General features: G+C 34.8%; 5 protein-coding genes across 8 annotated transcripts; 4 read left to right on the forward strand and 1 right to left on the reverse strand.

Annotated features, from left to right (window-relative positions):
* Positions 1 to 8,677: 8,677 nt before the first annotated feature.
* On the reverse strand, positions 8,678 to 11,934 carry LOC115968827. Its single transcript, XM_031088339.1, has 3 exons — positions 11,114 to 11,934; positions 10,099 to 10,446; positions 8,678 to 10,014 (listed from the first exon to the last, which is right to left on the reverse strand). The coding sequence occupies exons 1-3, from the start codon at positions 11,588 to 11,590 to the stop codon at positions 9,391 to 9,393; spliced, it is 1,449 nt and encodes a 482-aa protein (XP_030944199.1). The 5' UTR covers positions 11,591 to 11,934; the 3' UTR covers positions 8,678 to 9,390.
* Positions 11,935 to 25,854: 13,920 nt separating this feature from the next.
* On the forward strand, positions 25,855 to 40,294 carry LOC115968296. 3 transcript variants are annotated; one of them, XM_031087645.1, is made up of 12 exons: positions 25,855 to 25,992; positions 26,824 to 26,890; positions 27,564 to 27,817; positions 28,998 to 29,604; positions 30,813 to 31,469; positions 32,045 to 32,485; positions 33,405 to 33,599; positions 34,502 to 34,555; positions 38,646 to 38,708; positions 38,793 to 38,956; positions 39,046 to 39,097; positions 39,349 to 40,294. In XM_031087645.1, exons 1-10 carry the CDS (start codon positions 25,961 to 25,963, stop codon positions 38,874 to 38,876), a joined length of 2,454 nt encoding a protein of 817 aa, XP_030943505.1. In that variant the 5' UTR covers positions 25,855 to 25,960; the 3' UTR covers positions 38,877 to 38,956; positions 39,046 to 39,097; positions 39,349 to 40,294. The 3 variants fall into 3 exon arrangements, with proteins under 3 accessions (XP_030943505.1, XP_030943504.1, XP_030943503.1); XM_031087643.1 differs by lacking the exon at positions 26,824 to 26,890 and having other exon boundaries at positions 25,909 to 25,992; XM_031087644.1 differs by lacking the exons at positions 34,502 to 34,555; positions 38,646 to 38,708; positions 38,793 to 38,956; positions 39,046 to 39,097; positions 39,349 to 40,294 and having other exon boundaries at positions 25,859 to 25,992; positions 33,410 to 33,523.
* A 2,386-nt stretch (positions 40,295 to 42,680) lies between these two features.
* On the forward strand, positions 42,681 to 43,929 carry LOC115968715 (snakin-1). Its single transcript, XM_031088198.1, has 2 exons — positions 42,681 to 42,980; positions 43,407 to 43,929. The coding sequence occupies exons 1-2, from the start codon at positions 42,899 to 42,901 to the stop codon at positions 43,589 to 43,591; spliced, it is 267 nt and encodes an 88-aa protein (XP_030944058.1). The 5' UTR covers positions 42,681 to 42,898; the 3' UTR covers positions 43,592 to 43,929.
* Positions 43,930 to 54,229: 10,300 nt separating this feature from the next.
* LOC115967583 (thioredoxin domain-containing protein 9 homolog) lies at positions 54,230 to 67,060 on the forward strand. Of its 2 annotated transcripts, XM_031086704.1 has the most exons (5): positions 54,230 to 54,258; positions 62,170 to 62,237; positions 62,320 to 62,595; positions 66,321 to 66,479; positions 66,602 to 67,060. In XM_031086704.1, exons 2-5 carry the CDS (start codon positions 62,214 to 62,216, stop codon positions 66,779 to 66,781), a joined length of 639 nt encoding a protein of 212 aa, XP_030942564.1. In that variant the 5' UTR covers positions 54,230 to 54,258; positions 62,170 to 62,213; the 3' UTR covers positions 66,782 to 67,060. The 2 variants fall into 2 exon arrangements, with proteins under 2 accessions (XP_030942564.1, XP_030942563.1); XM_031086703.1 differs by lacking the exon at positions 54,230 to 54,258 and having other exon boundaries at positions 62,039 to 62,237.
* Positions 56,406 to 59,401, forward strand: LOC115967582 (pentatricopeptide repeat-containing protein At5g02860). Its single transcript, XM_031086702.1, has one exon. The coding sequence runs from the start codon at positions 56,570 to 56,572 to the stop codon at positions 59,033 to 59,035; it is 2,466 nt and encodes an 821-aa protein (XP_030942562.1). The 5' UTR covers positions 56,406 to 56,569; the 3' UTR covers positions 59,036 to 59,401.
* Positions 67,061 to 71,789: the final 4,729 nt, after the last annotated feature.

Genomic DNA, 71,789 nt, shown 5'->3' on the forward strand with positions numbered 1-71,789 from the left:
ATCTTACTCGAGTTGAGTGACGAGGTGGAATGTCTTGTGCAAGATCTTCAGGCGGAGCAGGAGCAGGGGACCCAAGCTCAGGGTTGGGGTTGGGTAGCTCGTCTTCAACCTGTTCATCTTCCACCTGTTCATTAAAGGGTGAACTAGGAAAGGGATCAGTGATATCTGGTGGTTGGACAGAGAAGTCTACAAGAGAATCAGGAGCAACTACAGGAGGATCAGGAGCAGCTACAGAAGGAATATGTGCCTCATCTGGAAAAAGATCTAAAACAGAGGAGGAAGATAGGGAGGCACGAAAGTGAGAGAGCTCGACAAAGAGGCGATGTTCCCAAAAGACAACATTGCGGGAAACACGAAGACGATGAGAGACAGGGTCATAACACCGATACCCCTTTTGAGTTTCGCCATAGCCAAGAAAACAACAAAGTCTTGACCGAGGCTTAAGTTTGTTATGCTCATGTGGCTGAAGAAGAACGAAACAAGCAGAACCAAAGGAGCGAAGGTGGTGATAGTCTGGAGATGACCCAAAAAGGCGCTCATATGGAGTTTGATTTTGGATAACCGGACTCGGAATGCGATTAATAGCATGAACAGCATGAAGAGCAGCTTCGCCCCAAAAAGGAGCAGGAACTTTGGCAGAGAGAAGGAGAGCACGAACAGTGTCAAGAATATGACGAAGTTTCCGTTCGGCTCTACCATTTTGCTGAGAGGTACCTGGACAAGTTAGTTGATGAACAGTGCCATAGGAATGCAAAACAGCTTGGAAAGCATATTGAGTATATTCAAGAGCATTATCAGATCGAAAAATTTTGATGCGTTTGGAAAACTGAGTTTCAACCATTTTTGCAAAATTAGAATATACTTGCAATAATTCAGAACGATGTTTCATATTAAAAATCCAGCTATAGCGAGAGTAATCATCAACAAAGACAACAAAATATCGAGACCCACCAATACTAGAGACAGAGGAAGGGCCCCAAACATCAAAATGAATAAGGTTAAAGATATCAGTGGATATTGATTCACTAGTATTGAAAGGCAAAGCTGGTTGTTTTCCTAATTGGCACGAAACACAATCAAAATTTTTTGTAGACACTGAACCTAACAAACCTCTAGAAGCTAATTGTTGTACCCGAGAGGAAGATGCATGACCAAGTCGAGCATGCCAAAGTGCAAGGGAAGGAATTGAAGAAGCTGTAGCAGCTGCAACAACAGAAACAGGAGCAACAAGTGGAAGATGAAGGTTGTCCACGGGAAACATACGCCCAACTCTGGGACCAGTCCCAAGCTCCCGTCCCGTCCTCGGATCCTGCACAATACACCCAGAATAATCAAAGATAATGCGATAACCCAACTCAGCTAATTGTCCAACAGAAAACAAATTATAAGAAAGGTCAGGAACATTAAAGACTCCAGGAACTGAGAGATTAGAGGTCGCAACGGAACCTATATTATGACCAGACATTGTGGAACCATTTGCTGTGCGAATATTAAGAGGGTGTGGTGCAGGTTTAAGGTCAGAAAATAAGGACGAGTGAGGTGTCATGTGATTGCAACAAGCAGAATCCATAAGCCAAGAGATAGGAGACATACCAGATAAAGCTGAGAGAGAAGAGGAATAAGATGCATTATCAACCATACGAATGACATTGGCGATGATATTTATAAGGTCATCTCTGGAAATGGTGAAAGTGGATCTAGAAGACTGAGACTTTGCAGAGACGGGAGCCATAGGTTGGACACTCTCAGTGTTAGCAACAGTAGCAGCAGAAATGGAAATAACTGATTTGTTGCGTTGATAGCAAGTTTCAATATTATGGCCAAAACGTTTGCAAAAATTGCAAAAACGTTTGTTGGATTGTCGGCGACGATTGTTGCAAAAGGAAGAAGACTTGTCCTTATTCTTCATTTTGAAGCAAAATATGCTAAAATGGACTGCAAAAACGAAATCTACGCGAAAAACTGGGTAAGGAGCACCTGGACAGAAAAAGTCAACCCCGGAAAAGTCAACGGTCAAAGTCAACGGTCAACAGTGGTCAACGGTCAACGCTCGGTCAAAGGTCAACGGTCAGAAGATGACGTCACGGGATGACTTGGCGATGACGTCAGCAGAATAGTGGATGTTGACGCAGCTAGGGCTGACGTGGCAGGTGAGATGACGTCAGCAGACCAGGTGAGGGCGCGTGCAAGCGCGTGGCAGCAAGTCGACGGTGCGTGGGAAGCGCGTGGCTTAAACATCGGCGCGTGGCGGTGCGTGTGGCGTGTGATTGTCGAAGCAGCAACTTTGATCGGCGCGTGAGGGCGCGTGAGGTCTCCGATGGCGACGAGGCTTCCACGGATGTGTAGAGCGGCGCAGGACGATCTCAGTGGTACCTTCAAAAATGAAATCGGAGCAATATTCGCAGCGGTGATGCAAAGAGCAGTGGTCTGTGTAGTGTGAAACTCCTGAACGATGGCGGCTGCAGGTCCGGAACCCAAGGACGACGACTGGATGACGTCGGAGGTTCAACGGCGATAGGCTGCGGCGGCAATTGTGATGGCGGAAGCGTTAGTAAAAGAAAGGAAGTCACACAATGAAGACAAGACTGCTAAGAAAAGGTCAGAGCAGTGGCTCTGATACCATGTCAGAAATACTGAATGAATGTATTGTATTTCATGAATCAAAGAATATACATCAGTGCCTTAATATAGGAGACCTATGTGTGCGGTACAAGTAAAGTGTAGTACAAGTACAAGTGTACTATACAAGTAACCTAGTTGGGCCTAAAGCCCATAACATAATATACGTTAACATGCACGAATGAATCCACAATGTGCCTAACCCATTCTACAACATCATTATATTCCAAATTCAAGGCATCACCAAGCTTCTACATTGAGGTTTGAGGGAATGTTAATGTATCATTTATATCACATCACATTCAGCATACATCAATATCATTGATTGACTAGAATTAAAAAAAAAAAATATATATATATATATATATATATATAAAAAAGTTATGCTTGAGCCTTGAGATTAGCCTAATTAAAAGATTCTCCTAAATCAACTTTAGTTTTTATATATATCCTATATATGGTTCACTGTAACACTACAATTTAGAATAGTAAAAATGTAGCCTTTAAAGACTTTTTGCTGCGAATGTAAGCATCAAATCATGCAATTCTAATTCTCCTTATTTCCGTTTTCTCTCTCTTTGTGAAAGGAAAAAAATCACACAAAACTTTGTTTGTAACGTACCAAAAATAAGGTGATCCTACCACCAACTACCTGCAATTACTATGTGTCCGGTAAGAACTCATGCTGCATGCACAAACAAAAATGCAGAAGCAATTGCGAGCACACGCTTACACACACCCACAGGGAGAGGGAGAGAGAATATTTTATGCGGAGAGAGAGTCTTACTTGTAGATATGGGTGGTAGTGCCTAGTGCAGTATAATAAATTAATTGCATTTGTTCTAGGGCACTGGTATCATAAATGTGCATCCATTCTTTCTCACTATATCATAAATGTGCATCAATTCTTTTGCACTACAAGAAGTGGAACCTTCCTTTGCCGACAATTCTATGCTATTTATTTATCTTTTCTAAGTTTCAACTCCAAATATTTGCTTATCCCATATACTACATTTTTTTGAAATGCTCAACATGTCATCCAAATTAACAGCATTTCCTAAAACCCTGCTGTATTGCAGGATTATACTAAACCATCCTAGACAAACCGATTTAACAAGTCAATGCAAATGCCCTACACTTACAGAATAGGTAAACTATAGAGAGGGCCCAAAAAATGAACATGTTAAGAATCTTCCTAATTTTGGGCCATGCCTCTACTTTTTTTGTTTTTTAATAACTTTTATTCTTGTTTTGATTTTTATAGAATTATTATGCCTATACTTGTTCATGAGCCAAAGTTAAAGTGGTTCATTAGTCACTCCCAAGCCCTTTTCTATAGTTCAGCAAACCTTTGGCCAAACACATGCAGCATCAAATCCACACCTCATTCATCTTAATAATGTTAAAAATAAAAAGTAATGCAAAGGGAATCGAAACCCCAGTATAGTTTAATTAGCATTTAACTCTATCATCCAAAGAAAGGAGAAGGAAAATGACCTTATTCAAAGAACTTGGAGGAATTTATTTAACATTAATTTTATATGGTTGTCATCCTAGGAAAGGAGTAGGAAAATAGGCTCCTCTCCAATCTCCATATGCACTAATAAGAATTTTGTCAAGATGCCAATGGCTAATTACTTTGAACCCTAGCTATATGCCATTATTGTCAATGAGATAAAGTTAACCCTCACTCCCTTGTAGGCTACTCCATCTTCTAATGGTGATTTATTGGTGAAACTTATTAGATTCCTCATTTAAATTAAAAACAACATATGGTTTTTTTTTTTTTTTTTTTGTATTATATATATTGATCAACGCAGTAATTTTTTTTTTTTTTTTTTATTAATTCAATTGGAGAACTTAAGAAATAACATCTAAAGAATTGTACCTATATTTTGCTTATGATTAATTTTTATGTATTTGGGAAACCATGGTCGACCTCAGTTTCCTTCTATCATTTTTTATTTTTATTTTTTTGCTTTTTCTTTGAGGGAAGAGGAGTAATAAAGAAGATGAGATTTGAACTTGACCGACGACATAAGCTGTTAAAGATATTATGCTTATTACCAACATGGCTTTGGCCATTGTTAAAGCTTATAGATCATGACCAGATCCAAATCCAAAGAGTCTAATATTCGATGCCCTCTTTTTTTATTTTTCAGGTTTCAGAACCTAGGTAGGGCTAAACTGCAATTGATAAATATGTAGTCTATTAAGTGTGAGATGTTGAGAAAAGTATGCAACCGACGGGACTTTTTAAGTCAACTACAGTACTCGCACGGCCATTCAAGCAAAGGACGAGTGTTTAATGTTATACCAGATACTATTCCTTACATATATAAAATATATATAATAATAGAAACAATTGAGCAAAATGGTGAAAAAATTTATACAAAAAAAAAAAGAAAAAAAAAAAAGAAGAAGAATAGAAACAAATCATCTCCATATGCATTCATAAAATATTTTTCAAGATTCCATTTATATATGCACAATTACCTCTACTTGTCAACGAGCTGAAGCTGCTGAACTTCACTCACAGGCACAGCTCACTCACTAACCTTTTGGCTAATGATGGTTCATTCATAGCCTTAGCTATTATGGATGTCTCTTCTTTCTTTCTATGGCCAACAATAAAATCGATTCTTGTTACCGTTGGGATACGTTAATATTAGAAATAATAAGTCTAGCCAAATAGATAATTTTATAATATTTTTTTTTACAACAACTAAGATAGTACATTGTGATTGGTGTTCAATAAAAGTGATATCAATTATAGGGTCATCTGAAAGTAATATTATAGCAATCATAATTTATCAGCTCAATATTTTGCACCAATCACATCCTGTCACTTATATTTGTTGTGAAATTTTTAGTTTCTCCACCAAATAGGTGGGTGGTCTAGTGGTAAGGCTATTGAGCTAGCACGACTTAGGTTATATATAGATTCAAACTTAGGTTATATATAGCTCCTTGTAACAAGTAGGAAACTCAAACTGGTCCACCCCTAAACATTTTTTCTTTGCCAAGAAAAAAGAAATTAGTATCTCTCACACCGCTAATAAATGGTTTTCAACTTTCATTTAAAAAAAAAAAAAAGTTAAATGTAAGAGAATCGTTACCCGAGCCATGTGTAGTGAGGTTGAGAACTGAGGAGAGCCATTTAAGTCAGCTTAGCCTTAAGAGAACCTAATCCAAGCTGAGTACTAGTTTCGTGGCTCACTTGCCTTTTGTTTTTTAGCACATGTTGCTGAAGACTGAAGTGGGATTCTTTTGTTTATTTCTTTAGGGGGGTGGTTGTATTAAAAATAGTGTGTGAATGTGTTTAATGAGCAAGGATTAGGTAAGCCTAAGCAATGGGAATTTGAAATTATAGTTTCAAGTCAACTTCAAAATCCAACATCCCATTCTAGGTAAGAAGGAAAGATATCATTATTCCCATATGGATGCATTTATTTTAAATATAAGGAACAATTTTGTTTACTTCTAAGTTTCATCTAACTCAACATAGCCTACTTCCTAGACAGTCAAAGTCCCATCTTCCAACTTATTTTTTTTTTTGACTCTTAGCTAGTGTTGTTTCTCTTTTGACTGAGCTAAATTACCCAGAAGCAATGGTTACAGCTAAAAAAAAAAAAAGACTGGAAGCCAGACCAAAAGGTTTTCCAGGCATTGGACAGACAGCTATGATGCAAAAAAGAGTTCCTGAGTAACAAATTTAAAGCAATTGCAAATTTATACATTAGCAAGTAAAATTGATATAGAAGATATGTAATGTGTGTATTAAGTTATTATTACCTAAAAGCCTTGTAACTCAACTAGTTAATATATCCTTATATTTCCAATAAAAAAATCTATGGTTCAAATATTTTCTCTCCTATTGTAACTATCAAATTAAAATTAAAAATAAAAAGTTATAATATCCTACTTTAAGTTTTTTTTATAAGTAATTTCCTAATTAAGTTACAATTTCCTAACTTTGTTATAACTTATAACGTAATATTGAATGATGAGGTTCAGTCGCAACTAACTCTATTGAATGGTCTATATCAATTAGTTATTCGAGGACATCTTAACAAGGACATATAACAGAGGGAGATTTCTCATTTTTTAATTATAGTATGACAATGGAAGAAGACAATGCAGAGGATGGTTAATTGAGCTACCTGCTTGAGATTTTCAATCATATGACTGCCTATACGGAACTAGGTTGAATTTCAGAGAGTTAAAAATATATCAAAATTTGCAGCCTCTTTTAATTTTATATATGTCTCCTATTTCAATCAAAAGAAAACAAACAAGAAGCCAATGGCCTATAGTAGCCCAGTTGGCACGTCCACTTCCTTGTGTGGGTATGTTGTGGTCAAATCTGAAATTGTCAGCATTGTTAGTGTTTCAAGTTTGGCAAGAACAAATACCGATAAATATTGATGTATCATTTAGAATAATTATCATATATAACGTAAAATCTACTATTTCATCCAATACATTTTAGTTTATTTTAGCGTTTGACTATTATTTGTTGGTACTCTACAATTTTCGATAGCTTATTGGCTGTGTTTATTAAAAAATATAGTTTTTAGTAACTTTTATGTTAAATGTGTGAGAAAAAAACTAAAAACCGACTAATTTTTATATAAAATAATAATAATAATTGGATTATTTGCCCAAAAAAAAACCTTACACAAAAAACAAAAAGCTTGTTACTTTTTCCCTCAACACTCCCTTAATCAACCTCCTAAGGTTTGGTAGCAATTGGTGTATAAAGAGTACAATACCTTGGGGAAAACAACACAAGCTGCTAAAATTTGGTGCCAAATTGAAGGCTCTAGCGTTTTTGTCAAGATGTTTGTTCTCACTACTGCTTGGATGTTTTAGAGCTTCTCATTTTCTAATTACATGTCTACATCAAAATTAATAATGAAGAACACATGTATGCATATTTCTGCATATGGTACCTCACCCCTCTCCTCAACAAGTGGCAATGCAAGCCCTCTTAGTTCCAAAACCCTGGGCCCCTCAACCCCTAACTTTGGCCCCTCAAACAATTAAAAGAGAAAAAGTTAATGGCACAACTTGTGCCACAACTCGCCCATATGGCGAGTTGTGGTTGGTGAAAGAGTGTCTTTATATGGACCCACCATATGGGCAAGTTGTGGTTGGTGAAGGGATGTTCTCGCATGAACCCACCATCACCCCTCCACTAATTACAACTCACCACATAAACAAGTTGTGACACAAATTATACAAAAAGTTGTAGCACCAAAACTACTCATTAAAAGATGAGTCCCTTCGTCAGTTTGGGACTTTGACCACTCGGGAACACCATCATGAGAAGGAACCTTCCCCAAAGTTAAAAACTGTATTAAATACCAAAAAAAATTAAGAGGTAAAAGTGGGGTAAAGAAGAGAAAGACAATATGCCTGCAAAAAGCAGCGCAAATAAATACACTCCTTTGAGAGAAAACAAAGCAGCTGAGCAAGAAGAAGCAAAAGAAACCAAGTATATCACATGGGGTTTGGAGGCTTTTTACCTCTTTGTCTAGCTGTAATGTCACACACAAAGCCCTTGGTCTCAACTCTCAATGTTCAATGTACAAATTCATTTCCGTTCTTACCCACTATTAGTTTTTTATATGTGTTGGCATTAGGTCCAATGGTCATAGAAAGGGTTTAAAAAAGTAATAATACTTAAAAGTTATAGACCCCACTTAAGAGACCCTCTCACTTCTCATCCCATCTGGGGGGCAGGGTTGAAAGAAAAGGTCCAAAGCCACACACAGCTACTAGTGAGCTTTGAAGCACAAATGGAAAAAAAGAAAAGAAAAGAAAAGAAAAGAAAAGATACATACCAATGAGATGGCGCACTACCAGAATAACCTCAGCTTTCATAATAATATCACAATTCAAGGAGACCCCACATAAACAGAAATGTCATTGGAAATAAATAATAAAGTAAAAGGAAAAAAAGATGGAAGAAAAGGACACACTACCATACAATGTGACACAGCAGAAAGAAGTTCTAAGCATTAAAGAAGGGTCAAATGTACTCTTAGTCCTCTTAAAAAAAATGGAAAGAAAGATGCTGATCCAATATATATTCATGAGCATTCAATATCTGAGGAACACAACATTTCTGTTTACATCTTTATGTAAGAAGCACTGACAAAATGCCATGATACAACCAGAAACCCCTATCAGAAATATGTGGGTTACAGGCTTACAGCAGTTAAAAAAGGAAAATGAGTTTCATCGTCTCTTTTACCAAGCCCTCCATCCCAAACCATGAAAAAACTTGTAAATCAATCAAACCACACAAAGATTAGCACACTGGCATAAGGTAAAATTAACAAACTAGGCATTAGCATCAAACTCATGTTGGTTGGTAGCAGTTTCCTTACTACTGCCACCACCACTGAAGTCATTAAAAGTAAGAGAATTAGTAGAATTATAAAAGGTAAGTGGTTCTGCTATACCAAAGCTTCACCACCTACATGCATTGAAGGTAAATTAAAAATTAACCTCCACTTGCTCTATCCCTAAATGGAAAGCTGAGCTCCAACTCCATAGTTGGATTCTGCATTGAGAGTATAAAGATTCAACCAGGCCAAACAAAACCTGAGAATGCTTATGCTCTATTTACAGATTAATAGAGGCATAAACCAACTTCCAAAAAAAGCTGACTTGAACTCCTACTTTGTAAATTCTAAAATGTTAGTCAATTAAAACTAGCTACCGATATGAACAGTTGCCCTAATTGGATTCTACCCTTTGTTAGACTTCCATCTTCCAAATCATGTTATCAATGGATCCGTCATGTTCTTTCTCCAGTGCAGCTACTTTGGCCCGATGTGCTGCTAGTGCAATCGCCCCTTTTCCTCTTTCATCATGAGGGAGCTCACATGTCTCACCGATGGACCCAGATCTCAAATCTGCTGGGGGGATGAAGCAGTCTACCGACAGACCTGGAACATTAAATGCAACCTCTTCAATTGTCCATGCTTCTTCCATCCTTGTTTTGGTATGACTCATTGCCATCTCACCAAATCTGAAAAGGGTCACCACGGAACGCCCAGAGTGGGCGATCATGATCCCCTCAACAGACCTGTAATCATCAAGGAATGAATTGATTGTAGTTTCCCAGTAAACTGAATCTCCACCATTGGATTGGATACGCGTCAGATGTGAATCCTCCATGTAAACAAGAAGCCCAGTCTTCTGGCTGAAGTAGCCAAACAAGACATGCCTAATTATCTCCGCCGGACCTTCACTCCTCCCCTTCAATGTCTGAGGGTCAGCACAAAGCTTCAGAATGAAGCAATCCTCGCCGTTGATCTTCTTCTCTCCTATGCATCTAGCATCCGCAAACATACCAGCAGTGGTTCTAGGATCAAGCCCCTGAAACACAACCATAAATCACATATGAAAATGTCCACAACACCAAAATAAACCTGCAAAAAACAAGCCACACACAATGTCTACCTGAAGTGCACGACGCAGAGGCCTCACAGGGCCTTTTGCAGTGTGGGCACCGAGCCAGGGCGTGTGCCTCCAAACAAGCTTGCCATTGCAGCCTGCGTGAACCTTACTTCCCCCAACCGCAAGCTCCACATACCACATATCTGGATTCATCTGCCAGAGCACAAACCCGCCCGACTCAGCACATCTAGAAGGATTCCGGTTCTTCATCACCTTAGTGGCAGTTTCAAACTCAGAAGCTACCATCCTAAGCTTTCCCATCGCATACGCATTTTTAATCGAGTTCTGCAGCTTCTGCCCACCAGAAGCTGCCGTGTACTGCTGCAATATGTACTGAGCAGAGGAAGTTTCCTGCAATAATACCAGCCATTAGAACACCAAAAAAAACACAGTTATTTTACTATATCTACAGAATGTTTTTTAGTATTCTATAAAAAAAGAGAGAAACACAAAAGGCAATGAAATTAATTGTATCAACCACTCAATATTTAGTAACAAAAATGCTAACTATAGTTATTTTTCTCTATTGGGTCTAGTAAAAAAAGTTGGCTAAGGTTCATGTACTTTCCTCTGTTTTCTCATCAACCAAACGGAGACGTTAAAAACAAAATTAAATAATTAAGGGTGTTTATTTTACTACTTTAAACAAACATAGAAGAAAATCTAAAATTTAAAAACAAATCCAAACACCATGATTCAGAATATCCATAGATTTCGCCGATAATTCACATAAAACATTTATACAAATAAATTATTAAGAGAAAATCTACAACCCAAACAATCAAATATCAAATATCTTAAGGAACACTCAAACCCAATGCGGCAAAACCCCATTTCCAAATAACAATTTTCTTTTTTAATAAAGTTACTAAAAAACAAAACCAACCCAACTCTTAAAAAATAAAAATAAATAAATCCCAAAATATCAAAACTACTATTTTTGAAAACCAAAACGACCCCATTTGTATAGTTTCACAGAGAGAGAGAGAGAAAGAGAAAGATGGAGAGAGAGACTGACAATGGGGGTGTCCTTGATACTAAGGTGAGGCAAAGGGTCAGTGGTGCTGACGTGGAGAGGAGCAAGTGGAGCACCCATTACACCAAGCAATATTCTGAGATCAGACCTTCTGTTGCTGTTGTTGTTGTTGTAACCCATGGAAGAAGCTGTCACTGAAGGAGTTCTACCCAGTTGTCCTTTCATCCACTGACCCAAACCCGACCCGCTTCTCTTCGACTCTCCGATTTCCGCTCCGTCTTGGTCCGGACCCTCCATCAGCGGCGTCAGTGTTTCCCCCAACGGCCTCAGGCTACCGGATCTCGCTACCAACGCCGCCTCATGTTGGGCCGCGTGGTGGCTCTTCTTTCGCCGGAGTAAACCGGACATTATCGTGGGTGACCCGGTTCTAGCCGGGCTGTTGGCACGTGACCGGGACGGTGAGAGTCCTCGGACTACTTCTTCTTTTAGTGCCGAGAAGAATCCTTGCTTTCTCTCCATTGTTAATGGAACCAAAAAATAAAAAGCTTCGTTAGAATGAAAACGTTGTTGTTGCTTTTTGTGTTTGTGTTTGTGTATGTGAGTGAGTGTGTTTGTGTTTGTTTGGTTTAAGTTTAGTTTAGTTTTTTTTGTTAGAGAGAAAGGTGGGTTTGAGAGCGAGTAGTGTGCGAGCTCTTCATGGAGAGAGAAAGGTTTTGGGACTCAGTTCACTGTGTGGGAAACTGGTGAGAAAACGGCTTCAACGATAGTGCGACTTTTTAGTGTGTCTTATGAAAATGATTCTAGAGAGAGAAAAAGTGGTGCGTTATTTTGAGAGAGGACAGAGAGAGGAGAGAGAATTTTCTATCGAGGAAAAGAAATAGGGTGTGGAATAGTGTAGTGGGGTGCTATATAGTGACTAGTGAGAAAAAGGAACGATGTGCCTTTTTTTTTTTTTTTCCGTATTAATTTATTTAAGGGACAAACCAAATTAAGAAATGTGAATGTGTGTGGGGTGTCTTTTTGGTATTTTTATATTTTAACCCAAAAAAAAAGAGTAAAATAGAAGTAGTTTTTAGATGCTTCCAAAACACGAAAAAATAGTACTATTTTTTCTTAAATTTATGGTGGAGTCTACTCATTAAATTTATAAGAAAATGCTAATGAGTGCCCTTAGAGCACCTGATTGAGAATCCAGTTAAATAAAGTTTTTATGGGAAAAGAAAAAAAATAATTAATATTTTGACAGTTTTTTTCATTTCTCATAAAAGTGATGTCAAAACTTTTCTATGAACACTCGTTAGTATGACCTGAATTTATAATAGGGTCCACCAAGAATGTGAGAGCAGAAAACACTATCTCTCCTTACTTCGTAAGTACCTAAGAATTTTCCATAAGAACTGTAATTTAGGTGCTATTCTTTGGCAAAAATGGCACACTACCACAATTTAGCAAAAAAAGTAGCAATCTACTACTGTTTTGGAAATATGTAGGAATCTATCACTTTTTTGAAACTCGAGTTCCAAAAACTCGAGTTCTTTGAAAAAATATACTCTAAAAAGTTTTGAAAATTTTTTATGGTACTCAAGTTCATGAAACTTGAGTACCATAAAAAAATTTCCAAATTTTTCCGTGGTACTCAAGTTCCATAAACTTGAGTACCATAGAAAATTCAATTTCGCCAAACTCGAGTACCTAAAAAGTGGTAGATCTCTATATATTTCCGAAACAGTGGTAGATTGCAACATAGTTTGCAAAAATGTGCTATTCAGCTATTTTCGCCATTGTTCTTTAGGCTCATCTCTTAAAATTTAGTAATGTGGTTTTTTTTTCATGGGATGAAAATCTATTTTTAGTTACGCTCCGTTTGTTTTGATAGAAAACCTTGTGTAAAGATAGTTTTCTATATTTTCTAGTGTTTGTTAGCATAAAAAAAGATGACTCAAAGGAAAACTATCTTTAATCAACATAAAAAATATGGCTCATTTTTAGACATTGTTTTCCATTAAAATTTTTTGGAAAACAACTTTATCTCACAACAAGCTAAATAAGGAAAGTTAGAAAATTATTTTTCAACTCATTTAAAATTGCTACCAAACATTGGAAAATGAGATAGTTTTATAGAAAATAATTTTTGAAAAATGACTCATTTTCTAGAAAATATCATTACTGAAACAAACAGAGCGTTAAATACAACTATATGACTTAATTTTTAGAATGAAATCTAAGAAACAGTACTTAGATATTGTATGTTTGTACCTAAATTTTTCCATTTTTATAAAATAGGATTTAACATGTTGGTAATTTTTTCTCAAAAAAAAAAAAAAATGTAGGTAATTTTTTTAGGTTTTTTTTTTTTAATTAAAGGATTTACTTTGGACCATGTAATAACTTCTTCTTTTTGAGCAAAATATAATAACTCTTTTTTATGGTAGATGAATAACTATCATGAATAATAATAATTAATGGTTCAATTGAATGGTCAAAGTTCGACCCAAATTTGCGCCCTGGTTTTGGTTTAGTTATTATTATTCCCTGTAAAGGTTGTACCAATAAGAATTATCTAGCAGAATTGTAGGAGATACCACTTTAAATTGTTCGCATGGTGTAGTGGTAATTTAATGAACTAACTTTATTATTATCATGCTTTTTCTTTGAAGCTAATTACTGTAAGTTCATTCACATAAAAGATCAAATTACAAGTTCACCACTGGCCAGAAAATTACTACAAAACTTCACTGTATGAGTCTTGAGAATTGAGAAGGAAAAAAAAAAACTACATCCTACTTTTTTATTTTATTAAGAAAAACTACATCCTACTCTAATTCAACTTATCCCATTCTATAGATCAAAATTAACTCAAAAAAAAAAAAACTTATTCCATTCTAATTCATGTGAGTTTTTCTCGTCTCAAAGTAGGGATAGAATGATAATTGATTTTATCCATTCGCACTTTGAGTTTGTATCTATTTTATTTATATATTATACATTTAAATATAATTTGACTTTTTATGTTTACCTTAATTTGTTTTTTTTTTTTTTGAGAAACTGTTTACCTTAACTTTAATTATAAATTTTTTACATATTTGATTATTTCCACAAAATACTTGTTTATAATAACTTTTAATGTCACCGCCTCGATAGAGACAGCGCTATGTAGATACTTGGGGGGACCATGGCCTTCTAATTATTTTTACAATACTACATATTCATATAATCTTTAGAATCTAGCTTAAGAAAATTGTTCTCGGCCCCCTTTATAATGTTTTCATATTGCCATTGCATGATTTCAGAGTGTGTCACACCATTATACTAGGTTATTTGAAAGAGAAATAAAAAAAAAGATAATAGCCAGTAATCTCCTTTTTTTATGGAATGGAAAGATTTTATTAATAAACAATGGAATTACAAAGAGAGGCTAATAGATTCCTCTTTAATTACAGAGTCAAAACAAGGAGGGCCACATGCTAAATAAAAAAAGTCATATACCTTGTTCTTTAAAGACCATTTGGCCAAAGCATGAATTGCACCATTCGCCACCTTGGGAACCCAATAAACAAAGTAGTTTAGGAATTGTGATAGTAATGTTACATCCCAAGACCACATGGAAAGATTTTATTAACAAACAATGGAATTACAAAGAGAGACCGATGGATTCCTCTCTGATTACAGATTCAAAACAAGGAGGGACACATGCTAAATCAAAAGAGCCATATATACATTATTCTTTAAGAACCATTTGGGCAAAGCATGAAATGCAACATTCGCCACCCTAAGAACCCAATAAACAAAGTAGTTTGGGAACTGTGACAGTAAATGTTAGCATGTCACAAGGCCACATGGAAGATAATTATGTAGCAACTGTTGAAGTTTGAATAATAAATTAGCAATGGTAGATTGGATTGTTATTGTTTCAAATTTTTATTTGATAGGAGTTAGTTCCTATTTGTTTGGATAGTTATCAAATTATGAGTATTATTTATGTACTGTGAAGGAAGGTATGGAACAGAAGCAGACAATTAACCCATAATGTTTATTTTCTCTCTCAAGTTTAGGAGATTTGTTATCTCAGATTGGCTAACTATCTTTTAAGTTTCCGAATTCACAACTACAAAGCAGATAAATCATTGCATATGCACTTAATTCTCTAGGGGTTACCTTGGTAAAGGAATACAAGAGCATCAACAAAGACTTTGGAATCACTCTCAACACATATAGATTCAATTCCAATCTCTCTCCCAATCTTAATACCCATAATATAACTTCAACTTCTGCTTGTAGAGAGAGAATAGTGTTTGTTCTTTTGGAACAAGAGAATACCAACTCTTCTCTCCAGTTTCTGGCAACAACTGAAATTGCAAAACACTCAACATTGCATGTATCACATCATTATTTAGATTTTTTTTTTTTTTTTTGAAGGACATTACTTGGATGATTAAGCAAGAAAAACTCAAAATTGAAACTAGGTGCCTCAATAAAAAGTTTGAGCCATGATTATGTGTAGTCAACAAAGTTAACAATATAGAAGAAACATTAGAAAATTTGAATATAAAGTCAAGCAAGACCTGGATAGTCTTGTATTGTCTAATAATTTATTATACTACTATTTACTACAGGAATAGCAAAAGATTGGTTTCATAAAAAAGAAGAAAGAAGAAACAAAAAAACAAAATGAAACGCGTTAAATAGTAGTACAATTTTTTATACTACTATTTACAAGACTTTTGATAATACGTGTTGTTTTTGTTTATAAACTACAAGTGGGAAAACTTTTTAATAAATCTGTTATTTGCAGAGGAGAAAAAATAGAAGGTGTGGCCCACTAGAGTAGGGAATTATTTACTGTTGCACGCATATAAAGAGCGTGAAGTGAACTGATTGTGCTCTTAAATTGAAATCATGCTCATCGCTTCGTAACAGCATATGCGAAATGTGAATGAATAAAGTGAAAGACTGTGACGTGAAACGCGCATTGTTCTACCGTGTCATTGGATGATTGGGTAATATTCACCACATTTCACATCCTTCCCAAAGTATATCAAATCAATTTGAGAAATAACGGCCCGTTTTGGTTGGAGGGTAGAAAAGTAAGAAGATAGAAAGTGATGAGGAAATGAAAAAGTAAGAAGATAAAAAAGATTTTAATTTCATTCCTTTTTGTTTGGTTGAAAGTTAAAAAGTGGAGAGATAAAAAAAGTGAGTTTGTATATAAATTTATTCATACACTCTTGTTAAAAAATAATGTCTAATTAAAACAAAAAAGTGACAAACTACCCAAAAAAAAAAACAATCACCTTTCTTTTTTTTCTTTTTTTGATGAATACAACTTTGTATAAACTTATTGTTACAATCACCTAAAAAAATCATGTCTAGTTAAATAAATAAAAAGAGACAACGGTCTAGGGAAAAAAATAAAAACCAACATCCATGAAAAAAAAAAAAAAAAAAAAACTGGACATGGGTATTTTTGTCCATTAAGCAGGCCTATTTTTTCCCTTCAATTTTCTCTCTATTTTGGAAAGAAAACATTTTGGTGGGCTTGGGGAAAAAACACCCAGGCCCCACTATTTATTTTTCTTCCTCCCTACCAAACTAAACACACTCAAAAAAGTTTTTCTTCCCATTTTCTCTCCAAAAATTTCCATCCACTTTATTTCACCTTCAAACAAACACACCCTAAGAGAATTTTGAATTCAGTTCAATTTTTTTTTTTAATAATGGAATATTCTTGTAAGGTTTGGTATTATTAGAGATATATTAACCCAATATAATAGGTACAAGCTCACTTTTACTTGTACTAATAGTTTAGGATTTAGTCGTCTATACATAAACATGCTATAATTCATTGTAATACAGGTTATTGAACTACACTCTTATGTACAATAAAGATGTAGTCGTTAAAGGTTTTTTCCATGGACGTAGGTTGAATCACGTAACCCTCATATTCTCGATATTTTTATTCTATACTTTTCCTTCCGCATCCACTCTAACATATACAACATGGCATAACATATCGCATTGCTAATATATTTTACAGGTTTTATGGTTGAATTTTTACTATTTATTAAAAAAAATCTACTAGAAAATAATAATGTTAAATGGTTTAGCCTTGTACTTAATATTCATAAAATTGTTCTGGCAGCATTTAAACTGAATAAAACCGACCGTAAAATGTGATCCCCACATTGCCAGCCGTGGTAGAGTTGCATAAATCGGCAATTGCAGTGTGGTTCATGGTGAAAACTAACCAAACTGCACTGCATTGCATGATGATTAATCTATTAAGGTGTGCTGCGATTAAGATTTTAAGAAAATTGTACAGCATCACATCTTGTACACTATAAAACCCTACTTATAGCTCAAGTTTCCAAGCACATCATCTAGGTATTTAGTTACCACTTTTCATTGTAACTATTGAATTATTAAAAATAAAAAATAATACTGTAATAAAATAATACTGTAATTTTTATTTTTAAACTTTCCTTTCTCATACTTTTATTCGATCCCAACACTCCCCCACTATCTGACCTGTAAAGGTAATTTTGTGCAGAATTACAAAATTGACTAAGGATACACCAATGGACCAGTTTGTGTAACAGTTCACCAGATTATCAATTTGATTGGATTTAATAAATTATTGTTACACATTTATCTAATGAAAATGAGAGGCTTGATAGAGAACAAGAACCATCCCTTTATTATGAGTTATGAGAAATGCTATGTTCACAATATCTTCACAACAAATTCTATGTGACAGGTTGTTACAGGTTATTATTAGTGGGGTAGAAAAGTAATTTCAGTGGTAAGTTCAAATTAGAATTAATAACAATTAACCACCTATGATTTTTTGTAAAAATATTGTGGACATAACACCTATCTTTAAATTATTTTTACCATATCTCAAAAAAAAAAAAAAAAAACTCAAACTTCTATTCGAACCCCACTAACCCCTTTCTCACTATTTACCTATATTTTTATATTCAAAATTAAATAAATAAATAAATAAAAACCCTCAAACTTCTCATATTGAAAATATTTAGTTCAAATATTTTCACCATCTTCTCAGGAAAAAAAAAAAAAAAAAAAAAATCATCAAAGCAACGACTTTGTTCCCAACTATTCAGTCAATCGATGCGCCTCAACACATTCTATTATTCTTTACAAAAATTCTTATTTATTGGCAAAAAAAAAAAAAAAAAAAAAGAAACGAAGAGACATTATCCATTGAGCAAATATCAATTTGAGCAAGCTTTGTTTTTCTGCATTAAAGATTTCTACGTTTGTGCCAAGACTTAGCTTAGGACCCCACTGCTCGTGAAATTTGGTTTGGTATTGGTATTGCTACTTGTTTCTCAAGTTAATAACCATTTTCAGTTATTTGGATAAAATTATTTTTGTACATAAAATTGGATTTGATTGATTAAAATTTAAATACTTTGTTTGGATAGTTTTAAAAGAGAAAAGTTTTGTATTTGACTAAATCAACCATAGATTTTAAACCTTTAAAATCATTGAATTAGAAATAATATATAAAATTAATAGATTTGAAATCAAGGCAGTTCAATTCTATTGATTTAAAATCCAAATCCAAATCTAAATTCAAGTTCCCAAACTCAACCCTAGAGAATTTGGGTGCTTGTTTTCCTATTATCTAATCCCTTTTTAATGAATTTCATTCAATGAATTAAACTAATACATCTTACATTACCAAATCTCCATGCTAAGATTTATGTTATGTCTTTGTATATGTTGGCATATTATGTTATGGATTTTTAATTCCTATAAATTTATGTTTTGGTTTATGATAATCTGAGTTGAGAGTCTCATCATCCATGCAAAAAAAATATCTTAAACCCCAAATTGTTGACATCCACCCAAGCACCATTTACTTTTTAGTGTTCTTATATGATCAAACTCATCTAAGAGGTGGGCCATTGGAATTACAAATTTACAACTATAAATCATAATTGATTTAGTGGGCCATATTTACTGTTTACAAAAGCCAAGCGCAGTAGACAAAATTGTTGTTCCTTATAGACAAAGGCATACTCAATTCCTTGTCAATCTTAGTCTAACCTTAGTTTATTCTATTCATTTTTTTTTTTTTTTAAGTTTACTCTGAAAAAGGCTAAAACAATGTTTTGTATTGGGAAGTAATCTGACAAATCATGCAACGCCAAGTTGTAACAAGCAGAATTTAATATGAACAGATGCAAGGCTGTCACATAATTTAAAAATTATTACAAGTACTAATTTTATGATGAAGCCAAGCCCACATTTTTTTAATCATACTTAAGGTCCGTTTGGATACAGCTGAAAACTGAAAACTGAAACTGAAAACTGAAAAACACTGTAGCGAAATAATTTTTAAATGTGTGAATAGTATCGTGGGACCCATTTTTAATGAAAAAGTTGCTGAAAAGTGAAATTTGTGGGTCCGTGAACAGTACACGATGTGCTGTGATTGGTCCAAAAAAATTTGAAAAGTCAAAGTTTGCGGCTACTGTTCATTGAACAGTGCATGAACAGTAGCCGCAACACCCAAAACGCGTGAAAAAAAAAAAAAAAAAAAAAAAAAAAAACTGAAAAACGCAAACGCAGGATTGGGCAGAAAACGCCTAATCCAAACGCACTCTTAATAGATATAGATGAAGGAAAATGCTTTCTGGAAATGAGTATGATGCTCCAACTTTACTGTGTCACAATGAGATGGAACCAATGGAAAAGATTCACTAGTATTTGGGCAAATTATAACTTATCCATATGTGGTTTTGTCGAAATTTAAGTTACCTGTCTGTGGTTTGAAATTTGACAATTTACCTACCTGAGGTTAATATAGTTAGATTTCTTTAACCCACCTTTGTTAAAAGCATGGCTAAATATGTGATTTTGCTTCACTTTTATGTTTCTCTCCTCTAAAAACACAAAAAATATAAAAATACAAAATCATATAAGATCAAAAAGAATCCAACAGAACACTTACATCATGGGATTTCAAATCACAGATAGGCAACTTAAATTTTTCGATCAAACCTTAGGTGGGTAAAATGTCAAATTTTAAACCACACGTAAGCAACATAAGTTTCAACCAAATCACAGGTGGATAAGTTGTAATTTGAACTTATTATTATTATTACATACATAGAATGCCTTCTACAAGGGGCAAAACTAGTGGCCTGACCCAATTTGAATAAGACTAGGCTAGGATGGAGGCCCTGTATAACTAATTTATAGAGGTGGTTGGTCAAGGTCAACTCTTTAAGCTCTTGTAGCTGCAATTTGGTAATTAGAGAAGAAAAATTAGTAAGGATGACAATTTTAGTGAAAGATTATAATAGGGAAAGAGAAATTCTTATTCAAGTTCTTCCTCGAGTTGGCTGAGGAACAAAGTTCTTCAAAAATACATTTCTGGATTTTACAATGGTCACTTTCTCTCTCTATCTCCCTTTCTTTCTTTTTTTTTCTCCCTAATTCAAGGAGGACCTTGCTTCCTACAAATAGCTCATTGGAGTGTATCCTAGCCTTCCACTTGGAGGGCTATTGATTTCCTCTTAGATATTTGTTCCATCACTGCCTTGCTAATGATGGTAGAGTAGGCTACAAGCTATAGGGGCACAATACAGGGATCATTCTACTATCAATGCAGCAGACTGAGTTGGAAGTTTCCTCCTGCTCTCACTCGTGCGTCACTATGATCCTCCTTGGCCATCCATCTTGTGGCCCTCGCAACTTGCCTCCAATCTCCCGAGAAGTATCTCCTCCTCGGGCGGGCTGCCCTCACTGGTCTCCTTGACCAAGTTATCTTAACTGCTCTTCAGGTTCCTCAGACGGATTGTCCGCCTAGGTTCTCTTGGCCTAATGGCCCTAACCAAGCTAGGCCTTGTTTGACGAATAATCAAGCTCAGTTACACCTCGGGTGGATCTCTCTTGATGATTCCTTATCTTTGGGCTTCATCCTCCCACACCTTCACTTACTCAAAAAAGATGATTGGCTCTCAATTAATAAACTTAATTTAAAATGCTGCCACTATTTTGAAAAATTGTATGCATGTATATTTTAGTTTTTCTATATTTATTAGTGGTCTTTTCACTTACAATTTCGTTTGAAGATAAACAAAGAACCACGATTTGTTAGCATACTCTCAACTTGCCTATAGATTTCCTACTCCAAGTGAAAGCAGAATCAAATAAAGTCTCTTTTAAACCTAGTACAAAGTATAGACATTAAAATATGTTCATGTGGTACCTCTGGGTATATATCTTTGTTTGTCTTGCACAAAATATTATACACCTAAAAAAAACTATACATAAATGCTCTAATATACCTCTCTATCAGTCTAGCTATCTATTTATGATGATTTTATTTCTATTTATAGTTAAACTATAAACACCCAGATAGACAAACACTGAAAATTTTATATTATTCAATGGGCTCTGTTTTGTTGCCAATACTATATTTTCTCATATCTGCCTCAAATTTTTTTCTAAAAAAAAAAAAAAATGTAGCCACACTTTCATTTGGATTGTTGCCTTGCCAATATTTTTTCTTTCATAAATTATTTTTATACTGCTAAGTGATATAATTGATAACTTAAAAGATTAATCTTCTGTCACACTTTCAGACTTCATGTGATTTGTTGCCCACTGTGTTCAACTGCTAACTTAAAAATTGATTTCGATTTGTTGCTACCATGTTTCTTTTTTCTGATCAGAACAGGAAACATCCAAGTTCTAATGTGTTTCTTATTGCCCTAGCATAATAATTTATAAAATCAGAAGATATAAAAAGCTATTATACTATAGCATGGCCTATTGGGTCCCAAACCATGATACCTTCTTTTGTCTCACCAACAAACTTCTTCTTTACGCTCCAAGGCACGTGTATAGTACTAATCTAGCAAAAGAGATTCATAAATAAAATAGTTTATATAGTGAGAGATCAGAAGAATAGTGCACCTTCATGGAAAAGCTTGGTCATCATCCTTGACAGTGAGCCTAACTTCGCAAACTTTTTTCTTAAATAAGAGTAAGTTTAGTATCACAAAATTTTTCACAATTTGTTCATGTAATGAGTTGTAAGCGGTGAAATTGTGGACCCATGTGTACCCAGAATATCTTTTCCAACTTTCACCATTCATCACGTTAGCGAGAGCGAGTTGTGACAAAAGTTATAAAAATGATTGTAGCAGTAAACTTTTTGAGAAGTCTATTGCTACATTAAAAAAAAGAGAGTGGGAGATTGTGACCTTTTTTCTCAAGTTGGGGCTGTCAAATCTGTGATGACAAGAGACTAAAGAAGCATGACCACTATAATTAGGTTCTAAAGTCATTTTAGACATTAGATTGGGAACCTTTTAATTCTTTTCCCCCCACTTCGGGTTACAACTGTATATGTTCCTGCTTCTTTTATGTTTTCATTGGCTATTTTCATCTATGATTCGTCAACTTTATAATGTGAATGGTCTTGGTGAGCCAATGTGGCTTTGTTTGGGCAAAGGTTGAGGGAGGCTCATGACTTGTATGTCTGTGATGCAGAAGTGTCTGTGTCAGAGTACTGCTAGAATGAATGAGCCACTGACTTAAAGAAGCTCGAATGAATGGCTATTAAATCCATGATTCCTCAAATCATGTAAGCTTAATTTTTTAAATTTAGGCCAAAAGTTTCATAGTTTAATTGGTATTTTATGGAGTTTCTAAAATCTAAAGAAGATGTCGAGCGTTTTTTTATTTATTTTAATAAGATGTCAAGTGTTTAAATTTTTATATCTCTAAGTTTCTAACTATAAAAATTATACTAAAAAAAGAAAAAAAAAACTGATATTCAATATGCATTTAGATAGACTTATTTCATTTGTTTGCAATGAAGAAAAAAAAAAAAAAAACCATTATACCTTGAATAAATATGTACTTTATTACTAGGACTCAATCTTTTAGAAAACAAAACCGAACTTGGTAAGACAAGTGTATTAATTGTTAAAAGTGTCAGTCAGGCAACTCCTCTAACCCTCGTTTTGGTGAACAAAAATTGTGATGTTGATTACAATTGGTAAGTTTGTAACAGAAGGAGAAAGAAAAGTTTCTTGAATTTTCATGAATGTTCGAAGAAATTAATAAAGTTTGGAAGGCTTGATGGAAACATGAAATATAATGAAAACTGTTTTTGGCATAAAAATATTTGATGATTTAAAGATTTTTACTTGCATTTTCCTCAAAACTGATTTGGTATATCTCAGTGTAATGACTCAACATTGCACATTTGAAGGTATGTAAGCTAAAAATTAGTATTTCTATTATCAAATAAAGCTTCCATCTAGTGTATTGAAATATTGGATGGGATACGATATTGACATATGATCATTTTTTATATATGTCATGTCTTTGTCACTTTATTGTTCTAAAGCATTAAATAGAAGCCAAACCCTTGATTGGGATTTGAAAGCATGATTTACAATTTTTTTTATTTTAAATTTTGTTTAATTCAAGAAAAAAAAATAAACAGTTTATATTTTTAATCTAAAAGGTATTTTTCAAACTTATTTTAGTATAGTTTAGGGGAACCATTTCAATTTGACATATAATGATTATAAAATTTTCCATCTACTGTATAAATAAAAAGTGCAAGCTGGGTCTTTCATGCAAGTCATTGATCAATGGAATTGAAATAAAGTACCTTTATTTTTGCTGAGAAAGTCGGCAAAACGGTTTCATACTTCATATTTCATAAGCTAGCATAGGCATAGCCATCCCTTTTTTTATTTTTCAGTCCTCAAGGCAAGGCTTCCTAGTTCCTACACATGAACTATGGATCGGTTTGCGATTGGTTAATAGGCCTAGGAAGGCCTAAGACATGGCTGTGATTGTGAACTTTCGCTGCAACAAAGAGCCCAGCACGCCACCCAATCATTCGATATGTGCACCCAAACTCCAAGTGGTCCCCTTGTCTAAAGCCCAAATACATTAGAAGCTCAGAACATATTCAACTTATAATAATGGTAGTTCTCATCCTCATCATTTTGAGGTTGACTTGAATATCACTTTTTTTAGGATGGTTTGGCATTAAGCTTATAAACTTTTATCCTTTTCTCATTCCTACTTACTTGATAAAAAAAAAAAGTGAAAAAAAAAAAAATCATTGCCCTCAACTTTCTTCTTCTCAAACCCTCATACTTTATTTTAAATTGCACGACCTTTGAGATTTGATTAAGAAACTTTACTATAGCCCTTTATATTTTGAGATGAGTCATACTTAATGAAAAAAATACAGCCCTTTATATTTTGGGATAAGTCATACTTAATGAAAAACAAATTCATATCAATTCACTAAATTATTTGAATTTTGATGTAACAGGGCATATAAAGCAGCCACAAGTCCATAACTCCCAAGCAAATTTTGGTAATGTGATTTTTGAAGAAGACTCTAGAAGCTATATTAAGACATTAAGGATGGTAGTGTTGCAGTTCCTTGAGAATTAAGAACTTTGTTGTTGATGTGAGATTGCTATTGGAGAGTTTTGCGAATGCCAGTTTTAGTTGGGTTAACTGCGAAGCAAATAGAGCAGCTCACTCCTTAACTAGATGGTCTATGCTTAATTTTGTTTTTGGATCTTTTAATTTAGGAAATAACCATGTTGCTAAATGTAATTTTAGAGGAGACGTGCCATTAAGTTATTGGCACTCGGTAGCCCCTCTACTATTTCTGTTATAAAAAAAAATAATAATAACTCCCAATTAAAAAAAAAAAAAAAAAAAAAAAGGAACTTCCCATAATGTACAAATCACAAAATAAACTTTGTAACTAAGAACAAACCTTTCTCCTTCCTCTTCCAACACCACGGATATAAGTAGATAAATGGGAGATAATTCAAATTCCTACAAAAGGAAGGGTTTATTGATAGAGGTTAGTGAGGAGATAAGACTAGTTATCATGTCAGATAGACACCTGGGCCCTAAGCTGATCCCTTAAAAACCCATTTAACAGTAATCATGATTAAAAAGTTGCTACTTAGTTCATTGCAAAGATCAAATCATATAATATAGATCTAAAGTCATAAAGTATAACTTTATCTATAAAGCTACCCGAAGGCAAAGTCTACTTTTTAAAGGTAGAAATTAAAATTTATGCTTATGTATCTTACTCTACTTCCTCTCCAGCTCTCATTCTCACTTAAAAAAAAAAAAAAAAAAAAAAATTTGGTCCTTTACTAAAATGTTGTTTTTGATTTCTAAATTTCAAAAGATTCTTTTTTCATCTTTAAAATTTGTAAAAATTTCTTTTAAATAGTTTAGAGATAAAAAGAGGGATGAAAAAAAATAACTTTTTAAAATAGGTTAAGAATGAAAAAAGAATTGTTTTTTAAAAGTTTAAGGACAGAAGTGAAATATTTTCAATAGTTTAAGGATGGAAAATGAAATTTTTAAAAATTTAGGGACAAAAAAGAACTTTCCAAAGCTAAAGAACGAGAAAGAGAACTTTTTAGTAAAATTTAGAGACCAAAATGATATTTTACCCAAAAAAAAGAAAGAAAAAAAAAAAGAATAAAGAAAAAAAAAACCTCATGCCTGACTTGAATATAACATTGAAATACTCATTCCATTTGAAATGGGCTCAGAGGGCTAGATGTAGAATGTACTGCCAAAAAAGCCCATAATGTTCACGAAGCAGGTGGTCCGGCCCAAAAAAAAAAAGAAGATTTTTTATTTTAATTTTAGAAAAATTAAAAATAAAATACATTATTAATTTCTTCCTTTTCAGACCCAAAAAAAAAAAAAAAAAAAAAAAAGTGGAATGTAAATGTAAATGTATATAAGTTTGAAAAACCGACACTTTTCTTTCTTCTTCTGCTAATTAGGAGTATAATTCAAAAGGCTCCGATTGTTGAAGCTCAAATCGCTATGGCAATCGATATTTCAACCTTAGAAGAAAGGTTTTCTTTCTCTTTTACCTCCATCTTTGTTTTTTTAATTATTGTTTTTTCCTTAAATTTTTGTCTGAATATTTAATGGAGCTTTGAAATGATATTGTAATTCAGCATTTCAATCTAGTTGTAATTCTTGTATTCTTTTATGTTTTATGTTTTTGTTCTTGTTGTAGTTCATTGAATTCGTTTTTGGAAAATTTGAATTTCTGGTTGTAGGCAAAGTGTGTATAGTAGTAGTAGTAGCAGTAGTAGTAAATTTCACTCTTTGGCTTTGATTCAAGGGAAAGATTTTCATTTTCATTTGAATTTAGAAAATCCTGGGGTTAGAAAATGAAATTTGAAAGATAGGGAATGGACATGTTTGGGAGAATTTCGGGTTTTAACAGGTTTGTTTTGATATATTAAACATGGTGGCAGGGACCAGAAGAAAGATAGGGAATGGACATGTTTGGGAGAAACAAATCCTTCCAAGGTGGAATGATTCTATAGCTCTTTTAGAAATTAATTTATTAAAAAGCACTAAAGGGGTGTTAACCCATGTATACAAGAGATAATACCATTAACTAACAATGGAAATTACAAATGTTTAGCATCTCATGTAAATTGAAAAAGGAAAACTGCCCTGAAGCATTCATCCACTTAAATAAAACTTAGAGGACTGAGAGTTTCAAATCCGAGATAGTTTCTGAAGTCACTTATATTGTAGTGAGAGACTAAAGTCTCCTTTGATAGTTGCTTGACTTGCTAATTGATGTTACTTTTCTTTTGATGTCATCACTTTTACCATATACTTGATTTACTCTATTTTTAATTATTTACTCTTTCTATTGGTTCTAGGTACATTAATTTTTGTGGGAAACATGGTGTTCTACCTAATACTACAATTCTGTCTAGCCTATTCGAGGTTTGTGTTGATTGTTGTCTGACCCTAAGTAGTTCAAATGTACAATTTCTTAAAACAATTATATTTTCATTGGCTCATTGCTTTTCTTGTTGTTATGAAGAATTTTTATCATCATCATCATCATAAATTTATGTGTCCTGAATAACATATAGGAATGAGCCTCGTAGCTCAATTAGCACTCCTGGAGTCTTGGTGTTTCCAACGGTTGTCCAGGGTTCCAATTTACTCATTGTAACTATTGAATTATAAAAAAGAAAAAAAAAAAAAAATATATGGGAGTGAGAACAAATGAGCAATTTGTAATAAGTTGCTTTAGAGTTTGAGAGGATGCTCTGCCTGAAATTTTTTATCTAAAAAATTAAAAGCAACAGTTCTCAAATTTATCATCTGAGACAGATATCTTTAATTTTGTGTTTTCCCAATATCTTAAGTTGTCATGGACTTGTAGAGGGAGTAGATATCTCTTACATTTTCATGAGCATGTTCCATGACTTGCAATTTATATGCTGGGTACAAATTTTGTATTTGGTATTATTGTATGCTGGATTGTGGTTCTACAGGAATGACACTTTTCTTTGTTTCTGATCTCAATATGCATTTGCCTTTAGAAGAATCTGAAGTTGGATTGATCACTGCTGTTTATTTATTTATTTATATTTTATTTGAAATTCAGGCTCAAGTGAAAAAAGCCCGCCAGGAGCTATGTAGCCTGGAGATTCTCTTGGACGATATTAAAGATATTGATTTTCCTCCACTTCTTGATTTATTTATGGAACTTGGTTCTTCAGAGATCCAAGCAATAGATGTACATAATGAATCGTTATGTGTGTTGAATGGAGAATATGCTTTGTCATTGATGCGTGTCATCAATCAAAAGCTTCGACAAGTTGACCTCCAGGATTTGTCATTTGGAAAGAACTTCTTGCGGTATATATTCATGCTTAGTTTGCATAGTATTTTAGTATTTCATTTTAAATATCTGTGTTTTCTTTTTGCTACATATCTTAGAAGTAATAAGACAGTGAGGCTCTATGATTTTAGCCTTTTGATATTTCAATCTATTTAAAACTTGATAATTGAGAAGAAGTATCTTTTGATTGGCGAAGAGCTCAGTTTGGATGTGACTGGATAATTGGTGTTGGCACTTCAATAACATTTAAAAGTGAATTAGAATTCTTGACTTTCACATGGTACTAAAAAATGAATCCATTCTATGGTTCATAATATTTGTATCAAGTCTTTTTGTAATATGACTGGCACTAATGTAAATTTTACCAATCTACCTCTGAAGATAAAATTCTGGAACTTAAAATGGGATCTTGATAATGGAATTGAGGTACGTGGTAAATGTAAAAAGATCTTAAAATGCCATTCTTCTCATAAGAAAAAAAGAATTAGTGGTTTTAAATTGACTAAGAGAGGCAGTAATGAGGAAAATTCCCTTTTTATTATGTTCATGTGGTCCATTTTGTAACTCACTTTATTGATATGGAACCCTTCACTATTATATTCAGTAAACTGCTCCCACAACCTATGTTTGTCAATTAGCAACTGACTTGTCAAGCTATCAACCATCTGAATTTTCTTGCGGTGACTGCTTTTAATCACTTCTGCAACAATTTCTTCTTGGTGAATGTTGAAGTGACTAGAAGGTTACTTAAGAAAAAATAAATCTTTTTTGGTAGTCAGAAAGATTACAAGCATTCAAAGTCTATGTATCTCTATAATGCCATATTTATCAGGAATGTTGAAGGATGGTGGGGTCTAAAATCATATTATTTCATATGCTAAAGCGTCTTCTGTTTTTCTCTTCGATATTTTTATATTTTTCTTAGGTGACCTTAGTTTTTTATCTCTCCTCCATTGCTTAAGTTTGCATCTAGTGAGTACATATATCCCATTAAAGTTTCCAATAGTAGTACCTTTTGCATTATATGTCCTCTTGAAGTTCCCGTTCAGAGTGATTTCTGCTTGCAATGACGCACACAGAGTTGGTTTTTTTGTTTTCATTGCTTAGAGAAACATTGTATTGATTGAAAAAGTTTGTGAAGCTATAGGTCTTGCAAAGATAAATGACTTTCCACTGTTAATTTAATTTTACTCTCAGGGATCTCTCTAAGAGAGGTTTGCCATGCCAAGTTTTATCCTTGAGGTCTTCGCACTTCCGGAAGCTGAACATGATGGGGGAGTTCATGCAGATACACACCCTAAACCTTGACTTCAGTACTTCACTTACTAGTTTCAAGGAGGATTGTTTTATTTGCATGCCCAATTTAACGCACCTCTCATTGTGTGAAACCAGAATTACAAATCTTTGGACAACCATTGCAGCACTTTCTAAACTCCCTCGTTTGGTTGAACTTCGGTTTCAGAATTGGCTGTGTTGCAATGATGCTGGGCCTTCAGCTGCTTCATCTGATGGAAAGTCAAATAACAAAACTGATTTCAGTCAGCCAAACAGCTCTTCTTACATTAGAGCATCATCTTTCGATATTGGTGTACTCACTGATTATGACTCTAGCACAGAAGAGGCTCTCAGGAATTTATTTTCGTTTGAAGATGTTGCCATAAATCAAGAAGTTCAAAGCATGATTGAGGATTCATCAGATGATAGTGATGTGGATTTCTCGAGTCATCAGCAAGAAAATGGTTCCCGGGAGCTATTATTTAATGATTTTCCTAGGTTGAATGGACAGGTTGATCAGCGGAATGAGGTAAACCACATGGTCCTTTTTCATTAGATAATTGTTTCGATTGATCATAATTGCCATTTGCTAGTGAGCACTAGCGCAAATGGTACTTCCTCCTTCCATGATAATAAGATGGAGCGTGAGGCTGTGGCAAGATCTATTGGGTATTTGTGACACTTACCAATGGAAAAGGAAATGCAAGATAGGCAGTGAAAATATTCCATTATTTAGAAATTGTACCGATTGTAATTAATTCTAGGTAATTATTGCATATATGTTTGTTACTTCGTGTTTTTGCCTTGTCCCATTTTATGGTCTATGTTAGATTTATGCCTCCGAAATGCTATGGATTCTAAGAAACTGTTTGGATGGCTTGTTTCCATAACTCATAACTCAAAAATGGTGGGACCCATATCTCAATATCCATTTGGTTGCACAATAACTCTGTTTCCATAACTTTGTTTCAGTTTCTATAACTCATAACTCAATGACATTTTTGTAATTAAACACACATGGGGACCCACTAGTCATAATTCAGCCGCACCTTTTGACTTTTTTTTTTCCTTTCTTCTCCTGGGTTCGGTCTTCTCCTCCTGGGTTTCTTTTTTTTTTTTTTTTTTCACTGGGTTTAGTCTTCTCCTGGTTTTTTTTTTTTTTTTTTCACTGGGTTTCGTCTTCTCTTGGGTTTTTCTTTTTTTTTTTTTCACTGGGATTGGGTTTCTAGATACTGGAAAAAAAAAAAAAAAAAAAAAAAAAAAGCTACACCGAATGACAGGTATGGGGCTCACAAATAGTGTGAAAAATACTGAGTGATAGAAAGTGAGTGATGGTGTCAAACGAGTGTGAAAAATTAAGTGATGAGTAATGAGTGATGGAAATTGAGTGATGAAATTTTTGCATCCAAACAGCCTCTAAGATTCTTTTTTTTTTGTCTTTTAATTTTCTTTTTCTTTTAAATGGCTTCATCAGACATGAATTTTTTGTGGATATTGTTATTTCCTTATGACCTCCAGCCCCACCAGCTTCAATTTAAGCCCATGATAAAAAAAGTTCTACTGTAAATTGGATTGATCTTAATGTTATACACATGTAGGTAATGTACATACACAAGTTTTCTGTTGTCTATATACATGCATCATACTTTTAAACACACCCACGCACACTAATCTCCGTTGTCTAATTCACCCCACCTTTTGAGTCCTTTACATATAAATTCCTAACTTGTTTTGCAGGTTTCTTTTGATACATTAGACAACCAAAATGGAGAAGAGTCTTTAGCTGGTGCCTTTACAAGGCAAATTGAAGATGTCACTTTGAAGTTCATTTCTTGTCATGCTTCACCAATATGCTTTGAGAAATACTACAGAGAATATATGATAACTTCATTGCCCCATTTGAAAGTCTTGGATAACCTGACTATCGGAGAGGATGACAGGGAAAGGGCTACAATCACCTTTTCACAGTACTTTGAGTATCTACCCTACAGAAGAAAGCATAAAGAAAGCGTTGTTAGTATCTTACAAAAGCGTGAAATAAGAGCAAGCCAAAGTCTTATGCGGACTCCAAAGCAAAAGTCGTCATATATTTCTGGAAAGTCAAAATATTTTTATACCAGGTCTCTTTGTGCTGCCAAAGTTGGGTCTTCCGCTTGGCCTTTCTTGCACCCTCTTTCTATTTCAAGCAGTGGTTTGGGAGATGAAGGTATGGGCTTTCGTCCAAGGCAGTTCGAGTATCATCCATCTGATTCGAGCCTAATGGTCTTTGGAACTTTGGATGGCGAAGTAGTTGTAGTCAACCATGAGAAAGAGAAAATTGTTAGTCATATACCGTCGCTTGGTGCAATGAACAGTGTGTTGGGACTCTGTTGGCTCAAGAACTATCCCTCCAAGGTATATTATTCCTGCAGAGAATGTGGTAAAGAGAGTAAATTCTTGTGCTTTATTATTCTATTAGTACATACACACTGCAGTTAGAAGTTCTTTTCTGGGCAATTATTGTTGCAGTTATATTTGCAGACTGCTACATCGTCAGACTTCAGAATGTTTTTTTTTTTCCTGTCATGCTTATTTGGAGCCATGCAGGGGATAGATTGATTCAAAAACCAGAAATGTTATGTTCTGTGGCTAGTGACTGCAAGAACTGCTTACAGCAGGATGTTAGATACGAGTTAGCATGATTAGAAATGGTTGTAATCATACTTTCTAATAGTTCATGACACAAGTATCTACCTGCCTTAGAGGATTTTGTTAATTCCAGAAACTTTTCCATTTCTCGGTAATTCTGTTAGATAAATCTCCATCTGAAATTTTGGGCATTTTCTTGGATTATTCAAGTCATTTTTGTATTTTCTCATTTGACATTCACTATTGGTGCATTTTTAGAGCATTTGCTTCTTGTTGATTTTATCCCTGATGAATATGGAATTTCTAATTCTTTCTTGTTTTTTCCCCTTGGTGAATGCCAGCTCATAGCTGGTTCAGATAATGGTTCACTGAAATTGTATGATATCCAGAAAATGCCAACAACAAATATGGGCATATATAATACTGCTGGTTTTGTCACCTTTGATGATTTCGACCAGTTGACATCTGTTCATGTTAACTCTACGGATGAGCTTTTTCTAGCAAGTGGGTACTCAAGAAACGTTGCATTGTATGACATAAACAGTGGAAGACGCTTACAGGTGTTCACTGATATGCATCGAGAGCATATTAATGTTGTGAAGTTTGCCAACTATTCTCCCTCACTTTTTGCTACTTCTTCCTTTGATCAAGATGTCAAGATGTGGGACTTGAGACAGAAACCAATACGGCCTTGCTATACTGCTTCAAGCTCTAGGGGAAATGTGATGGTTTGCTTTTCTCCAGATGATCATTATCTTCTTGTGTCAGCTGTGGACAACGAGGTAGGATTAAACTAATTCACAGTATGTTGGGCGCGTCATTTTTCTTCTTTCTAAGTTCTCAAATATCCAACTTATACTTAGGTCCCATCCCAGGAATTCTGCCCCCAAGTCTTGGACTTCAAATGATTGTTGGGATTGGTCCAGGCACATATATCAATTATCTAATTTAAAAAGAAATTTGGTTAGAACCTGTCTTGAACCTAATCATTGAAATAAAAATTTTCATTAACAGCATTCAGCATTCTTTTTCCTGTAAAATTATTCTTTGTGAGGTTTTTCCCTTTCTTTTTTATGCATAATTTTTAATTACTAACTTTAGTTGTTTGCTTTATTCTTCTATCGTATGAAGCCCTCATTGAGGATTGGTAGTTTTTGGCCATAGACCACCCAAAATTATGGGGTCCTGATATTCATTAGGCTAGGTTTTTGGTCCTGAACCAATGCCATGAAAGTGCTTATGTCAATATGGCTACCACAAAGTTTCAATGCACTCTAATAGGCAAGTGTTAGATAAATGGACTTATACTAGCGCCTTGGTATCTATGGGCGTTTTCTGTGGAAGATTATTTGTTGCATGGTGGTCTATTTGGAATGAAAGAAATGAGGGATATTTTCTGGTGGTGGATGCAGGTGCAGACTGGGTTCTTGGGAGGATATGTACTCTGTTGCCTTTTGGCGTAAATCCATACCTTAGTGTATACTTAGGGGGACTCCATTATTAATTGTTGTGGATTTCATTATGTGTTAGGCAATTAATCATAGTATTAGTCTATTAGATTATGCATATAGGCCTTTTTGAGATGAATATTCCTTCTTTTTATTTTTTATTTTATTTTTTATGGTTTAATGAAATTATTATTATTATTATCATCATCTCTTAAGAATTTAACACTTGAGACTAACATGTGGACATTGTCAGGTTAGACAACATCTGGCTGTTGATGGGAGGCTTCACTTGAAGTTTGAAATAGCTTCTACAGGAAGCTCTCAGAATTACACTCGTTCGTATTACATGAATGGAAGAGATTATATTATCAGTGGGAGTTGTGATGAACATGTAGTCCGCATTTGCTGTGCTCAAACTGGAAGGCGTCTTAGGGATATATCTTTGGAGGTACCTCAGTCCTTATAATTACTTGGTTTTCGTTACACTTTGAGGTATCATAATGTATGAACCACTTACGGATATGGATGCATATACCTATACTCCTCTAAAGAGAGTAGCATTTGGTGGTTTCTTCATCTTTTAATTTATCAAAAAGTTCTCACTAATTAGTTAAAATTAAAATGACAAAATTTAGAGTACAGAATATGATGTGGCTAAAATTTTGAAAGTAAAAGGATATTTACATAATAAAAAATTATGAGTGTGCATTAGTGCTAGGGGCAAAATAGGATCTCACTGTAATTACCCACAGATATAAATAATATTTATGTGTGTTAGGATAATTATTCTTAACCCTAGCAATTGAACACAAACAAGGTTAGATGGGAACAAAATTAAAAAGTAAATGTAAGAGTACAAGGGTTTTGCTGAAAGTTTGTCTGGAGTAAGCTGAACCTGCAGTATTAACTGGTTTGATCTTCTCACCTTGTAAAAGCATGGTTGAGGTGAGGTCATGAGTTTAAGATCCACTAAATGTGTATGTAATTACCAAGAAAAACTAAAAGGTTTGAGCTTCTCTTTTCTCTGTTTTTATCATATATGAACACAGTGAAGGACATACTGTAGATAGGTAAAGTTGGACTGGCAATTGCAAAGGTAAAGTGAAACTCTATCAAGACAAGAAAAGGCAAACCAAAAAAAGAAATGAAATACAAATATGAACTCTGTACCAGGAAATGCTTCACCTCCCTAATGAACTCCCAGTCCCTTTGAAAAAACATTTTTTTTTGATAAGTAGTCCCTTTGAAAAAACATATACTGAAGAAATTATGTCCATTTGTTACATTGTGCTGTTCAAGTTCAATTACTATTTTGAGGACAGCTTTGAGATTAGTGCTTTTGTTCTGCAGGGAAGTGGCTCAGGGTCTATGTTTGTGCAATCTTTGAGGGGTGATCCTTTCAGAGTGAGTTCTGCATTTTACTACTGATATGCATGTACTGAAACCTCTTTTAGTAAATGTGTAGTATATTTATGAAATTATTTCAGATTTTGCCATTTTATTTGGACATGTTGATGGATGATTATTTTCCTTTTCTTTGCTTATTTTTATTGAGAAGTTGCTTTCTGAGATATTGGTTTGCCAATTCTCTTACTTCCCTGGATAGTGCTCCATCATGATATAATAGAGTAGTGTTCTTTCCCTAAAACAATTACCCTCAGAATTAACATTTACTGGTCATCATGGTTGATGCAACATTGAAATTGTCAATGCATGGTGTCAATAAAATATGTATCACTCCCTTCTAGTCAGTGGCGGAGCTAGGATTTTAGTTTAGGGGGGGCAAAATTAAAAGATAAGATTGAGAGTAAAATTAATCTAAATATTATTAATCGATGTTAATAACAAAATAGATAAAGAATTATACACTATTAATGCAATCGTCGTTCAAAATCTAATATAATATAAACTCTAATTTAATTTTTCATACATAGTTTAATTTGTTCAATTGGAAGATTAGTAAAATACACCTCGATATGAGTTTGTTTAGAATTTGAATCTAAATCATTATTATAATTTGGTTTCTCCATAATATCAATTGATTATAAGTATATATTTCATATTATTAAAATAAATAAAACAAAAAAAATCATAGTTAATAACAATCAAATTAAGTGATTATTCTAAATATATAGAATTTAAACATGTAATTTGATTCCTTAAAATAAATTGAGAAAATAAATCAATATAAAAGAATTATAAAGTTGTATTTTCATGGCCATGAATGCTCTTAAAAAGTTATGCAAAATTCAATATTTTTTACTCTATTCTTTAAGGTAGTAAGTAGTTAAAATTTGGTTCTATAGTAAAAATAAAGTGTTTCAAAATTGAAATTATGAAAAAGTTAAAGTAGAAGAGAAAAAGATTAGGGAACGCTAAGATTTTAGTTTGATATGCAAGGACCTAAATATATATTTTTATTATGATTATGTGGGAATATCTCTTTCGAAGAACAAATTGCCCTAAGGAAAGCACTCCGGGAAAAAAATTTCCAGTGCTTGAGAACACGTGGCAAGGAAAAAAAGTATGGGTGTTAAGTAGGGCCCACAAAACTTTGTTTTGTTTAGAAAAGGACAAAATAATGTTATGAAGATTTGCACCTAATATTGCTTTCTTCCCTAGGTGTGGAATGTTTGTGTCAAGGGCAAAATGCTTGATAATGTAATATTTGGGTTGCTATTCTGGATTTTTTTGGGAGGTCAGGGGGGGCACTTGCTCCCTCTCCCTCCCCCCCCACTGCCTCTTCCCCTGCTTCCAGTTAACAATCTTAAGATAACACAACTTCTATGCTTGATTCATCAAATGTGTTCCCTACAATTGTGGGGTGTAATTATATATATTTTTCCTCGTCCTGTTTAGCTCTTAAAAATTGTCTTGACTTCTTTTGATGCTCGTTTTGAGGATATTCTTAATATGAGATTTTGATTTATCCCTTCACAAAATATGATATTCTTATGTTCCTTACATGAGTGGGAATAGGTGCTACATCAACTCAACTTCTAGGACGGATTATTTAGAATTTTTAGATCAGCTGAACTTTAGGTTTCTCCTTTTTATTTTGGAGGGGGTGTTGGGGGGGGGGGGGATTTATTTGGTTCATCCTTTGTGTACTAGGCTTGAGCCCTCTTTTTGTGCCTTATCTATATATTTATTACTTATCTTAAAATAAAAATATCTTTATTGTTTAAAGCAACTTGTTTCTAAATCTATTAAATTTAGGCATGTTATTTACATATTCTTACATATCTATCATGTAAATCGTTTCTCGGGTCAGCCTGTCAAGTGACACTTGTCAAGTTCTCTGCTAATGTGACCTATTTTATCTTTTATCTGTTAGTTTAGTTATCTCTGAAATTCCTTTCCTCTTGCGTGTCATTTGAAAGACCAATCTATTATCATTAATGGGACAATTCAAGAATGGCAGTCATCAAATACAAAATTTGAAATAAGCTTTTAAGAATTCGTTTTATCTTTAAAAAAATTTGGTTTGGTTTCAAATTTTTTCAAGGTGTAAGTATACTTTAGTACATTTACAGCAAAAAGTTTTAAGCAAAATACTAGATAAGCTGTTCCAAATGAACACCAAGTGTCCATTTGGTATAACTTATTTTTTTGCTTTTTGAAAATGACATTATTTAAAACAGTTCTACCTAGAAATAAGTGAATCTTAAAAAAGCTGTGCTTTGAAAAAGTGCAATTGGACATTGCCACCTTTATGTTGCATTTGGACGTTGGAGAACTACATTCTTTGTTTTAATTTCAATTGTTTACTTGTCCAAAAAAAAAAAAAAAAAATTTGCAATTTGAAACCATATTACCACATGGGCACTAAGGCTCTCTTACACAAAACACTTAGGTTCCGTATTAGTAAAATTCAGCCATTAAGGCTTACAATAATCAACAGTCACACAAGGAAACTAAACAACAGTTTGTATGAATATACACATGCATAGCACAAAGATAATTTATTTCTTTCCCACGAAGTACAAAGCACACTAAGGCTCCCTTTCCTAAAAAACTCATTCAGGTTTTGCCTTTGTAAAATTCAGCCACTAAGGCCTGCAATACACACACAATTACAGAGATTACAGTGTTTTCCCCCATTAACACCCTTTGTTTTTTCCTCTGCATAGCACACTAAGAATTTATAGGAGTGAACTCCTAAATTTTATTACTTTGCCTCAAAAGTACAAAGGACACAGGCTCTTCTATGCACAACACTCACTCAGGTTCTGTCTAAGTAAAAACCAGCCAGGGCTTACACTACTCACACGGTTACAGAGATTACACGGTTTTCCCAAATAACACTCCCTGTTTATCCTCTCTCCCTCATGTTGACACCCCCAATAACTTTAAGGGTTATTTAGGAAATCATTGTCAATGGTAGTTACCAAGTAATAATCCCCTGGGCTTGCAGCACAAATCTGTCTTGGACATAATTGCTTGGAGACAGAGTGCACTATCAGTAGATTAACAAGTTTGTCTCTGACATGTATTTGCTCTATTATGTTTCTGCCACCTGTTGAACACGTGCACAGGTTGTGCACATGTTCCAGCACACTACAAGCCATCCACACCAACCTCGTAGCCCAAGCACATACCCAGAACTCAACCTTGATCCATGCACACCAAGTGGAAGGCTTGGCCAGTGCCAGTGCCGCCACCAAGTTGGTCGCACAGCTGACAGCCCAACGTCATCACCAACAATATGCAGCCCAGAGATGCACTGTCAAGCCAGCCACAGTCGAGCCCTGATTTTCCAACATTAATCCAACATGCTACACACTCTGACAGCTCAACTTGCCTTGCACTCAAGTAGCACACCTACTACACTTCAGCTTGCTCATGGCCAAGCCCACGAAAGGCTACCATGGCACATTACTGTGCATGCTTCCCATAGCAGACACTAGCCTGCAACCTGACGGTCATGACCATAGTTCTTGCACAAGCACAAGGCCACCATCAAGCCACAACTTAGCCAAATTTTGTAAGCATGCATCACGATAGGGGCAGCATGCCCGCTGCTGTCCAAACATCACAAAGCCACCTTGCTCAGCCCATAGCATGCCTCCCTCATGCACATAAGTATGTGTGGCTGGCATGGGTACAAGATGCAACTGCATGCAGTCACCGATCTTGAGACTTAAGGGTCTAACATTTTATAAGATGATGAATTTGTCATTAAATTCCTTATGAGATATGAATAGAGCCATCAAATTTCATTGAACAATCAAAAAGGCCATTAAATAATTTGTTGACCTAGACAATCTGAGCGGGCAATTATTGGGTCAGGTTTTGCCCCCTTAATGAACACTCCAACAGTATGCTGGAATATCAGTTAGCTTAGCTGTGAAAATTCAACCCAATTTCCTAGCTGCCTCTGGACCTTTCTCTTTATTATTATTTAATAGCAAACTTGTCATATCAATCACAGTGTTTCCACTATTGGGAAGAATTTTTATTTTATCTTCTCATTCAATGTCCTTGCACCCAGGATTTCAACATGAGTATCTTAGCAGCATATCTACGTCTAGGCTCGAAGTCTGAGATTGTCAAGGTATAAGTCCGGACTTGTTTACTTTATGTTGTTAAATGTCTGCCGTTCTATGAAATCTAAGATATCTAAGGTACAAACTTGCAGGTCAATTTGCTAGCATCAAGGGACCATGCAAAGGAACACTCCTACGGCCGGCATTCCTGCCCATCCAATAGTATGGGAGGTTGACGTTTATACATTTTTTTGTACAGAGTAAATACAGGTTATCTAACTTCCCATTTGTATGCTAACCGAGACAGATCATCCAGGTTAGTATAGGTTTACATGTAGCAATTTGTTTTCTGAGCACTAGCAAATGTGCAACTGTTGGACACTCACCACCGACTTTGATCTCCAGGGGATATGTGCTTGGCTGGGCATTGTGTGTAATGTGTGGCAGCCTGTGATAGGTGAGTGTACAGTGTATGCCCTCACTTTCTCTCTCTCTCTCTCTCTCTCTCTCTATATATATATATATATGTATTATTTTAATGTATTGAACAATTCATGTACCTAGTGTAAGTTATATAACTTTCAAGAAGACATGTCATTGGGAAAGGAGGGGTTCCTGTATTCCAGTTTGTTTATGGATGCCTTTAAGTAATTGCAGTGTCAATATGTGCTGTGTTCTATAGTTCTAGACAATCTTCTTATTGTACAGAATACAAGTCGTGGCTTTCTCCTTTTTTCAAAGGGAAGATTAAAAGGAATTGATTTCGTCAAAATCAAATAGTGGAGGGCAATGGAAACTTATTGGAAAAATTTATTTACGTCTGCAGGAAAGATGCTAGTCTCAGTTTTTTGGAACCATTAGTTGGATCTAGTTTTCTTCTATAATCAGTTGTAGCATGGCTTTAGACAGGCTGCGCCCTGGAGTGAAACATATAAGTAGTAGGTACATTATCTTTTCACAGTGCCAATTTGTGCAACTGATTCTGACCATGCATAATTGGAATGGTCCACATTTGTGACTTCCTTTCTATGTCCTGTTCATTTTCCAATGTCCTGAAGTGAGATGCAGTTTTCATCATTATACTCTCTGGAAATAGACACTGGGTCACTGCATGTGGAATGTGAAGCATGTTGGAAATGGAAAAGTTGCAGATCCTGCTTAATTTTCTTCTAAACGTCTATGTGTTTTCTCAAGTAGTTAATACATGACCAATATTAGGCCAAATTTTAACAACCCCTCCCTCCTCCTAGTTCTTGGTCATATGCTGAATGGTAGCAAATGAATAGATGTTGTGGGATCAAATCTCATTGATATCCTCTCCTTCCTCTTCCTCAACCCTGCAAACAGCTACTGGTGCTTGAAATACTTTAACATCATCTTCAAGGATGTCAATGTCACTTTTTAAGTTTTGGTGAAGAATTGAGAAAACTATTTCAGTGCTCTGGTTGTTTTCCAGTTAGTTGCACGCCTGACTTGGTCTCATATGAATCTTAGAAAGATGGAATCTTAAACAATAAGAATTCTGGTTAATTCACAAACAGATGGTCACCATCATTAGGTGGGCAAATTTTCTAGAGAATCTAATTAGAGAAAGTCATGTACAGTAACTAGAGAGAATGCTACAATTGATAATGAATGGTTCACAATTATTTTTTCTGTTCTTTTTATAGTTGTGTTTTATTTTATTTTATTTATTGTTAAGTGAACTCAAATGTCAGGTAGATTTCGCTCTGTTATAATTCTTACACAATCAAGTTCAGTAACTTTCATGAATGCTTGTTCTTTAGCCATATATTCAGGCAAGTTAGAGAATCTCCAATGCTTTTATAGTGTAACTTGAATGGACAAAACAAATATTTTGAAATGTTTGAAGGAAAGAAAGAAGTAATAGAGCATGGAACTATTATCACGGATGACATGCTTTCTGGGATCTGTAGTTTCTGAAGCAGGTGAATAACAATTATAATTATTTATATTTTTCAGTATATAAGCTGTGATTTCAAATCCAAAGGTTAAAGGTACTTTGGCAATTTTAAGTAAGGCGGAGCTTGGTTATTTGAAAGTTCATTTTTCTTTTTCTGAAATAATAAGATAGATTATAAATCAAGGACAGATGAATCAGTAAAGTTTCTCATTTTAAATAAAGAGAATTGCACTAGACTAAAGCAGCGTTTGGATAGTGTTAATGCACGTCCAGCGTCTGCATTTTTCCCTTTTTTTTTTTTTTTTTTTTTTTTTTTTTTTTTTAAAGAAGCGCGTTTCTGTCAGGTTTGTGGGTCTTGTGCACTGTTCATGAAACCCACAAACCTCTTTTTGTACCAAAACTTTTATTAAAAGTGGGTCCTATGGTACTATTCACACATTTAAAAATTATTTTACTATAATTTTAAGTTTTTAGCAAAATAAAGGTACTTTGGTAATTTTGAGTAAGGCAGAGCTTGGTTATTTGAATGTTCATTTTTCTTTTTCTGAAATAATAAGATAGATTATAAATCAAGGACAGATGAATCAGTAAAGTTTCTCGTTTTAAATAAAGAGAATTGCACTAGACTAAAGCAGCGTTTGGATAGCGTTGATGTGTGTCCAGCATCTGCGTTTTTCCTTTTTTTTTTTTTTTTTTAAAGGAGGGCGTTTTTGTCAGGTTTGTGGGTTTCATGCACTGTTTACGAGACCTACAAACCTCTTTTTTTACCAAAACTTTTATTGAAAGTGGGTCCCACAGTATTATTCATACATTTAAAAATTATTTTACTATAGTGTTTTCAGTTTTCAATAAAAAAAGTGTTATCCAAACGGATCCTAAGTCTACTTTGAAACATTATATGCATATTCTAATTATTAAAATAAAAGTTACGATCACACAATTTTTCACAACTATCTTATTTGTCTTGTGAGCATTTACAATGTTGGTATTGTGCCAAGTAAGTTGGACCTGCTAAAGGACGTTCATGTGGGCAACTCTAATAAGAGAGAAAACAAGCAAGCAAATGATCTTTGTGATTTCCATATATTGAAAAGCTTTTGAGGTTCATCAGTTCATGAAGCTCATGGGACGAGCTTCTTGATTTTATCACTCTTTCGTTACGTGGCTAGTTTCTCGTAGTTTGCGAGAAAAAGTTAGTGTATTAACTAATTAGAAAATTTTATTAGGCACTCGTTATTACACATTTTATATACACTTTTTTGAAATTGTGTTTTCAGCCAAAATTGTAAAATAGTGTCACATGATTTCATAATTTTAACTGAAATCATGTTTTAAAATTATCCAGTGTATACCATAAGTGTGTAATAAAGAGCATGCGACTATCATTACTTTAAACTAATGCCCTTATTTGTAGGTTTTATTTTATTATTTTATTTTTTTTAATGAGAATCTTTAGGTTGTTCATGTTGACTAAATTTATGTACACTAGTTATAAGTGATAGATAGAATAATAACTCGTCTCTTGCTAGTTGCTACCTTAACCCGTTGTGAAAGGGTTAACAAATATGTTTTACTTTACATCTTAAGGAGGTAACAAATTGTGCATGGATCATAACCATAAATTTACCACCGGCAGGGAGTGGCTTGGTCCTAGGATCTTTCTTATCGCTACATATGATATTTGATCTTGTTCAGTTGGAGTAGTGGCTTTTAATGAATATGTTGTGTTCACAATAATAGTTTTATTAAGGTTTCTGTTATACACGTTGTATTATTCCCGTCACGTGGTACGAGGTTGATGAGTCACACCAAAAACTCATTATCAAAACCATAATTTTTAGCCCAGCACTAACGTCGATCCCCATCACCATCTATCCATTAACTTCATTTTTATGGAAAAGATGAAAATGGGAAAAGTAATAGCATTTCTTTCATGGCTGGTGGCCCATACAGACAAGACCACGAGGCACAAGCAACCTTCAAGCTGCAGAAAACGTGTGGGCAAGAGTCTGAGATTCAGAGAACCCAAACTACAGCTCATCCTTTCCACTCTCCTTTACCGAGGTCCCTACTATTATTAAAGACCTTCCGAATGCTCCAGCTGTTCCCTCACATTTATGAGTTATTTATTCATATTTACTCACTCTTCTAGACTCATCTTCCACAATCCACATCCTAAGTTGTCTGCTTTCTCTCTCTCCCTCACTATAAATGTCCACTTAAAGCTCTCACTCTCCTCACTGCCTCTACAAACTCCTGAACTCACACTCAATCATTCTCATACTTTCTGTAACATAAATTGCTACATCTTTTTGCAGCTCTGATCACCCAAGGATGAAGCTCTTCTTTGCCACCCTGCTGCTTTGTACTCTTCGCCTAAGCTCCTCTTTCTTGGAGCCTGCCATGGCTAAGTCAGGTAATTAATGAGTGTTATTCTTTTATAAATGGCCATGTTAATTTCTCTTGTACTCTGTTCCAAAAACACGTAGAAAATACTAAAACTTCATTTGGGGCGCCGTATCTGCACTTCATAGAAATACAACATTTTCTTTTGTTTTTCATTTTTTTGATTTTATCTTTATTTATTGACAAAGTGCATTAGTTAATGTTAAAGTTAATCGATTAACTTTTTTTTTAAAGGAGTCACACAAAATTTAGTTAAATGAGCATTTGCTGATTTGTTTTAGCTATACTCACTCTATCGATTCTTCCTTAACCAATGCATTCAAGCACCCGTTAACAAAGTGTACCTTTGAATCATTTGGAATATTAGAAATTTCCTAGTTAGCTCTAGTCTTTTGCTTTTCAATTACTAACAGCTATTCTTATGGGTAATGTGAAGGATTTTGCACCAAGAAATGCGCAAACAGGTGCTCAAAAGCAGCGGTACAGGATCGATGCAAGAAGTATTGTGGGATATGCTGTGAGGAGTGCAAATGTGTTCCTTCAGGGACTTATGGGAACAAGCATGAGTGCCCTTGCTACAGAGACAAGAAGAATAACAAGGGCAAGCCTAAGTGCCCTTGAAATCAATTGATGGATGTCTTAAGAAATGAATGTGTGTGTGAGAGAGAGAGAGAGAGGAGAGGTAGGAGAGTAGTAACTACTAACTAGTACATGAAGAGTGTTCTGTGAGGTTGGTTAGGTATGCATAATAAATTCTTGGGTTCAAGTTTGAGCGATATTAGTGGATCACTCGTGTGATCATAGTGTTATAATCCAATGGACGTTGGATATCACGTGTGATATGTTTGTAGTATTCTATTTAATGTTGTTGTTGGATATTAATTATCATATTAAATTATTGTATTTTCTCTTCCTTTTTAAAGTTTGTGGAAAACTAGATGAGGGTGGCTTTATTCAAAGTTTGCATATTCTATAATTTGTTACTGTTAAGGACATGTTTGGTAGACTGTAATAAACACAATAATGTAATAGTTATTCTATGATTTAGTTATTATTTAGTTTTGTTATGTTTTTATTACAAGGAATAATCATTCCTTATGAATATCTATTCCTCAAAATGAGGAATAACTATTCATCTTTAAAAGGTTGTATTAGCTATTCCTTAGTAAGTGCAATAATTTCAAAACTTAGGGCACGTTTGGTACACTGTAATGAGTAAACAAACGTACCCTTAATATATTTTTAAATAAACAAATTTTCCATATACGTCTAACAATTATAAAAATAAAAAATCATAAAAAATAACACATATCTCTCTTAAATTTAAAAATAACAATTTTTAAGGAGATATAATTGTATGAGTAAGAAATTTCCTAAAATAAATGTTAAGTTTCATTCTAATGTTATAACTTACAACCAAACTAATAAATAGATTTAGTTATTATATTACAACACATTTTATTCCTAGTAATAAAGATTACAATTCCCTTCGTAATCCTCATTCAGTGTACCAAACATACCCTAAGGTTTCAATGTAACCGTTGTCAAAGAATGATGTTATAAAGTGCACTAAAGTTAAACCTGAAGTGGTTGTCCAACTTTCCTTTGCTTAGTAGAATTGGGGTTGTCCCTTCATTCTGAAGGTGCGTTTTTTGTGTTCCTTGGAGTAACAAGGGTACTCCTAGGCTAGTGGTTTCTTTTTTCGGGGGTTTTGGGAAACATAAAATAGTTTTGGTTAGATTTCGTTCTTTGGGGACTATGGAAGATCTAGCTTAGAATTGGAGTCATCTCACCTTGTCTAATAGGGAGGGTCCTGGATGCAATCTAACTAATAAAGATTGCTTCTTGGATTTTTCCATTATCGCAAAGTTTCTTACAAAGAGAGTTCTAAACATTGACGCTATTGCAAAAACTTTTAACCCTTTATGGAGGTCACGCAGTGGTTTCAAGATTCAAAACTATACTTTTCACTTTCGACAATAAGGTTGATGTTGATAGAATTCTCTCAAGCGAACCATGAAGTTTCAATAAGCATTTGGTTGTCATGCAGCAATACGAAAAAGAAGTTCTAGTTGGTGAAGTCAAATTTGACAGGGCAAGTTTTTGGGTCCAACTCCATGGCATTCCCCCACAATACATGACATTAGAAGCGGCTTTAAAGATAAGCAACATGGTTGGAGAAGTGTCCCAACCCAAGGAATTTGCAAGGAATTTGGGAATTGATAGTTGAATTCGAGGACAACTAACCTCCAAGAACAGGGATAGAGGAAATAGAAACAGAGATAGAGAAAGGTAATAAAGAGAAAAAAGAGAATGTTCAATTAACAAAATGGTTCAATGAATCTTTACAACCTGTTTTCCCCGTTATAATACCCATAGCCCTCACTCCAAAGCTTAGCTGTGTAACTGCCTTGTAACTACCTTGACAGCTCATCAATCTAACTAACTCCCCCATCAGCTAACCACACATATATCTGCCACATTACCTTTGCATGTGTCACCACCCTACAACACAGATACACAATGCCACTAATCAACACACTTCTTATATGGAACCTAATCCTACACACATAGAGGCTGCACTGGAAGCCCACCTCTTATCAGCTAAGCACGCACGCTGCATCAGCAACTCACGCCCCCTCACATCATCAACCTAGGCACACTCTGTAGCACCCCTTCATGCAGCACTACATGCATTGGTCATCAGCACCATACGCACTAGCCATCAGTCCCATATGCACACACATACAATTGATGCAGCACCACATGCATTGGTCATCAGCACCATACGCACTGGCCATCAGTCCCATATGCACACACATACAATTGGGTCCCTAACAGAATTCAAGGAAGTTGATGGTGGAAACTTTCTGCGACTCAAGGTGAAGCTAGATTTATCTTTCCGTTTGTGTTGTGGTCGCCTTATCTCATTAGAGAATGGCAAGCAAATTTGGGTAAGTTTCAAGTACGAACGATTACCGAACCTATGTTATTAGTGTGGTTGGTTAACTCATAATGACATGGATTGCGAGATTTGGATTGATAATGAGGGCACGCTAAAGCCAAAGGACAGACAATTTGACTCAGGTTTAAGAGCTCCGACCTTTGTCATGACTACAAAGATTAGATTGACGGTCCTGGGTTTCTACTCAACAAAGAAGAAATCTGCAGCTACTTCATCCTACTCTTCCATGGATTTTGATAAAACAGGTCAAGCTTCGTCCAATCCTGGTGAAGTGGAGCAAGTTAGTGGCCGGAGCAGGGAGGAAGGAAACGGCTCAGGTAGCATGATCGGTCACAATCAAGAAGGTAATGCACATCCTAGAATTAATCATGCAATAAAGACTCAAACATAATTAATGCAAAGTACAAATTGTGGCAATAAGTCAGCAATTATTCCCCAAGCCATTTTTGATAACCATCATGAAGTAGTTGATTTGCATTCAACCATAATTATAGCCTTAGTTACTACACAAGCCGTTGCTGCCCCTGATGATAAGGACTTCAATACACAGTTAAATGAAATTGATGCAGAGCTGGCAAAATGTGACAGCATTGAGGAGTCCAATTTCAACTCAAACAATATCAACCCACATGCCACAATAATTGACCAAAGCCACGACAACTTAAAAGACTCACATGACCCCTAAAAGTCGGCTAGGGATTCAAACTCAGTTGCAAAGCTTTGAGTTTTACCCACCTGGTCTCGCAAAACATGTGATTTTGAACCCTCTCAAAAAAAAATTCAAGACTTAAGCTTTTCTCTGGTAGAAAACATCAATACACATCCTCATCAGAATCCCTTCCAAACGCCAACAAACAATTTAGGTTGAGCATGATGACTACTCTGAAGTGGTGGAGGCTGTTAATCAACTCCGCCAAATCCAATGAATTGTTTAAGTTGGAATTGCCATGGACTGGGACAACCACGTGCAGTTTTGGAGCTCACCGAGTTGGTGAAAAAATATTCTCCCTCTATACTTTTACTCGTGGAGACAAGATCGAAGGACAACCACTTAAAGAAACTTTGTTTGAAGTTACAAATAAAGAATGTTTTCATTGAGCCAAGGCTTAATACAGGTGGTGGCTTGGCACTCTATTGGAAGAATGGAATTAATCTCAAAGTATTGGATTCAACACCAACATTCATTGATGCAACAATTAACCTAGGAATGGATGATACTTGGTGGTTAACGGGTTTTTATGGAAACCCAGTAACGGCCAATCGGGAACATTCTTGGGCACTACTAAGACACCTTTGCCTGAAGTTGGATTTGCCATGGTTGTGTATGGGGGATTTCAATGAAATCACCAAAGCTAAAGAGAAGAAGGGGGGGGGGGGTGCTTTATGACAGGAACGACAGATTAGAGAATTCAAGGACGCTTTGGATTTTTGTGGATTCGAGGATTTGGGTTTTGTTGGAAAACCTTTCATGTGGTGTAATAATCACTTTGATGGAGAGATGATATGGATTCAGCAGGATAGAGGGGTGCAACTCCATCATGGACTGAATTGTTTCCAACGGTTCGACTTCACCACATTAAAGGTACATTATCTAACCATTGTCCATTGTGGTTATGTTTTGACGATAAAAATGTTAGATTTTACAAGAAATCCAAGCCTTTTCGTTTTGAGGCGGTATGGTTGAAAGATGAAAGATGTGAGAGGATTGTCAAATCTGCATGGAGGGGAACCGGTGAACAGGTTAATTTGCAAGGTTGATGCTTGTTGTTCGAGTTTGCAAAAATGGAGTAGGCTTTCTTTCGGCAATATTCGCCGATTGTTAGCTCAAAAAAAAAAAAAAAAAAAAAAAGATAGTTCAAGCAGAACTCATGTCAATGGTAGGGACTAATCATGAACAAGTTCGGTCTCTAAGATGCGAGGTGTATGACCTTATGGTGAAGGAAGATTGTTTGTGGCATCAAAGATCAAGGGTTGATTGGTTGAAGAGTGGGGATATGAACACAAGTTATTTTCATAGCCGAGCAACCCAACGCAATAAAAGAAATTTTATTTCCAAATTAATTTTGGATGATGGGTCAGTGGTGGTTGGTGACAAGCAGATTGGAGAGGTGTTGGTGGTTTATTTCAAGAAAATCTTCACTTCCACTTCTCCCTCAAGCTTTGAGCAAATTCTTCAAGGCATTGACACAAAGGTTACCCCATTGATGACTGCTGAATTGACTCGGGAGTACACTGCAGATGAGATGGAACGTGCCTTAAAACAGATGAAGCCATTAACAGAACCAGGACTAGATGGTATGTTTCCAATTTTTTTCAAGTCTTGTTGGAATTTTATTGATAAGGATGTGATTGATGCTTCCCTAACAATTTTAAATTTGGGGTCCATGCCTAATAGCCTAAATCATACATTCATATCACTAATTCCAAAAACTAAATCACCTGAAAAAGCCAAGGACTTTCGCCCAATAAGCCTTTGCAATGTCCTATATAAAATTGTGTCCAAAACCATAGCCAACCGTCTAAAAAACTACTCCCCAATTTAGTTTCGGAATCACAAAGCGCTTTCATGTCAAATAGATTGATCTTAGATAGCATCCTTGTAGCATTTGAAATCCTCCATCACCTCAAATCTAAGAAAAAAGGGAAAATGCGGTTAATGGACTTAAAGCTTGACATGAGTAAAGCTTATGATAGATTGGAATGGATTTTCCTAGAAAAATTGGAAAAATTGAGTTTTGATAGTAGGTGTATCTCACTTATCAGCTCTTGTATTAGATTTGTTTCTTTCTCTGTTTTGGTAAACGGCGAGCCATATGGTAACTTCACCCCTAACAAAGGCCTTCGTCAAGGGGACCCGTTATCACCCTATCTATTTCTATTGTGTGCAGAAGGGTTACATTCTCTCATACAACAAGCTGAAAATTCAGGTTCAATCAAAGGCATGTCTCTTGTAGTACAGGTCCAAAGGTTTTCCATTTGTTTTTTGCAGATGATAGCTTGCTTTTTTGTCGAGCAAATACTCAAGAGTGTGCCACTATTTTGGAGGTTTTGCAACAATATGAAGAAGCTTCAAGTTAGCAAATCAACCGAGACAAAACACAACTCTTTTTCAGCCCCAATACAGATCCACACATGCAAGAAAATATCAAAAACCTCCTAGTGGTTGCGGTCACATCCAATTATGACAAATACCTCAGTCTGCCATCATTTGTGGGTAGAGCAAAAAAGCAAAACTTCAATTACATTTGGGAACGGATTTGGCATAAAATGCAAGGTTGGAAGGAAAGACTATTGTCGCAAGATAGTAGAGAAGTGTTGATAAAAGCGGTCCTCCAAGCAATGCCCACTTTCACCATGGGATGTTTCAAAATCCCAAAGAGCTTATGCAAAGATATTGAATCTTTAATTCAGAAATTTTGGTGGGGCTACAAGGGAGATAAAAGGAAAACACATTGGGTGGGGTAGAAGAAATTGTGCAAACTAAAAGGCCAAGGGCATTTCGGCTTCAAGGATATTGAAAATTTCAACCTTGCTATGTTAGGCAAATAGGTATGGCAATTGCTTCACAATAAAGATTTCCTTTTCTATAAGGTCTTTAAATCCGAATATTTCCCAAATTGCACTATTCTAGAGGAAGGGGTGAAATTTAATGGGTCATTTGCTAGGCGAAGTATCCTAAAAGCAAGGAGGGTAGTTCGGTTGGGTTCGCAGTGGAGGATATGAGATGGAGAATATGTGAGGATCCGTAAGGATAAATGGCTTCCTGATTTACAAACAAGCTGTGTGATTTCGCCTCAGAAAAACTTCCCCAATAACACAAGGGTCTGTGCCCTCATTAACGAAGAAACTGGCAGGTGGTTAGAAGACAAAGTGAGAGAGAATTTCTTCCCTACGAAGCAAAGGCAATTATCAGCATACCTCTAAGCACCGCTGGCACCGAGGACAAGCTCATCTGGTCTGCCACAAGCAATGGTTGTTACTCTACCAAATCAGCTTATCATCTTCTCTCAAAGGAGGCGAAATTTTCAGAACCTGGTCCATCAAACCCGACGACACACAAACAGTTCTGGAGGCAGTTGTCGTCGCTGAATGTGCCAAATAAAATTCGGCATTTCTTATGGCATGCTTCCAATGATTCTCTACCTATGAAGAAAAATTTGCAGAAACAGAATATCACGCCGGAATCGACTTGTGGGCATTGTGGTGATGATACTGATGATACCACCCCCTCCATCTTTTTATAAAATAAATTTGTGATGGTGCAATGTTCCAGGATTTTGTCTCGGCGGGGCTGGGTGTGATGGAACGAGATTCAAACGATAGGGTCATCGCAGCTCTATCGAAACGCATCACCCTCCCTCCAACAGTAGAAGCCTTGGAAGCCTTGGCCTGCAGGAAGGTTGTCTCTTTCGCCATTGATTTAGACCTCCAGGACATTGTGTTTGAAGGCGACTCAGAGGTTATCTTCAAACATCTCAGCTCTGATCAACCAAGCATGGCTGCCTTTGGTCACATAGTTGAAGATGCATGCTCTCTAGCAGCGACGTTGAGGAGTTTTTCTTTTTCACACATCAAGCGCAAGGGTAACATGGTGGCAGATAAACTCGCTAAACTAGCAAAGTTCTTGTATGAACCCAAAATATGGCTAGAGGACATTCATAGTGATGCAGCTATTTTTGTAATTTCAGACAGAAATTTTCTGTCCTAGTAATGAATTTCCACAATTGGTTTCTCAAAAGTTAAACCTAGTGAGATTCTCATTAAAAAAATAATAATAATAAATAAGTGAAATTTTACATCCTGCATGACATTTTCAAACTTCATATCATTATGTTACATATTCATTCAAGCACAAAATATACGTGATTTAGAGCATGTCTTTTTAAATAAATGAATAACTCAAGGAAAATTGGCATATGAATTAAGTTAAACTTTGGTTTGTTCAAATTTAACATAGGGTGTTTGCTGCTTAGCAATATAGACCACGATAATGAATTTGAAATTTGAAATAGTATTATTAAACTTTGAAAAATTTTCAATTAAACTTTGAGATGCATGCTTGTTATCCAAGGGCAGTTTGATACATTTAGGGACTTAAGGTGAAAAATGAAATTAAAGCTTTTTATATATTTAAATATGCATGACTTAAAAAAATTAAATATTATTTAAATTCTATTATCTTATTTTAGATGCAAAATTATTACTAATTAACATGAACCATGTAGAAATTTTTTATAGAAAGTCTATAGACAAAAAATTTGACAAAACTTTTCACACCTATTGACGTGATAAAATGATCGATAGATTAGTGGTAGAGTGATGTTAGTGGTGGATCTAGGTGAGAACGAGTAAAAATTAGTCAACTCAACTATTATGAAAAATGTTGTGATTTTTTTTTTTTGTTTGTGTATTGATTTTTTTTTTTAGAAGTGCTACATCCATAATATAACTCATCATTGAAATTATTTTTTTGCTATCAATAACAGCCTTTAACAACTTGTTACTTAATATTTGTTGTAAGAGTGTTGTAAAATTTTTTGTAAAAGTAGCATTTTTATCTCTCTCTTTTTTTTCTTGTTTTTCATTTATTGATAAAAAATATTATTTTATTTATTGACTAATATTTGGGCTTAATTAAATTAAAATTTGAAACCTTTTTTATAATTGGGGCTTTAAGCAATTGCATCCATTATATTTAGTGTTAAGCTGGCACTGTTGATATCTAGAATATAAGGGTACAACTATATAAGAGAAAAGAGGAGGAATAATGGTTACAAGAGTTTGTATGGAGAAATATAGCAGTGCTTTCTTCTATAGGGAAATGTACTTTTTATTTATCGATGAAAACAAAAGAATTCATCCAAAAAATGGTTCAAAGACTAATAACGACATGAAAGAGTAAAATAAAATACAAAGAATGTGTATATTTACTATCATCCAAGTCCAAAAGTGATTAAAAAACTAATAATGTCTTTAATGACCAAAAGAAAATTAAAAACAAAATGATAACAACAAATAATTAACAAGATAATTGTCGGGGACGTTTTTGCGACAAGGGCCAAAAATGTGATATTAGCCCAAATCTCCCCTTGGGTTCTTTAGAAGTGTTTATTGTGGAGAATCAAGCCCAAAATTCCAAATGTATAATTAAAAAAAAGGCTAATGGTGCTTTGACAAGAGATAATCAAAATGCTAATAACAAAAGTGCAGAAAAAACATAAAAACATAACAAGTTTGAAACTTTGACTCACAGTCACCGAGAGGAGGAAATTGAGAGAGGTTGTGAGGAAGAGAGGGAAGGTTCCCCTATAACCATATTTTCACCCCTTAGGTTCAGAATTGTGAGAATGTTTTTTGGCTCAGTGGGTATTTGTTCTCAAGTTTCAGCTTTATAGGGAAAACGTGGTTCAATAGGTCTGAAATTTCGACCCACAGTCATCGAGAAGAGGAAATTGAGAGAGGTTATGAGGAAGAGGTGAAAGATTCTCCTGTACTCGTATTTCCACCCCCAAACTTCGGAATTGTGAGATTGTTGACTGGCTGAATGAGCTTTTACTCTGAAATTTCAGGTATGTGGGTAGAACGTGGTTAGTTGATTTTGAATCTGATTGGAGCCTTTTGTATTGAACTTGGAGTGAAATAAGTGACTGTTTTTGGTCAATAGAAGAGGCTTTGAACCCTAAGGTATGAATCGAAGAAGTTATGGTCAAATTTGATTTAATTGGGTAAGAGGGATGCCATGCTTTTTGCATGATTTGGGAAATAAAGTAGCCTAAATTCATGGGTTGATGTTTTCTAGACATGACAGGTCCTTGGAGATTGCATTTGGTTGTTGCAGCAGACCAGGCCAGCCACTTAGGGTCAGCCATGTGTTTTATGCAAAAAATGGTATAGTAGAAAAGTTCGGTCACAGTCACCCAGAGCAAAAAAGCTGTTTTGGGGTGGAAATTTCGGGTACAAGACCTCCTCTACGAGCCTAAGGTGCTACTAGTGTCCCTTGCCCACTCGGTAGCACGCATGTGTTGGGCTCATGCAAAAAGTTCGAAAGGAACTGACTCATACCCTTCAAACTACATTTTCTCAATTTCCCCCAATAAGTCGCATGGGCTTGGGCCATGCTTAATAAAATAAAATATAATATATGAATGGAGCCCATAAGGAAGTTGGGCTTGATTGAATCGGGCTTGTAAAAAAATGTGTCGCGAAAATTGGTATCAACAATAATCAATGACAAGGTGCTAAGGAGAAAATTCCTAAAGTATACCCTTCTATAAGAAGTGCATTTATCCATAAGAGAAGGCATCACCATATTTTTCCATACTATCCCTTGTAGCAATTCTTCTCTTCTTCTTTTTTTATTTTTCTTTTTTCTTTTTTTTTTCTTTCTCTCTCTTGATTCTTTGTAACCTTCAATTCTAAATAACTCCACACTTGAATCTCAAATTTTTATTATATTTGTTAATTTGTAATTTTTAACTATGCTCATTTTTGTTAATTATTAATTGTGTTGGTCAATTGGTGATTTTGATGCGGTGGAAGGCTTGACCGATTGGTTTTTGGTCGTTAGTTTTAAAATTTTCTTTGAAGAAGTAAAAAAAAAAAAAAAAAAAAAAAAAACCATGTGCTTAGCATTTCATCAAATTTTTTTTTTTTTTTTTGGTGGGAGACACTAAAAAAACCAATTTTGATTACAAATTCTCAAAACACTCTAAGAAAAATAATTTGTAAACACAAAACCTAAAATAACAAACCAATCATATCAACCTTTCTAATTTTCATTGGGTTTGATATACTTGCTTATTTTCTAATTAAAAAAAGAAGAAGATATACTAGCTTAATTATTTGAAAAATAAATTAGAAAAAATTGCAGCTAAAAAAGAATTTTTATGTTCACAACAAATTCTTAGTGGTAGATTGTTACTAATTGTTATTAATAGGCAAAAAAGTAATTTTAGTAGTGAGTTCAAATTAGAACTAGGAACGGCTTACATCTAAGATTTATTGTGAAAATGTTGTGGATGTTTTATATATGAAAGTATAAAAAAAAAACTACATAAAAAATAGTACAAAATAAAGAAAAAAAATGAAAAACCCAGCTAAACCAACAATTGGTAACCGAAATTTTTTTTTTTAAAATTTTTTGATTAAAAAAAAATTAGAGGGAAATAATATTCAAAATATTTTAAAACTACCATCAAGAAGAAAACGAAATGAAACAAAACAAAACAAAATTACGTCGTAGTTGTATATTACTGGCTGCCTTACCCTTTGCCCTTCTCCCAAATCACTGTTTCCCTTTGAAAGCATTTTCAATATTCCAATAGTATCGAGAGAGAGAGAGAGAGAGAGAGAGAGAGAGAGAGAGAGAGAGAGAGAGAGAGAGAGAGAGAGAGAGAGAGAGAGAGAGAGAGAGAGAGAGAGAGAGAGAGAGAGAGAGAGAGAGAGAGAGGTTTTGCCCAATTTCCAACAATGGAGCACCCAAAAGTGCAAGAGGTATCTCTCGATCTCTATATCTATGATTATGTGTAGGCATAGGATTGATGGTGTTGGTGTCGGTGATGGGTTGGGTTGGGTTGGATTTTTTTTAACCCACCATGGTGGGTTGGGTTGAAAAAACTTCATAACTTGACCCATGCACACCCCTAAATACAAGCATAGACATAGTAGCAATATCAAATACAAGCATGGACATAGCAACGGTGCTAGTGCTATAGTAATAGTCCCACTCTCTAGATTATAAAAAAAAAAAAAAAAAGTCCCTTTCTTTCCCACTGTTGTGAAAATATATCCACTAACACAAGATTAAAGAAGAGAGAAGAAAATAATAGACACAAGGTTTTACGTGGTTTAGCAATTGCCTACATTTTACAGGCGGTTACAGAGAAAGTTCCACTATAAAATAAGGAGATTACAATAGTAGCACACTAGTACTCTTTCAAGACTTAGCAAGCCCTAAATACACACTTGGCTTTCACACACCAAGAATAGAGCACCCTATTGTATTTGCACTAGTCTTGTAGAACTACACTTTCTCACACACGATACAAATTCAACTATTGCTTGAACATAGTATACTTGTATACTAGCTAGAAAGGGTTGGTTGTGTCATGGTATACAAGTTCAATTCCAAGTAGGACATAAGGTACGTTTGGTACATTGAATGTAAATTACATTAAGAATAGTAATCTTTTATAACTGGAAATAGAAGACATTGTAATGGAATAACTATTATTATTTATAAGTTTGGTTGTTACATATAGAAAACTTGTAAAAAATGATGTATAAGGAAACTTTATATTTTTTGAATTAAAAGCTATCATGTGCACTAAGGAATAACTATTACATCCATTTTAAAGAGGAATGACTATTTTTCAATTTAAAAAATAGTTATTCCAATATAATAATTAATCCATGTAATAAAGATACAACCAAACAACCAAATTAGTATTACACATGAATAACTATTCCATTATAAGAGTTATTATAGTACTAAATGTATCCTTAATGTATTGTTGCTCACTGCTAACACAATCCTAGTTTAAATAGGATTCAGTTTTGGATTTTTTTTTTTCAAAATAACATCAATTTTCAAACAATTTTGTTAGTTAGTATTGTTTTCAAACTATTTAGGAAACTAACATCTTGAGTCTTTTAGACTCAAGTTCATTGTAGCAAATCGAGTATGGAGGAATCGATTTCCAGTGGAAGTCGAGTCTGTGGAAATTGATTTCTAGTGTAACTCGAGTATTAGATACTCGAGTTCCTGGTTTGTACAAATAAAAAAGAGAAAAACAGAGGAAAACGACCTTCGCTTGAGGAATCACATGTTCGTGGGTTCAGTCCAAGTTTGGGTTTGTGGGTTTCGCCATCTGGGTTCGTGGGTTCGTCGCCAAGTTCGTGGGTTTTGGGTTTTGTTGCTTGGGTTTGCTGCCTGGGTTCGCCAGTTCGTGGGTTCACTGCTGGGTTCATCAACTGGGTTTGTGGTTTCTGTTTTCAGTGTTTTGATCTCTTGCTTTAAATGTTTTGCTGACTGTGGTTGTCGTGGATTTTTTTTTTTTCCAGATGTCGTGGATTTTTTTTAGAGGGAGAAGAGGAAGAAAAAGAGACTGAGGTGTTTCGCCGACTGTGGTTGTTGTGGGTTTCAGAGGGAGAAGAGGAAGAAGGAGACTAAGGTTTCTTGGGATTTCTTTTGTGGAAATAGTGTTAAATACTCGAGTTACCCGTGAATTTTAATATAAATCGAGTCTATGATACTCGATTTGCTACAATAAACTCAACTCTTTTAACCTTGAGATATTAGTTTGCTAAATAATTTAAAAACAATGCTAACTATAATTTAAAAACAATGCTAACTATTGTTTGAAAATTGGTGTTATTTTGAAAAAATCCCTCCGGTCTCTGTCGTTTAATTAAAAAAAAAAAAAAATCGGTCAAATACATCTTGACCAAGAAGCCCCCGACTCAACACCCACTAATCCTCCTTGACACTTTGTCCCTCAACCAAAAGATCTTTCCCCTTTCTTTGTGGCTGCAGCTTATACACATCCACAACCATAAGTGTGTCCACTTCACCCAGCTTCATAAAAGTAAAACCAATCTCTCTCTCTCTCTCTCTCTATCTGTGTCTATCTCCAATGGCAGAAAATGTAGCTCTACCTCTTCTACTCCCAAACCCACCACACTCAAGACCCATATTCCCCAACAACCACCACACCCAGCACCACCCTCCATTACCTTCACCACCACCACCACCCATATCCCCTATTATCCAAGACCTCCTTCTTCTCCAAAACCCCAAGACTTCCTCACGCTCAGAGACCAACGCTCGGTCCCCAGTCCCCAGAGCCCGCAACCGCATCGGCAAGTCTCGTGACCCCAACCGTGGCAAGCCCTGGTCCCACCGCCGCCTCTCCCTCAAAGGTCAGAAAATTCTTCAAACTCTCATGGACCCACTTTTTGATTCTGCTAAACTACATGAAGTTTTGCTTCAATTTTTTGAGCCATCATCTCAAGAGAGAGTTTTTTCTAGTGTGGAGTCCTTGTCTTTTGATGTGTCTGGTATAATAAAGGGTTTAAGGTTTAACAAGAAACATGACTTGGCTTTGAGTGTGTTTGAGTGGGTTCGGAATCATAAAGATTGTAAATTGATTTTGAATGGCTCTATTGTTGCTGTGGTTATTGGTATTCTTGGCAAACAAGGTAGGGTGTCAGCCGCCAAGTCTTTGCTTCACAATTTACAAAAAGATGGGCTTGATATTGATGTTTATGTTTATACTTCTTTGATAAGTGCTTGTTCTAGTAATGAGAGGTATAAAGAAGCCGTGATGCTTTTTAAGAAAATGGAGGAAGAGGGATGTAAACCTACATTGATAACTTATAATGTGATTTTGAATGTGTATGGGAAAATGAGTACGCCCTGGAATAAGATTATGGATGTTGTTGATGGCATGAAGAATGCTGGGATTGCCCCTGATTTGTATACTTATAATACGCTTATAAGTTGTTGTTGCCGTGGCTCTTTGTATGAAGAAGCAGCTGCGCTTTTTGAGGAGATGAAATCAAGAGGGTTTACACCGGATAAGGTTACTTATAATGCGTTTTTGGATGTTTATGGAAAGTCTAGGCGGCCAAAGGAAGCCATGGAGGTGTTGAGAGAGATGGAGTTGAATGGGTTTGCTCCTAGCATTGTGACTTACAATTCATTGATATCGGCATATGCTAGAGATGGTCTGTTGGATGAAGCAATGGATCTTAAAAATCAAATGGTGGAGAGAGGGATTAAGCCTGATGTAATCACATACACCACCCTTTTGTCTGGATTTGAGAAATCTGGGAAGGATGGGTCTGCGATGAAGGTTTTTAAGGAGATGGAAAGTGCTGGGTGCAAACCAAATATCTGCACCTTTAATGCCCTTATTAAGATGTATGGTAACCGTGGAATGTTTGAAGAAATGATGAAGGTCTTTGAAGAGATTGGTCATTGTAGTTGTACCCCTGATATTGTTACTTGGAATACTCTTCTGGCAGTGTTTGGGCAAAACGGAATGGACTCAGAAGTATCAGGAGTGTTTAAGGAAATGAAGAGGGCGGGGTTTGTGCCTGAAAGGGACACCTTCAACACCTTAATCAGTGCATACAGCAGGTGTGGTTCTTTTGACCAAGCCATGGCTGTTTATAAGAGAATGCTGGAAGCAGGGGTTGCTCCAGACCTTTCCACCTACAATGCTGTTTTGGCTGCACTTGCCCGGGGAGGACTTTGGGAACAGTCTGAGAAAGTACTTGCTGAAATGAAGGATGCTCAGTGTAAACCCAATGAGCTGACATATAGTTCTTTGCTTCATGCTTATGCCAATGGCAGGGAGACTGGACGTATGTGTGCTTTGGCAGAAGAGATATATTCTGGTGCAATTGAACCCCATCCTGTGCTTTTGAAGACCCTTGTTTTAGTAAATAGTAAAAGTGACCTTCTAACAGAGACCGAGCGTGCTTTCTTGGAGTTGAGTAAAAGAGGGTTTTCACCTGACATAACTGCTCTCAATGCCATGGTTTCTATATATGGCAGGAGGCAGATGGTTACCAAAACAAATGAGATTTTGACTTTCATGAATGAGAGTGGGTTCACTCTGAGCTTGACAACTTACAATAGTTTGATGTATATGTACAGCCGCTCCGAAAACTTTGAGCGAGCAGAAGAAACTTTGAGGGAACTTTTGGAGAAAGGAATAAAGCCTGACATAATTTCATATAATACTGTTATTTATGCCTACTGTAGAAATGGTCGGATGAGGGAGGCTTCACGGATATTCTCGGAAATGAAGGATTCTGGCATTGTTCCAGACGTGGTCACTTATAATACCTTTGTTGCTAGCTATGCTGCTGATTCCATGTTCCCGGATGCCATTGATGTGGTTCGATTCATGATAAAGCATGGATGTAAACCAAACCAGAACACATACAATTCCATTGTAGATTCTTACTGTAAGCACAATCGTCACGATGAGGCAAGCATGTTTGTTAACAACCTTCATAAGCTTGATCCACATGTTTCCACGGCAGAAGAATTCAGGTTATCAGAACGTATAAGAAATAAATGGTCTTAGAAAATTCTCCTCTTTAAATGGATGACAGTTTGTCCCTTGTTTTTTAGCTTCTTACACTCTAATCAATCCAGTCCTTTGTTCTCTCTTTTCATGCCCGTGTTATATATAGTTTGGGCAGGGAGATGAGGAGAAATCAGATGGTGTTGTACATAATTATGTTCTTTCTCTGGGAGCTTAAAAGAAGGATTTGATTCTCGACATTTAAGGCTGGCCATGTACGTTGTATAAATCAGATGACAGAAGAAAAGGAGGGGAGTTGAGTAAATTTTAAGTTATGTATGATTTCCCACATAGCATTGAATTGAAAAACAATATGTACAGTTAACCTCTTGTTGCAAGAAGAAATTCATTTTTTTTCTTCTAATAGTTCTGACAAAGTTTTGGGCTGTAATTTATCATGTTTGCAGATGATTGTTTATGTGAATTTAATTTTAATGAGAAATGGATTAAAAAAAATGTTGTAGTATTGACAATTGGGCTTAGATTAAAATTTTCAACTGATATTTAATCATGTGAAAGATAGAATTAATCTTGGTATTCTTCTTGTTCTGGTTTAATATATATATATATATATATATATAAATTTTAATTTTTAATTTTTAATATATGAGTAATAGAAATTCATTTAACAAATGCATAAATAAAGCGCTATCCTAGTACACGGGATGTATATAAATATTGCAGAGAAAAGCAACAAGGAACAGAGAGAAAAACTTAACAACTGAAAAGAAGTCATCTAAAAAGTCCATGAAGGTAGTCAGAGAGAAATGATAGGAATTGGAAGTCTACTTGTATAACTGTATAAGGCCTTGAGAAAGAGAAACTTAAAATGTGGCAAAGGTAACTCCTTTCCCTCAAAAGAGCAACAATTCTTCTCAATGATTCCGCTCTTCCTTAATACATCACATGAGGTATGAAGGAGCTATCATCCTGCAGAGAATGTGGTAAAGAGAGTAAATTCTTTTGCTTTATTATTCTATTAGTACATACACTCTGCAGTTAGAAGTTCTTTTCTGGGCAATTATTGTTGCTGTTATATTTGCAGACTGCTACATCATCAGACTTCTGAATGTTTTGTTTTTTCCTGTCATGCTTATTTGGATTTTGGAGCCATGCAGGGGATAAATTGATTCAAAAGCCAGAAATGTTGTGTTCTGTGGCTAGTGAGTGCAAGAAATGCTTGCAGGAGGATGTTAGATACGAGTTAGCATGATTAGAAATGGTTGTAATCATACTTTCTAAGAGTTCATGACACAAGTATCTACCTGCCTTAGAGGATTTTGTTAATTCCAGAAAATTTTCCATTTCACGGGGATATAATTCTGTTAGAAAAATCTGTATTTGAAAATTTGGGCATTTTCTTGGATTATTCAAGTCATTTTTGTATTTTATCATTTGACATTCACTATTGGTGCATTTTTAGAGCATTTGCTTCTTGTTGATTTTATCCCTGATGAATATGGAATTTCTAATTCTTTCTTGTTCAGATAATGGTTCACTGATATCCAGAAAATGCCAACAACAAATATGGGCATATATAATAGTAATACTGCTGGTTTTGTCACCTTTGATGATTTCGACCAGTTGACGTCTGTTCATGTTAACTCTAGGGATGAACTTTTTCTAGCAAGTGGGTACTCAAGAAATGTTGCATTGTATTTGTATGACATAAACAGTGGAAGATGCTTACAGGTGTTCACTGATATGCATCGAGAGCATATTAATGTTGTGAAGTTTGCCAACTATTTTCCCTCACTTTTTGCTATACTGCTTGCTTCAAGCTCTAGGGGAAATGTATGTGACGGTTTGCTTCTCTCCAGATGATCATTATCTTCTTGTGTCAGCTATGGACAAAAGAATTCACCCAAAAAATGGCTCAAACACTAATAACGACATGAAAGAGTAAAATAAAATACAAAGAATGTGTATATTTATTGTCATCCAAGTCCAAAAGTGATTCAAAAAAACTAATAATGTCTTTCATGACCAAAAGAAAATTAAAAACAAAATGATAACAACAAATAATTAACAAGATAATCAATGACAAGGTGCTAAGGAGAAAATTCCTAAAGTATACACTTCTATAAGATTAAGGAGTGCATTTATCCATAGAAGAAGGCATTACCATAATTTTCCATACTATTTCCTGTAGCAATTCTTTTTTTGTTTGCTGAATTCTTTTTCTTTTTTTCTCTTAGACTCTCTTAGTAACCTTCAATTCTAAATAACTCCACACTTGAATCTCAAATTTTTATTGTATTTGTTAATTTGTAATTTTTAGTTATGCTCATCTTTGTTAATTATTAATTGTGTTGGGCAGTTGGTAATTTCATTGCGGTGGAAGGCTTGACTGATTGTTTTTTTTGTTGTTGGTTTTTAAATTTTCTTTGAACAGAAGAAGGATCGAGTAAAAAAAAAAACATGTGCTTAACATTTCATCAATTTTTTTTTTTTTTTTTTTTTGGTGGGAGACACTAAAAAAAATAATTTGTAAACAACCTAAAATAACATGCCAATTGTATCAACGTTTCTAATTTTCATTGGGTTTGATGTACTTATTTTCTAATAAAAAAAAATATGCTAGCTTAATTATTTGAAAAATAAATTAGAAAAAATTGCAACTAAAAGAGAATTGTTATATTCACAAAAAATTCTTAATGGTAAGTTGTTACTAGTTATTATTAGCGGGTAAAAAAATAATTTCAATAATAAATTTAAATTAGAACTAGAAATAACTTACATTTAAGATTTATTGTGAGTATCAAAAAGATTTATTGTGAAAATGTTATAAAATTGTTATAAACATTTTATATATATATATATATATATATATATGAAAGTATAAAAAAATAGTACAAAATAAAGAAAAAAACAGAAAAAGAAAAACCCAGCTAAACCAACAATTGGTAACAGGAAAGAAAAAAAGAAAAGAAAAGAAGAAGTTTTGATTAAAAAACGTTTTAGGGGGAAATAATATTCAAAATGTTTTAAAACCAGCACCACCAAAAAGAAAACGAAAGGAAACAAAACAAAACGACGTCGTAGTTGTATATTAGCCTTGGCCCTTTGCCCTTCTCCCAAAATCACCATTTCCCTCTCACTCTCACTCTCCTTCTACATACATACATCTGAAAGCATTTTCAACATACATCTGAGAGATCTTGCCCAATTTCCAACAATGGAGCACCCTAAAGTTCAAGAGGTATCTCTCTCGATCTCGATCTCGATCTTTATATCTATGTTTATGTGGTTGATTTGATTGTGTTGGTGTTGGTGTTGCGCAGATTATAGAGAAGCAAGTGCTGACGGTGGCGAAGGCCATGGAGGACAAGCTAGACGAGGAGATCTCGGCACTGGATCGCCTTGACCTCGACGATCTGGAGGTGCTCAGAGAAAGGAGGCTCCAGCAGATGAAGAAGATGGCCGAGAAGCGGAGCCGTTGGATCTCCCTCGGCCACGGCGAGTACACCGAGATCTTCTCCGAGAAGGACTTCTTCTCCACCGTCAAGGCCAGCGATCGCGTTGTCTGCCACTTCTACCGCGAAAACTGGCCCTGCAAGGTCCTTTTCCTCATATATTTTTTTATTCATTCTTTTTTCACTTCAATTCTACATTACATTATTGTCCTTTAAACTTTAATATTTGATTATAACCAAAAAAAAAAAAAAAAATCTTAATTATGCGATAATGTCTAACAAAAATTGAAGAAACTTTGTTAATTGCTGAATTTGAAATTTAAGAGACATTGCAACTGATCTCAGACTTTATGATGGGAAAATGTGCGATTTACCAATGACTAAATAAATTTTATTGAAAGAGATGATTACTTCATGTTCAAAATGAATTATTACAACATATCAAACCAAAAAACACAAAGTCAGTGTTGGAACAATAAAATAAGGTTACAATGTGGGTTCTGGTTAGTTAAATCAGTAAATTTTCTTATTGCGGAATAAGAGATTTGGGGTTTTGAATCTCGTCTATACCAAAAACTGATTGGTGTTTTGGCATGATGATAACGAGTAAAGATATTATGGAGCGGATGCGGTAAGTTGAAATTCTATCATGTAAACCAAAAAAAAGAAAGTGTAAAACGCCTTGCGGGAGGCCAATTTAAACAATGTGTGGATTAATAGGGATTTCAACGCCCTATCCTCCAAAGTGTGACTATTATATTCTCTCCATACCAGCCACATCAAACATGGCAAAGTAATATTTTAAACCTCTGAAGAGTTTCCTGAACCAATATCTTTACTCAAACAATAGGATAGCTACTATTGAGGGCACCACCCATTGAACCCCAAACACCCTAAAAACTTCATTTCACAAAGCATAAGTAGTCTCACAATGAAGCAACAAGTGGTTTATAGACAGAGACCCTCTTGGTGAGGTTATCATAGGTAATAATCTGATGTAAGACATCTTACCCCAAGCTGCAGTTTGGACAAAGGACATCCTCTTTGGGGCCTTAACACACCATATACTCTTCATATGGAATGAAGAGGCATTAGTACCTCTAAGAGCCTAGTAAGAATACATCAGACTTTGCCACTGCCTTTGCAATCTATCACCTTCCTCCTCCCTAGGCACCTGTGAATAAATAAGACCTAAAAAGGAATTCGCCTACTTTAATTCCCAATGCAATTTACATTATTTATTTAATTTTTTTAAAGGAAGGATAATAATAGCCATGTGGTTAATTAGAATATGGTATATTCGACATGTTGTCCAGTTCACATTTTATTGTTGAAACTTGAAAGAATTGAAATTTGATGACTAGTGAGCCCGTATATGAAGGGACCTTACTGGAAGGTAGGTTTTGATCTAAGAAAAGCACAATTTGTTGTTATATTTATAAAACGGCAGTGAATATGGATTACGTAAATGTATGTGTATATATGAATTTGAAGAGAGTGGAATCTATGATACTGTATAGAGTTTGGAAAGATTTAAACCTTTAAAAGTGCAGCTAGTGAACTATGTCTCACTCTTAGTCTTATTTTAAGATGCCATGCTTTTAAATGGATACAAGCAAAAAGACCATGTTAACATGTTCATATATGATAATGACTCTAAAAATTTAAAGGATGTTGACCTTGTTAATAGACTGACTGAGCAAAATACTTGGTTATTTGTTTAGAGTTTGTTTGTTTTAGCTTAAAACATTAGCTTATTTTCATTGCTAACTTATGTACCGCTTTTAAAAACCTTTCTTTTATACAGTTTTTTTTTTTTTTTAAAACCAAAATAATCTTATCCAAACACGCTCTTACGTAGAAATTTTTTTTGATGCTTTTAAACCTTACATTAAAATGATTGCATTGTGGGGAATATTTTCCTTTCAATTCATTCCATGTTCACCCTTTTGGAAAGTATTGCTTTGTACTGGGTCCTCTTAACTCTTTGATACTTTGGTTCTGTAATTCATATAATACTGCACAGTCACATTAGATAATGTTGTAATGCTGTTTAGACATCTTCATATTCTTTCTTATTATTTATAAAAAAAGAATTGTGGTATGTTTTGGTATGGAGTGCAGTCTCTATATCTTGCATCCTTAACCAAAATTTCCTTAGGAATGAGCATATTATACATGGCCTTGAGCCTTGGCTGCTAAAGGTTGGTGTGGGTATTTGGTAGACCTTTGACATGGGATAGAATTGGGACTTATCTATGTGTGCTTGTGGTAGGTCCGGGGTTTGGAGAATTTGAGAATCTAGGGTTAAGGTTCATGAACAACTAGGGGGTTGGTGGGGAAATAGGTAATATTATATCTAGGATTGCAAAAAAGGTGAGAAGTCAAGAAACTAAGATCGCATCTACCCACAAGCTGTGAACAGGAATGTGAATAGTGATAGAATGCCTAGGAGAAGAGAAAATGTGTGGGGGGGGGGGGGGGATGCCAAGGTCTAACAAGACTCAATATTTGAAAATTTTTTCCATTAATCAACTCAATCTATTCTTTGAATACATTGGGCACAAATATATTGGAACTCTTTCTTGTACTAGTAGCATTAGGATTAGGAAAAGGTTTAGCTCCAAACATGTTTAGAGCCTTGGGCTCCAACCACCAATAAGAAGATGATATTTGTCTCGTCAAGTGCAATGCACATGACTCACTTAGTTAGTTGGGCTAAGTGAGTAATATGTATATGTATTTGCACGTGACAGGAATTGACGTAATCATCCTATTGGTTGTTGGAGCCCAAGGGTCCAAACATGTTTGGAGCCAAACTTTGCCCTTAGGATTACTAATTTGAAATGGTAAAGCAAAACAAATAAGGTATTAAAAGACTAACTTATTCTCAAATCTTACCAATCAAGAAGAGTACATGTCATTATGCTTTGGTACTGATGATGATGCATTCTAATTGGTACATGTGACAAACGTGTAATTAGTCAATGAGTGCTAGCTCAAATGACAGTTCTTTTCTTAATAGTGAGACGAAAGGTAAGGTTGTAGATATGAGACTAATGGGGTGCATGCGTAACTTACCAATAAAACACATGTAGTTAAGATTGAAATCTTGGTATGTTGATGCATTGCCTGTTCATGTCAATATTTCCAATATGTAGCTGTAGCATGTATGTGGTTTTAAAGTCTCCTTGTCTGTTGTGTTTCTTAATGTTAGATATGGACAACATGAAAGTAGGATGGCCATTGGCCGATGGCATTTATCTGACCAACATGACCTGATCCAACCCACATCAAAACGACCCCCACACTATTAATAGTTAAAAAATATATGTACTTAAAAGTTGTTAGTTTGATTTTTATTTTTTGTTATTGTTAGACTTAGTTTTGATAAAATTGGAATTTAGGCTTAATTGTGTAGATTCTAATAATTTATTGAATAATGAGTTTAAATAGTTGAATTAAAACCTTTTTTTTTGTTGGGTCTGACAAAATGGCTTCAACCTGACAACCCAACTTGATCCTTGGGTTGGATTAGGGATTTCTCAACTTGAGTAGTTTGGGATGGGTTGAAAAATACCTCAAACCCAACCCAAATCCTACCTGTGTACACCCTAAAATTTTGATGGATTTGAAGAGAGTTTATTATTCCTTTCAAGTGCAAGTATACCGTTTATTCTTATCTCCGTAAAGAGGTTTATATGGGTTACCTTTTGTTTTTTTGAGGTGATGGAATCTTGGAAAGAGAACTGTGCCAACCTTACCCCTTTCTATTCATTGAAGTACTGAATAAGTTTCCTGTGGCATTGATATCTTGAGATACATTTGAGATATAGGGGGAGCCATTTATGTTTACAGTTCATTTGCAGGTTATGGACAAGCACCTGAGTATTCTGGCAAAGCAGCATTTAGAGACACGTTTTGTGAAAATCCATGCTGAAAAAAGTCCATTCTTGGCCGAGAAGCTCAAGATCATTGTTCTTCCAACCCTTGCCCTCATAAAGAATGCCAAAGTTGACGACTATGTGGTATGACGGTGGAAAATGCACATACTTTTTACCGAACCCTCATTTATATTCTTATATGATTATTCTGGTCTTGGGGGCTTTCATGACGTTAGCATTACAATGTCCAATATGATGTGTATCAGGTGGGATTTGATCAGCTTGGGGGGACGGATGAGTTCAGCACAGAGGAACTGGAGGAAAGGTTGGCTAAATCCCAAGTTATCTCTTTTGAGGGTGAATCATCTCTAAATGCATCTAGATCTGGTTCACAAGCCAGGAGTGTCAGGCAAAGCACAAAGGCAGACTCATCAGATTCAGAGTAAGCCTTTGTTGCTGCAGATTGTGATCTAATTTTGTCATTTGGATCACCACCCTTATTTTATCTTAATAGAGATGAATATTTGATGGCTACCATAAGGAGTGGCCTGGTGTTTTGGAGTTTTGTGTAATCAAAATTTTAGATGTAACCCTACTGTATGTAAAATTCATGCTATCTTCTTGAAATTATCCTTTGGTATTGGAGTGGTATCAGTCCTTGTACTCATGCAATTTCGTAATCTTTTGAAAAAGATGTCTTCCTTATTAGTGAAGTTTTGAAGTTATCTTGTAGGTTCCAATTCGTACACTTTACTGTTATGATTTTCTAAATCTAATAGTATATAGATTACTATGTTATTTAATTTTAAATAACATGACAATCTATACCTCCTAAGATTTGTAAAAATTAATCTAAACAATGAAATTGATTGATTTCAGAGGATCTCTTTTGTCAGTTGGGTACTCCTCTCATTAAAGACCTAGTTGCAAGGCACATAGTTTGGACCTGTCAATCTCATCAAAGCCACAAGCCAACATTCAATATCTTATTTTATTTTAATGATAAATAACATTGCATAAACTTGCTAATCCATACGGACCATACCTTCAATACTTGTAATTCTTCATGAAGTGTAACATTTATTATGAAAAAAACGTAGTTTTCTACCGGGGGATTTCTTTCTATTCAGCCTTCCTCGTAAAATTAGTCCCACATTAATTATTAAAGAGAAAAATGTAAACCATATATGTATTATAAAATTTACCATTCTTTCCAATTATCTTTGATTGTTGAGCTGTCAAGTCATTCGTAGTTTACATGACAATGTAGGATTAATAATCTCCCACTTAGGTTAAAAAAATCAAGAAATTACTTTTTTTTTGAGTAGGAAGAAATTACTTAAAATAATTGGGTTATTTATTATTATTATTTTTTTTCTTGTGGTAAATCCAGATAACATTAAGGAGCAGAATCAACAACAATAGAATTTAGATGACTACGCTTCTCATAATACAAACCTACATTGTTATAAAATAAAAGCAAACATAAGTTCACAAGGAGGATTATCAAAATACATAATATCCTAATCTAGAGTTGAACCTTTTTTGGCCAAAGCATCAGCACATTTATTTGCTTCATGGAAGTAGTGATTCATCTTCACTTGAGGAATTTGGCTAATGAGGATCTTGCAATCCAAGGTATGAGAAGCATGATGTGACTACTACTATATTCCTCAATTATTCAACCAAACACAACATCTATTTCAAGTTCCATTCCACCAAGATTCAATTTTTTCACATTATTAACCCTTCCTTTAGAGCCTATAGCTCTGTATCAACACTGGTAAAGACCCCCAATAGAACGAGTGAAGCCTTTTATTCAACTTAACCTAGCCAATTTCAGGTTTATCTCAATTGACCTTTAAAATTATGACCTGCTTCCTTTTAACCAGTTCAGTTTGAGGGGCACAGTACATAAATCACTAGCCACAGCCCAAAACCTCCCTGTATAATGAATACAATTGAAATGAGAATGGGGTTGTTAATTTATAATGATACTTGCTTCTTCCTTTTTTTTTTTTTTTTTTTTTTTTTGTGTGGTAATTAAGTAGTGATATTTGTTTCTTATTGTGTAAGAACAGAGATAAGAAATGAAAAATACCTTATTCCAGTACCCGCAAGAAGTTTCTACCTAGAACAACTACTCAACTACATTTTACAACACGTGCAAACAAAAATCAGCTACACAAAAATACATTCACTTATCTAAAGCCAAATAATAATAATAATAATAATAATAATAATAATAATAATAATAAATAGTGAGAGTGTAAAATTTTGAGTAAATTGATAAAATAATTAAGGGTTTTACTAACGTATGCTCTTAGGACATATATTAGTAAACTATTTTAGGAAATTTTTTATAAAAAAATGAAAAAGTGATTAACTGTCTTGACAGTTTTTTCAATTTCTCATGAAAACTTTTTAAAAATAATGGTTAATGTATGCTCTTAAGGCATATATTAATCGAATTCAAATATTAAAATGAGGTCAATCAAAAGTTAAAATTGTTCCATTATATATATATATATATATATATATAAAAGTGATTTTCTATCCATAAAGAATAAAGGCAAGCTAAATACAGTAATAAGAAAGTAATAATCAACAAAGAAGTCGACAAATCACATAAATTTAAGTTAAAAATAATAATAACCAAAAATTCAGAAGTGATTATTATTCATTTTAAATTCTTTCTTCTAGAGTTATTATAAAACACATATCTGTACTATCAAATTATCTATCTCACATACTTAAACACAATCCGAAGTTCCCAACTAATCCAATAACTATTAAATAGAGTTATGTTAGGACTGTGTTTATTGTAAATCTACTAGTATTTTCTAGTTTCTTTACCAAAAAAATAAAATTTTATAAGAAGTCTTGGTACTTTGGGAGAATATGGAAATCCTATCAATAAGATACGTAGCATATAGAGACGTAAAGAAATAGATGTGTTTTACCTTTGCAGATAATTACCTTAAGTCCTTCACTTTCTATAAACTATTAAACTCTACTCCTCACTCTCATTCCTCACTTTCACTCTCTTCGGATTCACACACCACACAAAGATGCCGAGTCCACGCATTCTCGTTCTCTCATTCATGGCTCTGCTCCTCTTCTCCTCACTCTCTCGAACCCTCTCCAAACCCAGCGAAGTTGATGAAGACCTGTCATCCCTCGAAAAACTGGAGAGCAAAAGCGAACACACCCTCACTTCTGCTCCGGATCATATCAAAGACGAGCTTTATGAGGAGGAGGAGGAGGAGGGTGAGTTAATGGAACATCCCCGTGCCGATCCCGATGAATGGGACTACCAGGATCCGTACAGGCATAGTCCTCCTTGGTGAAGTTTATGTAGTAGTAGGTGTAGTCAAAGTTACTGTTAAATTATATCCCTTGGACGATATTGGAGTGGTATTAATAATACAGTATGTAATTTATTAGTAGAGTTTCGAAGTTATATTGTGGGTACAGCGATTTTGTGTTTGCTATTTATTCAATGTTGGGACGTTTGATGTTATTGATGTTGGGATGTTTCATGTTATTTTAGTTCTTATTGCAACGCGTATAGTAGTTTGGACCTCTCAATCTCATTATAAAGCCATATAAAAGCTGATCCATACATTCAATACTTAGTTATTAATTCATCTATTCTTATATAATTCAATGGTTGGGATAATTTCAACCCTAAACATCTATTGAAACATAATTGAATTACAAGATTTTTGGCCATACTTTTAATACTTTGCATATTTATTTGGGAATAGTATTCTAATGTTGACTTTCTATTAAGTCTTTCAATACCTTCTCCCTCACCCCCCCCCCCCCAAAAAAAAGGTGTCTATCAATAGAAATTCAATAAAAAGGTGTCTATCAATAGAAATTCAATACCTTCTCAAAAAAAAAAAAAGGGTCTTTCAATAGAAAGTCTTTCTCATAAAACTGAATCCATAGTCCATATATGCTAATCACATTTTTCTTTCATCTTTGAGATGTTTTGACTTTTGAGATGTGAAGTCATTGTTAGTTTACATGAGTCAGACAATTGAGGAGTGATCACTTCCTTAAGTCACATGACAATTGAGGAGTAATCACTTCCTTAAGTTAATTGGGCTTAGAAACTAGTAATTAATTGAGTAGCATATATTTTTTTAAATATGTTTATTGTTTATCATGTCATGGTTTAACTAATATCTTAGGAAATATGTTTGTCAAAATAAAATGCAATTTTTTTTTTTTTTTTGAGTTTAAAATAATTTTATAAGTTTAAATGTTACTATTTTCGCTAAAGAGCTTTTTCTCGTACATGATTATCCATCTTCTTTGCCCTCCTAATTCTGCATTTGATTGTGGAGGAACAAATTTTGCTTTTTTTTTTTTTTTTTTTTTTTTTCAATCACAAGATTGTGGAAGAACAAAAGTAATTTCAACTATTAGTTTTTCGGAAAGTGTGAGAGAGATTGATGATAGATTATGCCAATGGTTTACTGTTTTACACTTCGGGGTCTGTTATTCACCAACTAGTTTGGTGTTTATCTTATATAAACATAGTTTAAATTCAAAACAATTATACATGAGCCCCTAAAAAATTTGTCCCCTCTCAAAACCATCTTGCTATTCCGGCACATGCAGAGCCTAGGCAGTCGTACGTGGAGGCCACCCTTGGGTCTGTTTACAAATTAAATTTTGACGCCACTGTATTTATACAGATAGGTGCATCAAGTTGTGGTGCAGTGGTTCGAAATGAGATGGGGTCAGTGATTGCTGCTCTATCGGCTATAAGGCACCTCCAGTAATGGATAGCAAGGAGGCAGAGGCGTTGGCATGTCGGAAAGCAATGGAGTTTGTGGTGGATGTAGGTTTCTTAAAGATTATTCTTGAGGGAGACAATGTAAATGTTATGAAAGCAATTTCATCCCCATCTATCAATCTGTCTTGGTTGGATCTGATATATGAAGATATTCGATGTTTAGCTGCAGGCCTTAGGAGCTTCTTTGCTAGTTGTGTTCCTTGTGGTGCAAACTATGTAATCCATTTTTTGGCTTGCTATGCTTGCCAAATAGATGATGATATATGGCTGGAAGAATGATCACCACCACCTGCCTTAGAGGCATTGAATTTGGATTCTAGTTTTTTAAATATTGAATGAATGATGTTTGTTTTTGGCTTTGAAAAAAATTTGTCCCCTGACTGGATTTTATTTATTTTTTGAATATTAAATAGAGAAACCTAAAATTTTTAAAATTTAAATTCAAAAAAAGAAGTTATTAACTATGTTTATTATAAATCTACATGCACTTTTAATAGATTAAAAAAATTGTATCAATAGATAATTACATGATATAAAGAAGTAATTCATAAAAATTTATTTAAAAATTTGAAATCTTATCCATTTGTCAATGGTCAGTGGTGACAGATCAAATTTCCTACTACTTGGCCAATTATAAAGTA

This window comes from Quercus lobata, chromosome 11, assembly GCF_001633185.2.
Source record: "Quercus lobata isolate SW786 chromosome 11, ValleyOak3.0 Primary Assembly, whole genome shotgun sequence".
In the NCBI taxonomy this organism is placed as follows: Eukaryota; Viridiplantae; Streptophyta; class Magnoliopsida; order Fagales; family Fagaceae; genus Quercus; species Quercus lobata.

Coding starts and splice junctions, on each gene's coding strand:
- LOC115968715 (XM_031088198.1), top strand. CDS start 42,899: ATGAAGCTCTTCTTTGCCACCCTGCTGCTTTGTACTCTTCGCCTAAGC. Junction 42,981..43,406: donor GCCTGCCATGGCTAAGTCAG/GTAATTAATGAG, acceptor GGTAATGTGAAG/GATTTTGCACCAAGAAATGC.
- LOC115967582 (XM_031086702.1), top strand. CDS start 56,570: ATGGCAGAAAATGTAGCTCTACCTCTTCTACTCCCAAACCCACCACAC.
- LOC115968296 (XM_031087645.1), top strand. CDS start 25,961: ATGGCAATCGATATTTCAACCTTAGAAGAAAG. Junction 25,993..26,823: donor ATTTCAACCTTAGAAGAAAG/GTTTTCTTTCTC, acceptor TATTGGTTCTAG/GTACATTAATTTTTGTGGGA. Junction 38,709..38,792: donor CGAAGTCTGAGATTGTCAAG/GTATAAGTCCGG, acceptor ACAAACTTGCAG/GTCAATTTGCTAGCATCAAG.
- LOC115968827 (XM_031088339.1), bottom strand. CDS start 11,590: ATGGAGAGAAAGCAAGGATTCTTCTCGGCACTAAAAGAAGAAGTAGTC. Junction 10,447..11,113: donor GTATCAAGGACACCCCCATT/GTCAGTCTCTCT, acceptor GTATTATTGCAG/GAAACTTCCTCTGCTCAGTA. Junction 10,015..10,098: donor CTCTGCGTCGTGCACTTCAG/GTAGACATTGTG, acceptor GTTGTGTTTCAG/GGGCTTGATCCTAGAACCAC.
- LOC115967583 (XM_031086704.1), top strand. CDS start 62,214: ATGGAGCACCCTAAAGTTCAAGAG. Junction 62,596..66,320: donor GCGAAAACTGGCCCTGCAAG/GTCCTTTTCCTC, acceptor GTTCATTTGCAG/GTTATGGACAAGCACCTGAG. Junction 66,480..66,601: donor CCAAAGTTGACGACTATGTG/GTATGACGGTGG, acceptor GATGTGTATCAG/GTGGGATTTGATCAGCTTGG.